This window comes from Homo sapiens, chromosome 16, assembly GCF_000001405.40.
Source record: "Homo sapiens chromosome 16, GRCh38.p14 Primary Assembly".
Classification (NCBI taxonomy): Eukaryota; Metazoa; Chordata; class Mammalia; order Primates; family Hominidae; genus Homo; species Homo sapiens.
The window spans coordinates 50,991,273-51,062,688 of NC_000016.10; the positions used below are offsets into that span (position 1 = coordinate 50,991,273).

The window sequence follows — 71,416 nt, forward strand, 5'->3', positions numbered from 1 at the left end:
GCTGAGCTCCTTGCAGACCCAGGGTCTAAGGGAGGAGGGGAAGGCAAGGAGACATTGCTGTGGTTTTGCGGCCAAGGAGGGAACGTACTTAGGATATTTAGGGGATGGACAGGGAACCGGCTCCACTTCCCTGCAGCCTCTGCCTGCCAGCGCTCACCCACTGGAACATGCCATTTGAGAAATGTCTTCATTTTCTCTGTCATTGGCCAGGTTCCCGCCACACTCGTTGGGAGCGGGAAGAGGGGGGCAGGAGAGGGAAGGTAGGGGTCATAGACCGGAGCGAAGGATTGGAAAACTGGCTCCTAAGAGCTCTCTGCACAAAGAAAACACCATGGGTCCTGCCAAATCTGCCCGCTGCATGGTCTGACACCCACACGTGGCCCCCTGAGCTCCCTCCCGCCATCCCACAGGAAGTCCCATTTCTCCCTGGCCCATGGCCCGATGGGGGCACACCTCGAACCGAGGCCCAACCTGCAGAGCGGGCTCCATCCACCCAGCCATTTTAGGGAGGGTGGCAACATTCTGCACAAGAGCCGAGTTCAGCTGGGCACCTCCCCTGCCAACAGTAAGCCTCTCAAGTCGGTCTTTATTTTTATAGACCACGGCTTAAAGGCCCCAGCCACTGTGAGTCCTGGTTTCCTTGCTTATTTGTAATTTTTAAACAACTTGATTTATTGCTTGGAAGCCTCTGAATGTATTCATAGACACAGAATTACAGAAATATCAGAGCTGGGGAAGAAAATGCCAGAGCTGCCTTTGTCCAACTGCCTAATTTTACAGATGGAGAAACTGAGGCTCAAGGGGGCATTCACTGGGAAATTTAGACATCTAGAAATAAAATGCAGATTAATATAAAAAACTTTTGCTATTGGTGGGAGATGGTTGGCTGTGGGCGACAGAAATAGGCTTTAGAAACAAGTGGACTTTTGTTCAATTCCTGGCTTTGTCACTTTAGCTGCATTTTCTTGGAAAAGCTATTTAACCTCTCTGCACCTCAGCCTTCTCATGTGGAAAATGGAAAACAGTATGCCCATCCCTATATGAGGATAATGGATACAAAATGCCACCCACAGCACCTGGTGAGTAGCCACTCAGCCAATATACCTCTTGTCTTATGTCTCAGATAGATATCATACATATTCCCCTGTTATTGATTTTTAATAAATTAAAGAACTGGACATTTCAAAAGAGAAAGTCCAACTGCATGTATCTTTGTCATCTGGAATATGACTCAGCTTTATGGAAACTGTTGGGGCCAGGCCTGGGTGGGGACAATACCTTCCTCCAGAGAGAGCCACAGACCAGTGGCAAGGAGGGTTTATGTCAGCATGCCCGCCTTGCTACCATACCCGAGACGTCACCCGATCAGGGCAGATTCAGTGCTGGACCGCTCTGCCCAGGCATTGGAAAGTAGAGGCCTGGCTCTGAGTGTGGAACAGGAGATTTACCTTAAAGATACCCCAGTTTGGGCCCGATAGAGATCAGCTGGCATTTCGTGGGGCTGAAAGAGTGGCAACTGAATACTCTGCCCTGCCTGACCCGGCCCCTGTACCAACGCCGTAGATCGATTTCTATTTTTTCCTTTCTTCTGTAAACAGTGGCGCAGGGCAGGTCTGCCCGGATGGCTGGCCCACAGGCCCGCCCCAGAATCCCTGATCGTCTATGGCAGATAATGCGGGCTTGAATTCGCACCCATCCCAATGTTCATTCACATCGAGCTTTTTTGGCACTTCAGTAATGAAGAAAGGGAGAGGAGAAAGGAGAAGGGGCGAAAGAGGCGGGAGGAAGAGCCATCGATATGAAACATCCCGGCTCGGATTCTGGGCAAACAGCTGCTTTGTGTTTAGAATTTGGGGCTTGACTGGGTTTCAAGGCAAACCACAGCACTGAAGCCAGTCTTTCTTCTTTCTGCCAACAGGCGCCCACAAATGCCTAAATTTAGAAGCTGGCAATTGCACTCATTTAGGATTTTAGGAGAAACTCAGGTAAAACAAACTATCTCAGATCAGAAAGGTTTGTGAACTCGCTTTGTTGATGGCATTTACTCATTTCATCGAGGGTGGTGGGAAGGGTCTTTTTTGCTCCATCTTTTTCTCAAAAACACAAATGCAATTTCCATCCCGGAAGTAAAGTTGATAGACTCTGTTTTGAGACATCCCTTCTCTTGGGATTACCTGGGCACGCCCATAGGTGACCCCACAGAATGGCCAGTGGACCTGCTTGTCCCACAGAGAGGGCTTTATGGGCCCAATCCCACAGAGATGATTAACATCAGATTTTACAGGAAGTAGTGAGGTTGAAAAGAGACAGGCGAAGAAAGAACTGCAGAGAAGAGAGAAGAAAAAAAGAAAAGGACCCTGCCCAGGTCAAGTCAGCCCATAGCTGTGGTTAGCAGTCTGCTGTGAGGCTGCAGGCATGGCCCTTCCCCCAGACATCAGCGCCCTCACGTCTCCCCTCAGAGGGCTCATCTTCTTGACAGACAAGTGTAGTGGGACAGAAGGAAGGAGCCCACTGTCTATGCCCTCTCCACATTCTTCTCTTCCATGGACACTCAGAAAAGGGAAATTGTCAGGTAGGGGGAAAAGGATGGCTAATTGCTGTGTGAACTTGGGCAAGTTTCTTAACTTTTCGGGTCTCCATTTCTTTATACATAAAATATGGATAAGTCAGCAGCAGTATCTCATGCCTGTGATCCCAGCACTTTGGGAGGCCAAGACGGAATGATTGCTTGAACCCAGGAGTTCGAGATCAGCTTGGGCAACAGAGTGAGACCTTGTCTCTTAAAAAACAAACAAACAGGCAAACAAAAAGAAATAAAAGAAAATAAAAACATGTAAAGTTTGTATAATAATACCCTTCTATACCCCAGAATGAAAACCAAATAAAATAACGCATAAAAGGCACCCTAGGAGGGACTTGTTGGCTGAGTGGTTATATTATTCATGCTGTTGGTCCTTGCCCATGGGCTTGATTTGTTTTTGTCCTCACTGATACCTGACAATACGGCAGAGGAGGCTAAAAGAGGTAAGCAAAGACAACATATGATAAACCTAAGTGGCACAGATAATAAATGGCAGTGGGGAGGGGTTGGGGGGTTGGGGAGGTCTGTCTAGAGGAAGTGAGAATTAAGGGGCAACATAACATGATAACCAAGGTGCAGACTCTGGAGCCAGACTTCTGGGTTCTTACTCCAGCTCTGATCCTTGTAAGCTGTGACCTTAGGCTAGTTACTTAACGTCTATGTGCCTCAGTTTCCTCATCTATAAAATGGAAATACTCATGATAGATACTTCCTTCATTGCACTGTTATGGGGACTAAATGAGTTAATCTGGGTGAACCATTTACAATCACACTTGTCATAGAATGAACACTCAATAAATTAGCTATTATTAAGCTATGCCTTGACACTCAGATGGAAGATGTGGGAGGATGGTGTGGAAACAGGAGGGGATTCCAGATTGGGAGAGGATCATGGGCAACAGTATGGAGGTGAGAGGAGAGAGGCATAGTCAGGAAGTGATGGCCAGGTCAGGTTAGTTGGAGCAAGGTGGTGGTGCTGGGGGGTTAGTGGGAAATTAAGGGAGGAAGAAGGCTGGAGTCAGAGCATGTAGGCTCTAAATGCCAGCCCACAAGACTGGGCTTGATCTCATGTTTGGTAAAAAGTCAAAGATAGCCTGGGCAGGAAACTTGTTCAATTCAAGTATTGTCTTTGATTGATCTTGTAACAATATGTAGGACAATGTGAAGGACGGAAGTGATTAAAGCCTGGGAGGCCAGGTAGGTAGCAAGTACCTCCATTCAGGTGTCAACTTGAAAAGGCCTAGACTGGGAAGGCAAAATTTGCGCTGCCACCCTCTCTTCCTATGTCCATGACAGACATCACTAATGGATCACGGCCGTCCCCCCCCATCGAGGCCTGGAAATCTTTCTCCACCCTGTAATCCAGGTGGATACTATCAATGCGTCAGAGCTGGGACTTGAGAGGAAACTTACTTGCTTCCCCTGGCTTGGGTAGGCTAAGGTGGTGCCACTGGGGGTGACAGAGAAGGGATCAGTGCGAGCAATAGGAAAGAAAGGGAGGAAAGAAAGGGAAGCACAGAACGGACTAATGGACTGAAGAATGAAGAAGAGGAGGATGCAGAGATGACTTAGAGTTCCAGGAGGGCCGAGAAAATGTGTTTGGTGTTGTTGAAAACAGGAAAGAGAGGATGTGTTGTGGGAGCAGGGTGCAGCAATTTGGGTGAAGACACGGCGGCTTTGGGGCGGGTTGAGTTGGAGGCAAGTACTGGTCACCTGGCAGGAAACATTTAATCTGCACTTGAAGACAGGGTCCTGGAGTTCTGTCAGAGGCAGGAGCTGGGCCATATGGAGGTGATAGTGGACACGGCTAGAATAGGATCTCGGTCCTGGACTTATGGCCCTTTCTGACCCTTGGTAACCCCAGGAGCTCTGACATTAGAAAACCCTGCTTCCATCCTATCAAACAAATTAAAATGCACCCACAGTCCACATTAAACATAATTTTTATATAAGTAGACACAAATTGAGTTGGCTTGCAGTTGAGTAGTTGATGTCATGTTATGGTTTGTAGACATTTAAACATTTATTAATTTTAATTTAGTGGTTTTCTTTTCATATTTTAGAGCCAAAATATTTTTTTTTTTCAGTTCTCAGATATTTTCACAGGCCCTTGAGAAGCATGTTATAAAGCTTAGATATTATGCCTGTAATGCCAAATGTTTTAAAGAGCCGAGCCTGGGATGGAGGTGGCAGGGATCGGGTAAGGGTGGCGTGGGTCAGGGTTCTGACAAGCACCATCCTAGAATCTGGGAACATCTTCTACCATCAGGTGTCCCCATCCTGTTGGCTTACACAAGACTCACGGCCACAAACCTGGCCACGGGCAGTCGTGAAATTAACATCACAGCATGGGATAACTATCACGATGTGGGCATCAGCTATTTGGAATGGACACCCATGAGCTGGACCAGGATCCTGAAGGATCCCTTCAGCACCAGGTGTCGACTCCGCAGTTTCTGAATGTGGAGTCATCTTGGGAGTCCCAGAGAAAGGATCGGGACTGGCCGGAAGGTAGGGGGCACTCATGAGGGCAGACAGCAGTTGTGTCCCAACCAGTGCAGAAATAGTTCAATGTTTTAATGACCTGCGAAAACCCAGCTCCTGGGGACCCCGGGTTCCTGCTCAGGATCCTTGGCTCCCCTGTCCTTGTGGGAATGCTTCTTCTGCTGAAAGTGCAGGTGTTCAGAACATTTAACCCCACTGTGTGGGTACCAAGAACCCTCCAGGGCTATGAGGGATCCATTCACTGAGGACAAACCACTCTGTTCAGGAAGAGAAGAGTCTTACAAGGTGCAACGAGATACCAGTGCCCAGGTGGGCTGCAGGCTGACTAATGAGATGCAGCAGAGCCGAGAAGGGTGTGGGCTCGTGGCCAACCCACCAGCCCACCCCTGGGATCTTCCCCACAGTTGATTCCTTCCTCTGCCCATCCCAAGGGTCTTCCACCCCTCCCCCAGGCCCACCCTCCCCCAGCCCCACTGGAGCAGGCCAAGTCGCAAAGTCTAAGTACTTTTTAAGCACTGCAATTTAGTGCAATTATTTGAAAGTAAACAATCTGCTCTGTCAGTTAAACATTATTTAGCTTGCATTTCTTCTGATGCATCACACAATCAGCTCTGCAGCTCGCTGAGCAGGGCCCAGGGACTGGCTGCTGGCTTTTTAAACAGCCAGTTACCAGCGGTTCTGCAGCTAGAGCTTTGAGAGGCTTTCCTGTGAGTGCCCTCCATTCTAAGGTGATGGGGGTTAAGGAGCAGGAAGGAGTTAGCAGCCACACCCCAGGACAGCTTCCCGGCCTGTCCTTTGGGGCACTGCCCTTTTCTCTCCCTTGGCTTCATTTCTTCTTCACCCTCTACCTTATCAGACCTGGAGGGTGCTGTCAGGTCCTGGAGGAAGAGAATCCTTCTGGGATATGTCCTCTGCCTCCGAGGTTAGCATTTTATTGTATTTTATTATGTTCTAGGTAGAATGAGTCCCAGTACGCAGTGCCTGAAAGCCTTTCTTTCATTTTTACGTGCATATGTATTTCATGGAAATTTAATCCATGTGTTTCCCATTCATTTACACTTAACTCTTCGAAATATTATTTCTAAGAGCTGTTTGATGTTCAGAGAGCCATGTCAGCCATTTATGAGAGGGCCCTCTGCTCCAGCATTCAACCCATCATTCCCTCAAACTGAAACATGCCTGGGTCCCCGTGGGGAAGCCAATATCTGCAGGGCACAGTTTTTAATGTAGAACGTGGAGCTGTAGGAGGCAGAGAGGCTCAGACCTGAGCATTCTGAGGCTACAGTGGTGCCCCAAGGAAGAGGCTGGCAAGCAGGAGACTGAGCTCCCATCCTCCCAGGACTAATGCTTCATACCCAGCCCTGCTCCGTAGCCAGCGGCAGCCAAACTCCTGTGGTTTCAACATTGCCTGGAGATTTTCTTTGTCTCGGACTCAGATGTCTAGATGTTACCTGGTTTTCAAGACCCAGTCTTGCTCCAAATCATTGTTTGGCCAATTGACACGGCTTCACAAAGCAGGCTATTTTGCTGACAGATGCTCTAAGGATAATCAATAACCATTTGCATGTGTAAAGGGTATCACAGTTCATAAAGTGATTTTACATCCGTCTTTATGGCCCTTCTTTCAATGACTCTTCAAAATGGGTGGAACAGAGACCAGCCCGCCCCCATTTTGCAGTTGGGGAAACTGAGACCCAAAGGAATGAAACCCAGAATTGAATTCAAGTGTTCTGTTACAAGTTAGGCAATCTCCCACTCCAACAAATCCATCTTTCTATGGGGTCGGATCATAATCTTGAAAGACACAATCCCAAACACCATAATCCCAAATGGTGAAATCCCAAAAGATCAAAACCTCTAAAGTCTAAAATCCCAAAAATCACAATCCTGAAAGTTGAAATCCTGAATGTGAAATTCCGAAGAAGGGATGGGCACTTATTTTGTTGTATGCAGGATAGCTGCGTCATGTTAGTTGCATTACATTAGGTGGAATTATCACCTAGTTATTGTCTTTATTTGGAAATTAAGCACAGTTCAAGAAGATGTAAAGGGAGGCCAAGTTGACAAGAGGTGGACTTGTGGACTTAATTTTACATATCCACTTGACTAGATTAAGGAATATCTGGTAAAGGTATTATTTTGGATGTGTCTGTGAGAGTGTTTCCAGAGATTACTGTGTGAATCTGAGTGGACAAGGTGGGAAGATCTGCTCTCAATGTTTGAGTGTTTCAAACATAGAAGAAGTGAAACCACAGGTGAAAAATGCATGAAATTTCCCTTGCCAATTTGTTCAATCATGTATGGCTTCTGCCTCTTCGCACACATCTCCATGTTTGCTTTCAAAAAACACCCTTCATCAGAGAATAAAAACAATTTGACAATATATACACCCACTATGTACACACGAAAAAAATTTTAAAAAACAAACAAAAAACAACAACAAAAAATTCAATAAGCTCAACAACTTCCAGAACCAAAAACACTTGCTGATACAGAGGTTCCTATAGTGTTTTAGAGGTTGAACTGTTCTTGGTTAGGGATTTGACTGTTGAAGAAGATAGACTTCTTATATTTACCATTAAAGCCAACATAAAGAAACTAGTGCACCCTTCACTTTGGCTAATGTATTACACTTTCCCAACTATTTTTTTAAATCAACAATTATCCCATTTATGCCCCTGTTGGATCTGGAAATTCTAAAATTAAAAATTTTAATAAATCTGCTTATTTATGTATTAATGACTTGGAAAATGGAGCACTTTATAAATGCTTATTTGAAGATTTGGTAGACTTTGCAGAAGCAAATGGATTTCAGTTGAATCCCCAAACCATGGCAGATTTGGAATTAGGTGCAAGCAAGGCTCCTAAAAGTGAATTTCAAGGTGTCACCAATAAACTTTGTTTTTTCCGTTCAGCCCAATGCATTTGGCAGAAAATTCAGATAAGGGGATTGGCCACTCAATAGGGCAACCAGAAAAACTTCAGTTTAAAAATGCGTCATTTGTCTGCATTGGCATTCCTTCCGGCTGATGAAATTCCAGGAGATTTTAAGGAATTAAAGCCACATTTGCCTGAAGGAGGCAGCGAACTTACTCATGGCTTCAAAAATAATTACGTGCATGGTAGGATAAGAAGACACTTATAAACCTGTGTCGCTGTTCGATTACCAATATTGTTTCCACCAAATCTGTGGTCTGAGTATGAGTGCATGTTGAATAACTTTCCACATACCCCAAACAGCATAGAAGCATGGCTGAAGATGGGAAAATTTAATAGGGAGTGCACATGTTGGTGTGTATTAAATCGTAGAAGAATTTCAAAAAGAGCAGTGCCATGTACAAAGTGAATTTGAACATATCCCCTGAGAGAAGCCACGTCCTAAAAGAAAATAAACAGCTATTCATCATGACGCAAGCCTTCAAAATATAGTTGGTGATCATGAGGCTCGCCAACTTTTGTGGACTACCTCCGTGCAATTGCCCATAACCTATCCCTGTAATTCACTTTTTCATATGTCAAATTTTCTTTTTAGTTTTTGATAGTGTTTTTTCTCATTATTTTAAATTGTCAGCTTTATTTGTTACAATTTACTATGCTGTGTACTTCATCTGCTCATCATTTCCAATACTGAAGGTATAAATTGTGTAACGACTTTTAGAGGTTCTCATTTTGTTTTATGCTTTTTTTTTTGGCAAATCTGAATTCATGAAAGTGCATTGTCACAACGTTGACTTGTGTGTGAGCATTGTGCATGTAGGCAAAAACATTGAAACTTCCTCAATAAATAAAGAGATATCTGATTTGTACATGTGCATTTGTGGAGAGATAAATTTCTTGAGATCTCAATTCTTTGGGCAAATGCTTATGTGCCCGTTGCAATTTTTGACCAATCTTTTTTTTTTTTTTTTTTTTTTTGAGACACAGTCTCGCTCTGTTGCCCAGGCTGGAGTGCAGTGGCGCGATCTTTAGGTTGTGCTTCATAGTATTTCAGATGACCACAGTTACAAAGCGGGTGCACACAATTACCAGCCATAGAAATATGCCTTTATACATCTCGGTTTTCGACCTATTTCTTTGTGTGTATGGTTTGTCTCTTCATAGCTGTTAACCCAAGTGACTGTCATTAGTATACCTGACTGTTGATGCTTGCAAAAATAAAACAGGCAATAAAATATTGTCTATTTTATTGTATAACGTGGCCCATGAACTGTTCTGTCATGTTTTTGTATGTTTTGAAATAAATTTCTTTTCAAAAAGGTAAATTAATGTCTTTAAATAATTAAAAAAAATTTTTTTTAGAATTATATTTTCAGGATTTTGAATTTCAAGATTTCAACATTTTGTATCATGCGATCTAGGGCTGTGTTTTTTGGGATTGTGGCCCAAGCCTGCTGAGTTAACACATTCCCAATTCTTACCTCCTTCACTCACTCTTTACTTTCGATATGTGGCCCCACAATAGCCCTGTGAAGTAAATATTAAGAGAAGTAGTGATATTCCCATTTAACAGATGGAAACAGCGAAGCTTAAGAGGCTGTATTCTTGCTTAAGCACGCACAGCTTGAATCTTAAGCTCTTGCTCTTATAAAACACTGCACACATATTAAAAGTTGGAGATAAAGAGCGTAAGAGTCCAAAGATCCTCTGGAGGAATAATTTATTATTTGCACAAACATTTTTTGAATACCTAATTTAAGCCAGGTACCATGATAGATGCCAGGAATAAAATGGGGACCACAAGAGATATGGGGCCTTCTTTAGTGGGAGGGCAGACGTGGCCACAGAAAATGACATCCCTGAGGCCTGAGAAACGGTCATCGTCATGGTTAGGGGAGAGTAGACAGGGACAGAAGATGAGAGAAGAAATGCATAGTCGCTCATCTCCATGCATGATATGGTTTGGCTGTGTCCCCACCCAAATCTCATCTTGAATTGTAGTTTTCATAATACCCACATGTTGTGGGAGGGGCCAGTAGGAGGTAATTGAATCATGGGGGCAGTTACCTCCATGCTGTTCTCATGATGGTGAGTGACTTCTCACAAGATCTGATGGTTTTATAAGGGGCTTTCCCCAACTTTGCTCATTCTTCTCCTTGTTGCCACCCTGTGAAGAAGGACGTATTTGCTTTCCCTTGTGTCAGGATTGCAAATTTCCTGAGGCCTCCCTAGCCTTGCAGAACTGTGAATCAATTAAATCTCTTTTCTTTGTAAATTACCCAGTCTTGTGTATGTCTTTATATTAGCAGCGTGAGAACAGACTAATGCAATGCACAATCAAAATGAGAAGCATTTCCTTTTTCATATTGAAACCATTTCTGCAATTTTGCCCATATTAGATGTTTTCTTTTCTTCTTAGTGCAGTTCCCTAGGATAATTCTGGACATGCTCTTCTGTAAGCCAGGACGCTCTACCTGTCTCAGTTCAACATTTATGGAATAACTACTATAGGCCAAGCATTGTTCTGGATCAGTATAAATTGAACCATAAATGTAATTTAAAATTTTCTAATAGCCACATAAGACATACTAAAATGAAACAGCTGAAATTAAAGTGAATAGTATATTTAACTTACCCCAGTATATCCAAATTGTTATTATTTTGACAATACTATCATTATAATATGAATACAACAATTATTAATGAAATATTTTATATTCTTTTTTCATACTGAGTTTTTGAAATCCTCTGTGTATCATGCACTTACAGAACACTTCAGTTTAGACTGGACACGTTTCGAGTGCTTAATGGCCACATGTGTCCAGCGGCTACCATATTAGACAGTTAGCTGTGCATTTTATAGCATTGTTTTAGTCAATGACAAATGTTGTTTTGGTTATATGACAGTAGTCCCATAAGATTATAATACCATTTTTTTTCACTGCACCTTTTCTGTTTGAATATATTTAGATACACAAATACTTACCACTGGGTTACGATTGCCTACAGTATTCAGTACAGTCACAAGCTGTACAGGTTTGTAGCCTAGGAGTAATGGACTATACCACACAGCCTAGACGTGTAGTGGGCTGTTACATCTAGGTTAACAGAAGTGCACTCTTTGGTATTTCAACAACAACGAAATAACCTAATGACACATTTTTCAGAACATATCCACATTATTAAGCAATGCAGGTCTGTATGTCACTTTCACTAGCAACTCACTGGCTAGCACTGGTCCCACTCGCTCACACAGGGGTCAGGAAGTGTTAATGATCTTACTTGGAGCCCAGGAAGAGAGAAAACCAGAAATATTTGATGAGTGGCCCAAATGGACTAACTATACACAGCTCCCAAAAGACCCTCTCTGGGAGGCTGTTCACAGTGGTTCACGCCTATAATCCTGGCACTTCGGGAGGCCAAGGTGAGAAGATTGCTTGAGGCCGGGAGCCCAAGACCAGCCTGAGCGACATAGTGAGACTCCATCTCTACAAAAAATAAAATATTAGCCAGGTGTGGCGGTGTGTGCCTATAGTCTCAGCTCCTTGGGAGGTTGGATCCTTGAGCCCAGGAACTAGAGTCCACAGTGAGCTATGATCATGCCACTGTACTCCAGCCTGGGTGACAGTGAGACTTGTCTCCAGAAAAAAAAAAAAAAAAAAAGACCTTCTCAAGGAGTCCCTTCTCCCTCCCCCATTTCAAAGGCGTGACCCAGGCTTCTCAGGCTATCTGAGGCCTTCTATCACTGAGGACTTCCTGTTCAGCTTGGCTTCCTCCCTAGTCCAGAGTCCACACGTGCAGCAAAAGAGGAGATGTGACCAACCTTGGTGGCGTTGTGTTTCCAGGAAGTTCTATGTGGGTCTCCGTGTGTGTGGTGGGGGGACCTGCTGGGCTTTATTTTTCCCAGGGTTTCCTCTCCCTTGAATGCTGGATTAGTCCTTGCCTATCAGAAACTGATAAGGCCATGGAAAAAGTGAGGCTATGGCTGGAGACCAGAAGAGAGGCCTGGAGGGAGCTGGGAATTTTCCCATCATCCCAGGAAAAACCTGTCTTGTATCTCCGAGCCCCGCCTTTGCCCCCAGATTTCAGGGACTCATGCAAGTTTTCCACAAACCGATTTTGTTGCATAGAAATTGATGAATGAGCTCAGACAGAAACAGTTGTCATGGAAAACAGCCACTGAGATACTGGTCACCAACCAATCCCTGGCTCCAGGTCAGAGCAGACAGTGGGGACGCCAAATGGTGGAGAGAGGGGCTTTCCTTTTTCTCTGTATAAATTTCATTGATGCTCACTTCCTGTCCAGGCCATGGCTCAGCCCTAGGAGGACCTATCCTTGGCCTGGACCCCTCAGGGGCAGGACCTGGATCTCAACAATAGAAGCCCGTTAGTGAATAGTTATCATTAATTTTTGGAGGAATCCTAAGAAATGGAAAAAGCAAGAACAATTTAAAAATAGAGTTTGTGGTGAATTTGAAACACATCTGAAGGTGGCTTTATGAAAGGGACCTTAAAGATGGGATAAAGAAGTGGCCCTGGGCCAATTCTTCCAATAAAAGAGTTGGGAGGCTTTTCCCAGCCTGCCCTGGTTTGAGGATGGAAGGCTGCTGTATCTCCCTAAGTCAGCCACCTTACCATAAATTGTCCCTACCTTGGAGCCACACCATCCAGGCTCAGAAAATATTTGCTTTGGCACCCTCCAGAGCCCAACTACTTCTGGAGAGTAGAAACACGCCAGGGGCATGTTTATAAAGCTATCTGATGGGAGCCACTGCTGGCCCACAGGAGATAGGGTGTGAGCTCAAAAAAGGTATCTGCTCTGGGTGGACTTAGCTCCTGAATATCAGCTAGGAGCAGGTTCCTTTTTTGTTGTTTATTTGAGACAGAGACACCCAGGCTGGAGTGCAGAGGTGCAATCATTACTCACTGCAGCCTTGAACTTCTGGGCTCAAGCAATCCTCCCACCTCAGACTCCCGAGTAGCTGGCATGTGCAGCATGCCCAGCTAATTTTTTTAAATTTTATTATGAAGAGTGGGTCTTGCTATGCTGCCCAGGCTGGTCTGGAATTTCTGGCCTCAAGCGATCCTCCTACCTTGGCCTCCCAAAGCTCTGGGATAACAGGTGTGAGCCACTGTGCCCGGCCTGAAGCAGGTTCTTCAGCAGGGTTTCAGCCACACTCCCTGCCTTGACTGGGTATCTTTAGGCAAGTGATCTCCTTCTTAAGTCTGAGCTTAAGCTTTATCCCTTTCTTCAAAATAGAGACCTCGTTCCTCCCACCTGCACTGCCCTCGTGAGGCTGCTGCTCTCTGTGCCCCTTCCCCGGGCCCCTTTGCCTGGCCCACTCCTGCTCTCCCTTCATTTCCAGTGGATGCCTCTCGAGGAGCCTCAGCTTAGGTGCTCTTTGCTCTCCCTGCTCCTGGACTGTCCCCAGCTCCATGCTTGCCCCCTTGTATTGTTATTATCTTTCCCATGAGACAGTAAGTTCCAGGAGGGTGGGAATCCTATCTGCCTGATAGGATCCCTGCTGAAACCCTGGCCCCTAAAACAGTGCCTGGCACATAGTAGGAACTCAATCAAATGGCTGAATTAATGAATGATCAAACAAAGGAATGAAGTCTAAACCCATTTGTATTTTTTTCTTAAGGAGCTTGCTGTTCCATAGTTATTAATACAAATGTAGGGATGGCTGGACGAGGAGGCTCACTCCTGTAATCCCCACACTTCGGGAAGCTGAGGCAGGAGGATTGTTTGAGCCCAGGAGTTTGAGACCAGCCTGGGCAACATAGTGAGTTTTATAGTCTCACAAAAATAAAAAAATACAAAAATTAGCTGGGCATGGTGGCACACACCTGTTGTTGCAGCTACTTGGGAGGCTGATGCTGGAAGATCACTTGAGCCCAAGAGTTTGAGGCTGCAGTGAGCTATGATTGCACCCATGTACTCCAGCCTGGATGACAGAGCAAGACTCACCTCTAAAAACAAAACAAAACAAAAACCAAAAACAAATCAAATGGAGGAATGGTTTCTCTTCCCCAGCTGGAATCTCCCAAAGGGCTGGGGGACACAGGGTATGCCTCCCCTGTCAGACACATGGATCCCCAAGCTGAGCTTTTCTTCTTCTCCCTCTTCTTTGCAGATAGCTATGTATGGAGGCCCTCCTACTGTGCATACTGACTGAATATGACCTGCCATTAGCCAGGGTTTTAGCACTTGCTCCTGCACTCCCTGCCCACAGGACAGCCCAGAACTGGCTCTGGAAGCGAGTGTCCTGGATTCCAATCTTGACTGTGCTATGCCCTTACTGTATCCTCTTCGGCTGGTTATTTAACCTCACTGGGTCTTGCTTTGCTCATATGTAAAATGGGGATAGTAACAGTAGCAATTAATGAGGGTTTCTGAGGATTAAATGAGATCATGAATGTGAAATGATTAGACTGTGTCTGGCACATAATAAGCAATCAATAAATGGCAGCTCTGGTCATGATAATGCTATTATTCCTCATGGTTCCACAATTCCCTCCAGCTGGGGTCTGCTTCTGGTCCTGACCTCAGAGGAGATTTAATGTTGTCATTCACTCAAGTTGTTCAGTCATTCATCATTCAAACAGACCTCTACTGGGCTTGTGCTCTGTGCCTGGCTCTTTCTTGGTCTTAAGGATGCAGAGGGACTAGGAAGAGAGGGAGTCTCTGGTCTGAGGTTGGTGTGCTGAGTTCGGCACCAGGGCAGCTGAGTGCTTGTGTCTGTCCTCATGTGACTGACCCTTCTCAGCATCTTGGAGATGCCCCTCTAAGAATCCTTCATGGAAGCAGTGACTTCAATATTGATCTATGCAATTCACATATTTATTAAGTACCAACCGTATACAAGCACTGGAGATGCAGAGTGAGTGAGACAGAGCTCCTGTCCTTGGGAAGCTCATATCAATCTGTTGGGAAACAGATTACAAAATGACAACCATAGGACACATGGTGTTAGGTAGGAAAAATAATCATGTGTAAAGAGAGTAAAGCAACTTTGGACAGGATGGGCAAGAAAGGTGTCCTGGAGAAGGCCACATCTGAGCAGAGACCTGAATGAACCATGTGACTTTTTAGGGAAAGGATGTTCCTGGCAGAGGGAAGACACACACAAAGCCCTGAGGGAGAGGGTGCTTGACACATGCTTCAGAGGTCTCTGACCAGGCCTGTGGTTCATAACAACTTGAGGAACCCTGGCCCAGTCATCCATATTCCAGGGGAAAGAGGATATTTCTGTTCTTGATCATCTAAAATGTCACATTACTGTGTTGTAGAATACAGATTTCTTAGTTCCTTTGAGATTCACAGGTTTTGGTCCCCAGGGATCCATTCTGTTTTAAAGGTGACAAATTCCCCCCCGCTTTCCTTGGGCTTTATATACTGAACATTAAGTTTGGGGCTGCTCTCATGACCCAAACAGAAAATAGGTTTTCCACTGTGGAAAACAGCAAAACTGGGTCCACACTGGAACTTTCATTTCTACTGATTGGGTGAAGCTGATCACCCAATGATTGCTATTGATTGGAAAGCCCCTTTGTCTCCTTGGATCTCAGTCTTTGCATCTGCAAAATGGAGCAAATCTTATCTACTCTATGCCCCAGCCCACCTCATGGAAGACACAGGGTCCTCCTATCCCTCTCCATCATTTTTGCCCTCATCCAAACCATCAACCACAGGAGACTGAGATCTTCCTAAGGTATAAAGCTGATCTTCTCATTTGCTTTCAAGAGACCTTGGGATAAAAATCCTAGAAATCAAAGCTCCTGGACATGATTTTTGAATATAGTGACTCTACACACTGGTTTGTCTGAGGCAGTCCTGATTGGAGTCTATTAGCCTAGACTCTGAGACCTAGAGTCATTATTCACGGAGCCCACATCTGCTGTCAGCATTGGAACATTACATCAGGAAGTGGAGTGATGAAACCCTTCATGACTTGGTCCTGCTCACCTCTTTGACCTTTTCTTTACTTCTTTGCAGACATCCCATGTGCTGCTGCTTCTAGTAGACATTCTTCTTCCCCACCATCCCACCCACTTTCTACCTCTTCTCATGAAGTGCAGCTTTTTATCCTTCAGAGCAACCACACAAACAAGTCTGCATAATAATCAGCTAACAACACAATGACAGGATCAAATCCACACATGTCAATATTAATCTTGAATGTAAATGGGCTAAATGCCCAAATTAAAAGGCACAGAGTGGCAAGTTGGATTAAGAAGCAAGACCCAACAGTATGCTGTCTTCAAGAGACCCATCTCACATGCAATGGGACAGCCTTCAGAGTTACAGCCCAACCCCTATATTTTTCTTCCCCTAAATCCCAGCTTTTCATACTTTAGAATGACCATCAGGTCAGCCCCTCTGACCCCCAAATCTGTCACCTCCTCTGTGCCCCACACCTTCATGAATGTCCCCTCACTCCTCATCACAATGCTATCTTAAATATTATGTCTCCCCACTAGACTGAAAGTTCCACTGGGACAAGATTCCTGATAATGCTATTCCTCCATACTCTACCCTCAAAGTCAAACGCAGTGCCTGACATGTGTTAGAATGTATATGTTGAATAAAATAAATGGACCTGCTCATTGAATAAGTCTCATGAGGTGAGAGTGGTTGGGGAAAATTCTCAGGAACTCTGAAAATGGAAAAGGACTAGAGCATTACAAAGGTGATAAAGCAGCTAGTGTGTGACAGAGGCTTTTATTCTCTTAAGGAAACACAAATGCTCCTAAGAATAGCATGTTTTCTGCTAGTCTTGGGAGATTTCAAGGGAATTACCAAGCTGATTTCAGATAGAGCCCTGGCAAGGGCAAACAGTCATAACCTTCCATCCAAGCTGCCTCTGGGGCGGGTCCAGGGTCCCACCACCAGTGCCCTGTTTCAGGGAAGGAAGCCACCATTGTCCCCTGGACCAGGTCAACAGAGTCTGGCACTTCTGCAGGCAGCACCTGCCAAAGCCACTGCATGGGCTTCACCCCTCCCAGTAAGCACAAACATAATTCTGCAGCATCCCCAGAAATCTCTCTAGAGGCAGCCAGCCAATTAAATGAACATTGTTAATGTTTCCCAAAGCTCTGGTCCCTCAATGTCCACACCAGGGGGACAGTGTGTGGGGCAGGGGGGAGGGGAAAGACTATTGCAGCATTTACTCCCAATGAAGGAATTGATCTGTGAGGGTGATCTGCACTAATTACAATAAGAAGATGTAAGATAACAATAGTCAACACTGTCATAAATTCCCAGGGCATCACAGTTGGAAGCAAATAAATGTGCACAAACACATGAACACACCAACACTAAGCTTTTGGCTGGGGAAAGAAAAGGAAGCTGCTTCCCAGCCTTCCTCTTTCTAGACAAAGGTTTTCTCAGCCTGATTTTCTCGGCCCGGAGGTCCCTGGACACTTGTACCATCAGTAACACTTCACAGAGCCTTCATTCCTAACAAATAATTAGCTAAAATTGAACCAGGGATTTCTTACATGTATGTCATAGGTCTGATATGAATAACGAGGCAGAAGGTTAACGGTGGGTCAGAGACAGTTCCCCATCTTCCAGCTTATTTATTCAGCGAAATGAGAAATTGATCACATTATTGCGTATAGGGGGAGCCTGATTCATTGCAATCAGCTTGGAATTGGCAGTTTTGACTGTAGGCAATTTGGAGACATTACTTATGCCTGAATAGGCCAGGGAAGGTCATTTATAGCTTGTTAACACCTTTCCAACCTCCAGCATGGCCAGCTCCGACTCCCCTACCCTATTTGCCCTGGACCTAGACCAAATAAAAAAAAATAGAGAAAAAAATCATAGAGAGATGAGAATGACACTATAAAATTAAAGGCACTATGAGAGATACTCCAGAGGAGGCTTAAAATGTATGTGCAACATAATATACTCTATTTGTACATCCATCCATCTGTCCATCTATCCAGCTGCCCACTCATCCCTTGTTTATTCATATGTGATTTATTCATAAACCCATTTCCTAAACACTGCTCACTAATGCAGGATCAGCCATTGCATCAGGCACTGTGGCTGCAGAGATTAAAGGATGCCCAGAGGCCTGTGACAGCCTCTCCAGAGGGAGGCCAGTGGGTTTCATGCCAGGCTTTGGAGACATTCCTAGAATCCAGCACAGTTCCTGGCAACCAGGCAATACTTAGTAAAGGTGGGATGAAGGGAGAGTCCAGAGGACTTGCTGGCATAATTTGTGCCAGCTAACATTGCTGAGCACTTCCCGTGTGCGGAAACTTGTGTTGACAGCAGTGTCACAGGGTTTCAGGCCTGGCTGCAAGAGTTGGACTGTAGAGTTAGCCAGGACTGTGGACTCAGATTCCGAGCTTCAGTTTTCTTATCTGTAAAGTGGAGACAACAGTAGAACCTAACTCAGGTGACATATAAAATCAAACACTTAGAAATAGTGTCTGGTGCATTCTAAGTGCTAAATAAATGACAGCTATCATTATTATTATCATCATCATTATAATCTGCATGACTGGAAGACACCTTTGTCTACCCTGTGAGAACTGCTTTTTTTTCCCCCAAATCCTCCAAGTAAAAGAAGGGAGTGAAATGTGGTGTTTTGACTACTTGTTGTTACATAATCAATCAAACCAGACCTTAGTGACTTAAAACAACATCAACTATTTATTATCTCTCCTATTTCTATGGGTTGACTGTGCTCAGCTGGGTGGCTCTTCTGCTGGTCTCACTTGGGGTCTCTCATGCAATTGCTGCCAGACAGATACTAGTCTGGGGCTAGAATCTAACTGCAGGGTTAACTTGGATATGAGGACAGGTGGATACCTCTTTACCACCCTATATAGTCTCAAGACCTTACCTCTATAACCAGGAGAGCATGGGGACTAGCATGCCAATGAGATATAGCAGGCTAGGAGCAACATGCTACAAGAAGTTCCATATCTCTGCTCTAGCAAGTAATGAAGGTTACCTGAATACATAGGAATGGCTTTATTACATGGTCTTTTCCTTAAAATCATTAAATACTGCCCCCATCCCAGGAATATACTGAATGGAAAGATGTAGCCTGGCCTGTTTGCACCATCAATATCCTTTTTAATAGCTTTGTGCCTAGTTCTTGTTTGTTGACTAGATTCCATTTTTTAAATCCTCGGTGTGCCCACTCTCAGAGGAGCCCTTGAGCTTCTTTTGTTCCCCCTAGAGGATCACCCTTCTTTGCTAAATTCCAGTTGTCTTGAAGCCAGACCCAGCTCTACCATAAGTAACAGACCCACAAACAAATGTTCCACCTCAGACAGGCAGCTGGTACAAGAAGTGAGGTGGAAGGGGCAGTGAGGGCCAGGGCTGAGACTGTTGGTGGTCTCTACCTTTTTCCCACCTCTTCCCCTGCCATACACACACACACACACACTCACGTGCACTTACACAGAGATGCACACACAGAGTTATCCTCACTCTCTTCCCAACCCTTTTTTTCTGCCCTTAGAATAAACAAAACTCTTTCATTCTGGGGCCTGAAAGATTCCATAATGAATTGAGACTCTTAACAGTCTATTTTAATAAAACTCAGCTCCCTGGCTGTATGGAGACCATAAAACATGCAGGTTCCAGCAATAATATGTTTAGTAGCCCTGCTTGATAAAGTGGAAATGTTTGCATGTTTCAAATTATGAGCAATTTAAAGTAGGAAGCTAGCAAGCCAGTTCTTGGGTTATGAAGCCTGACATCGTTAAGCCTTAAGAGAACACATACTTCAAAGTCTCCTGGTCTGAAATATGTCCTGTGCACTGCTCAGCGAGAACCAGCTGGATAAGCCTACAGCTGGCTGGGAGGGGGAACCCACAGCCTGATGCTATTTGGCCGACGGAGTGTCAACCCTTCAGCAAATATGCAGAATTTTTGTTTGGGAAGATGTTACCCCAAGGAAAGCCCTGCCTGCCATAAGCCCTGCTCCCTTGAGACTCATACACTCTTGAGGTGCCCATAAACTTTGATTTTGGAGGTAATGGTTTGGCATCACCAAATAATTCAAATAAATACTGAATATTATAGGGGAAATCTTAGTTTCTGGCAGTGGTGAATCTTATCAGTGGTTTTAACCAGACTTTATCTGAATCCCTCTGCTCTGATTTATTTTATATTAGATTTTGTGTTATTTTCATTGGAACAAAAGGTTTTTGCAAAGTTCCCCCTGCTCTAGCCATGCTGGGCTCCTTTCTGCCCCTCAAACCTGCCAAGCTTCTGCCCACTTGAGAGAATCCTCTTAACTAACACTTGCTATTCTCTCTACCTGGAATACTTTTCTCCCATTTTTTGTTCAATTGCTTGTTTTGTTTTGTTTTCATTTTTATTATGTATGGTTGGCTTATTCTTGTCCTTTAGTTTTCAGCTTAAATGTTACCTCTTTGGAGAGGCCTTTCCTGATCACGCCAGGCCTCTCCACTAATTTTCTCATGTCTCGTTGGTTTTCTCTCTTTGGGTATCTACCATGATCTGGTAATTATTTTGCTTATTTGTTTGTTTACTTGTTTACTGTCCATCTCCCTCAATAGCATGTCAGCTCCATGACAGGAGGGTCATTGTTTCTCTTGTTCACCACTGGGTGGCACATAGTATGTTCTCAATAAATGGTTGTTGGATGGATGGATGGATTGATGGATGAATGGGTGGGTGGATGGATTGATGGGTAGATGAGTGGATGTATGGATGAGTGGATGTATAGATAGGTGGATAGATGGATGGGTAGATGGGTGGGTAAACAGGGGGGTGGATGGATGGGTGAATGAGTGGGTGGGTAGATGGATGGATGGATGCAGGGATGGATGAATAGATGGATGGATTGATGGATGGATGTATGGATGGATGAACGGATGACCTATAAGAATTCTTTAAATGCCAAGACTTTGGGATTATGAGTCCTTAGGGGATATGACTTCAGGAGAAGGTGAACCAGATTTGAAAGTTAAGTGCACTGTTTTGACCCCAGTGGTAGCTCTTGCAACAATAGGAAGGCAGGTGAACTCATGGTTCACGTTTGGGAAGATGAATTTCCAGCAATGAAAATGACCCCACTTTCTCCTCTTTCAACATCATACTCCTTCAGTTTATTTTCCCATGGTCCAAGATGGGAGATACAATTTCTATACCTTAAAAAAATCTCATAATTGCACCCACCCTAGATTCTCCATCCCTGAGTAGCACCCCCAGTCACACAGGAACAAAGACCAGTCTGTTCTTGGCTAGACAGCCGAGCCAGGCCCAGTCACTGTGTGGTATGCGACCCTGACCGGCTGGCTGAATTCTTCAGCTGATAAGAAGGCTGCACCTCATTGCTAGGAGGGAGCGTGCAGATTAGGTGAGGAGATCTCCCTGTGGCTCACTCTGTCACTGCCCCCACAGGGAAGGGACCCCCAAGTTCCACAGGGTTTCCCCTTACTCTCCCCAAACCTCAGTTGTATTCTAATCATCCCTTAGTATCCAGGCTGTCTCTCTTTCCCTGGGTATCATTTGACAACTGGACTTGACCAGTAAAACTAATGATGCCTCCATCAAAGGGCCTTGGGGAGGGAGGCAGGCAGCTCAGAATTTAAAAAACACAACCTAGAACAACGTTGTGAATATGGGTGCCCTCTCCCTGGGCCCTGCTCCAGTTGCCTTTAGTAAACAGCTTCACTAGTTTCCCTGCATTTTTCCCAGCCATACCCCCAGAATCAGAATGGAGTATTCTAGGGCCACTGGGTAGTGTGCACAATTGTACCCCACTCACTTCCAGAGACGTTGGGCACAGGAGCACAGTGTGAATGGCATCTTCCTGAAGTTGTGCATTATGGCAGCCCCAGGAAGCCCTGCACAGACATCAGTTTCAGAGACTGGAGGCTTGGAGGCCTGTACAATGACACTTGTACCTGCATGTACCCCCATCATGAAAGATCAGTGTCCTCGTGCATTAGGCTGCATTTGGGTTGTTGGCTGCGGAATATTTCTACTGTCAGTTCAACAAAAAGTGTGATGATCACAGTGAAGCTTAACAAAGAAAATGCTATCAGGCAATTAGTAAACCCAAGTCAGCAGGACTGAAGTGAAATTTTTCATGTTGGGAAAATCATGTTCATTTGCGTGTGACAAATGTTGGCATGTGAATGCCATGCCCAGGGAAGCTAAGGATGATAGCTGCTTTTTTTCTTTCTGCCCCTACAGTTTTAGTTCAGACCCTCTTCTCTGTTCTGGGATATCAAAAGGAAGGCATGCAGGAAATACACACTTGCATTTTGTGCAGAATAAGTAAGGAAGAGGTCAATGCTGCGAGCTGGGATGTGGAACATGGCTCTTAGGGGAGGAAAAAGTCAGGGTGAAGAGAATACAGAGAGGAGGAGCAGTTTTGTTTAGTACCCAGGAGGGGGCCGTTAAGGAGCTGCTTTGAAACCTGTCCCCAGAAGACCACAGCCTGAGCTCTGCCTGTATGACCTGGAAGGTTGGGGGTAGGAGAGGCCCCCTACTCAGCCAGGTGCTACTTATTATGAATAAACACTCACCTCCACAGCCCCAGAGTTATAGGTCAGCCGAGGCAACATTTACAGCAGAGGGATCACTGAAGCCTCCCCAGGCCCCTCAGCTTAGAGGCCAGCTATCATCTGGGTGGGTGGCTCAATCCGACTTGGGGGTCAGGCCCCAGACGCCTGTGGGAAAGTATAAGGGCTTGGGGCATTATTAGATCCATGACTTCCCCTCTGATTTCTTTTTTATGAACCTGCCTTTATAAACTCACATGTGTTTGCTTTGGAAAAACTTTTTCAGGGGGAGCCCAAAGATGTGACCTTCTCAGCGTGCCCCTTCTCCTCCCTAGGCAGGGTCTCCTTCTCAGCATATCCCCTTCTCCTCCCTAGGCAGGGTCTCCTCAGCTTGCTCCCTTCTCCTCCCTAGGCAGGGTCTCCTTCTCAGCGTGCCCCCTTCTCCTCCCTAGGCAGGGTCTCCTTCTCAGCATGCCCCCTTCTCCCTAGGCAGGGTCTCCTTCTCAGCGTGTCCCCTTCTCCTCCCTAGGCAGGGTCTCCTTCTCAGCGTGCCCCCTTCTCCTCCCTAGGCAGGGTCTCCTTCTCAGCATGCCCCCTTCTCCTCCCTAGGCAGGGTCTCCTCAGCTTGCTCCCTTCTCCTCCCTAGGCAGGGTCTCCTTCTCAGCGTGCCCCCTTCTCCTCCCTAGGCAGGGTCTCCTTCTCAGCATATCCCCTTCTCCTCCCTAGGCAGGGTCTCCTCAGCTTGCTCCCTTCTCCTCCCTAGGCAGGGTCTCCTTCTCAGCGTGCCCCCTTCTCCTCCCTAGGCAGGGTCTCCTTCTCAGCATATCCCCTTCTCCTCCCTAGGCAGGGTCTCCTCAGCTTGCTCCCTTCTCCTCCCTAGGCAGGGTCTCCTTCTCAGCGTGCCCCCTTCTCCTCCCTAGGCAGGGTCTCCTTCTCAGCATATCCCCTTCTCCTCCCTAGGCAGGGTCTCCTTCTCAGCATATCCCCTTCTCCTCCCTAGGCAGGGTCTCCTCAGCTTGCTCCCTTCTCCTCCCTAGGCAGGGTCTCCTTCTCAGCATGCCTCCTTCTCCTCCCTAGGCAGGGTCTCCTTCTCAGCGTGTCCCCTTCTCCTCCCTAGGCAGGGTCTCCTTCTCAGCGTGCCCCCTTCTCCTCCCTAGGCAGGGTCTCCTTCTCAGCATGCCCCCTTCTCCTCCCTAGGCAGGGTCTCCTCAGCTTGCTCCCTTCTCCTCCCTAGGCAGGGTCTCCTTCTCAGCATATCCCCTTCTCCTCCCTAGGCAGGGTCTCCTTCTCAGCATATCCCCTTCTCCTCCCTAGGCAGGGTCTCCTTCTCAGCATATCCCCTTCTCCTCCCTAGGCAGGGTCTCCTCAGCTTGCTCCCTTCTCCTCCCTAGGCAGGGTCTCCTTCTCAGCGTGTCCCCTTCTCCTCCCTAGGCAGGGTCTCCTTCTCAGCGTGCCCCTTCTCCTTCCTAGGCAGGGTCTTTGAGCCGCCCCAAGGTATAATGTGTTCTTGGATGTGAATAAAGCATTTATTGGGGTTTAAGACTTTACTAAAGCTCAGGAAACCACTGGGACACAAGTGTCTGACTTTGAGCGAATGATACCAGAATTCTTGGCCCAGCAAAGTGGTTCCCTACCTGCACTGTGTTCTTAGAGTCTCTCAGTTCCCTTCCCCCTGGGCTCCCAGGCCTTCCCTGCTAACTTCTCCTTGGCTTTCCCTCTTCCAATTGCCAATCTTTAGCCTTCTTGGTGGCATGGATTCTGGGAGTAGGAGAGTAGGAAATAATGGGGATATTTCATTTATTAAGCACCAACTAGATCCCAGGCACCATGTGAGGCTCTGAGAACACGATGGAGAATTAAGCACAGTCCCGCCCTCTGTAAAACCTTCTGTCTAATGGAGATGATCAAGAAGTGAGCAGCCTGTGACAACTCGAGGGAAAAATGCAATGATTGGATGGGCAGGGCCAGGTAAGGGGTTAAATCATGATGCATTGAGAGCATAGGGGAGTGCTTCCTGGAGGAGGTGGCTCCTAAGTTGAGACAGGAAGGGCAAGTGAGAGTTATTTAGGTGTAGAGGAGGAAGATCTGAAGAGGCAGAGGTGTGGGCAAGTTGAAATTGCTTTAGGAAGCTCAATGAAAGGGCAAGGAGGGGGCGTGATAATACCATCCTTCAGGCCTTATGAACAGACTGCAGTGGTCACACACTGAGAAGCCCACTGAAAGTTAAGATCTGGGTAACCTCACAAACAGAATAATGGGAGTGACTTGTCTGCGAGGAAGATGCTGGCTGCAGCTGACCAGCTCCAGGGCAAGGTCAGACATGGGTTCAGGAGTTTCAATATGGTGGCTTAAAGATGACCACTAATTCTTTGTCATCCAAAGGCGGTCCCTTTCCTCCCTCCTTGAATTTGGGCACAAAAATTGTCTTGGGACTTCCAAGTGCAGACTTTGAGAAAGACAGTTAAGCTTTCTTCCCTTGGAGGCCAATGGTTACACTGTGAGATGTCCAAGTCAAAGGAGAGGCCACATAGAGGTAAATCAAGGTGCTCTGCTCAACAGCCCCGAATGGACTTCAAGCCCACAGCCAGTATCAACTGCAACCATGTGAGACAGCCCTCTTGGTTGCTCCAGCAGAATTGAGTCCCCAGAGGATTCCAGCTCTAATCAGCAACACCTGGAACAGAAGAACCACCCCCACAGTGTTCAATCAACCCACAGAATCTTGGAGAGATGATAAATGATTGTTGTTTTAAGGCACTAAGCTTGGGATGGTGAGATCGCTGAAATATTAGACAAAGGCCCAGTCCTCTGAAGCTGAAGCAAAAATCAGTCACTAGTGCCAACAAAGCTCCCCACATTAGCTCATTCTGCCAACAGTTTGAGGAGCTCAAGATTCCACTTTCCTATGTGATATATATATAGGATATATAGGATATGGATATATGGGATATAGATATATAGGATATATAGATATATAGGAATACTATTCAGCCATAAAAAAGAATGAAATCATGTCTTTTGCAACAGCATAGATGGAACTGGAGACCATTAGCCGAAGTGAAATAACTCAGAAACAGAAGGTCAAATGCCACATGTTCTCACTTATAAGTGGGAGATAAGCAGTGGGTACACACAGACATGCAGAGTGGAATAACAGACACTGGAGACTCCAAAAGGTGGGACAGTGTGTGAAGGGGGTGAGAGTTGAAAAATTACCCATTGGGTACAACGTTCACTATTCAGGTGATGGGCACATTAAAAGCCCAGACTTCACCACTATGCAATATATGCATGTAAGAAACCTGCACTTGTACCCCCTAAATTTATAAAAATTAAAAATTAAAAAAAATTTCACTTTCCTGATAGTCCTCTTTCCTCAATTCCACCTTCAATTAACCAGTAAGCATCAGTGGAATATGTTGTCCAAGGCACTTGAGGGGACAGGGGGTGTACGGAAGACACAAGAAAATATTCCCTGCTCTCAAGAGGTCCACTTATATATCTGATAAGACGAATATACCATCCCAACTCAGAATTTGTTCAAGCCAGAAGTTTAGATGTCATCCTCCATCCTTTGATGCCCCTCCCCATTTAACATTAACAACTAACATGTGCTCAGTACCTTTAATATGCTAGGTATCACGAATTAACTCATTTAGTTCTCAAAACCCTATTAAAATAGTATTTTTCTTTCCCATTTCACAGGTGAGGAAATTGAGGCACACAGTTATGTCACTTGCATAAGTCACAAAGCTAGTTCATGACCGAGCTAGAATTGGAATCTTGGCCAGGTAATTCCAGATGTTTCACTCTTAACCATTCTATAGAATCAGCACCCATCTTTGAGTCAGAGTTTGAGATGCAAATCCTTTACTGTATAGCCTTGATCAAATGACTTCACCTCATTGAATTAATCTTCTTCTGCATAAAATGGGGTCACCATCTGCTTATCTAAATTGTTACAAATGGGACAGTATATGTGCCATTCCAGATACCTAATCACAGCTCAATCGATGCTGGTGTCTTTTTCCTTTTTCCTTCTGCAGAAAACATGCTTTACATAGGATCTCTGAACTTAAAGAATGGGTAAGCCATGGCAATAGCATGCTTCAAATTGAATTTATGGTATATTAGGCAGTGGCTTCTACTGAAGAAGTTTTCTGTTGTAGCCAGGCTCTATAATCATTGTAAATATGTTGCTCTAAGGCAAGAGTTGACAAATTTTTCTGAAAAAGATCACATAGTAAATATTTTAGACTCTGTGGTCTGTATAGTTCCTGTTACAGCTACTCAACTCTGCCCCTTATAGTGTGAAAGCAGCTTAGGCGCTATGTAAAGGAATGTGTATGGATGTGTTCCAATAAAACTTTATTTACAAAAGCAGGCAGCTGGCCAGATTTAGTCTATGGACAGTTTAGCCCCTGCTCTCAGGTAAGCTGTAGAGTTTCTGCTGAAAGAATCTCTTCTAGTCCTGGGAAAAGATCCTGTAAGTTAGGAAATTGGTAACTAGAGGGTAAAATGAAGGAGCTTGGTGAGAGTTTTTATAAGCAGTGAAAATTCTGCCAAACTATTCCCATGACTTTTGATATCCAGCATGGTATAACCCTGGCTCTGTATCAAGTTTTCAATTCTGATATTGCAGTTTTGAAAGTAGTTTATAGAAACATAAGAACTCATTAAAAACTCATTCAATGATCCACTTTGTAGCCTTGTGACTAATCCAGAAAGTAGAGTCTGTGTCTCTTTAGGACATAACCCTCCCTAGCAAGGTTCCTATAGAAAACTAACCCCCGGAAATAACACTAGGGGAAAAAAGTGTTCCATGGTAAAGTATGTTTGGAAAAGTTTACATATTTTATTCTCCCTCTTGGAGATTTCTAATGGATATAAACATATTAAAAAGCTGAGAATTCCTATAGTAACAAAATCCATTAATCTTGGTTAACTCTGACTTTTACAAACTCACTTGACCACAAAAGCTTAGGTTAAAATATGGGATCTGGATTCAGTAAAATGAGCATAATAATACTTATCTCCTGGGGCTGGTGTGAAGAGCACATCTGATGAAGCGTGTGCTTAGCACAGGGCCTGAGAGAGAATACACAGGAACTAGATGTTGGCTGTTACATCAGCAGCACACTTGGGAAATGCTGGTCAAGACAACAATATACAAAGATATTCATAAACTCAATTCTCATTATAATTTTCAAAAGAGTTAATTAATGGTATTCCATATCATATGATATAACAAGTGCTGTAATCAATCTTTTAGAAATATTTAGTTCTTGAAAGTGGGACCCCCTGAGCATGGCCTGTGTTAAAACAGGAGGTGCATGGTGACCATCTCTTTATGAGACACCAGGCAGGATCCTCAGGGAGTTCTTACTGCAGCGTGGGCAGGTGGTGGTCTTGAGGCTGAAGGCTGGCTGAATGGAAACAGTCAGCCTGGAAAGGGGGATGTGGACGCTGGTGGTCTCACTCTCCTCCACAGCAGGACCCTTTCAAACCCCCTCATACAAAGGCCAGAGGCCCTAGATATTGACACATGCCTTTAAGCCCTTGGATACTTCAAAGAAAGAAGATTAGGAGCCAGTCTTAGAACCTGTTCCCCAGAGAGATGCATTTGTCCAAAAGTTGATATTATCGATGTGGGTGGAAGCTGAGAGGAGCGTATAATTTCTTTAATAAAAGCTGGACTGTGTTTGCTTGGGCTCCTGAGTTTTTCTGCTTCCTCCCGAGCATTCTCAGGGGCTGGGATGGCCTCCTATGATCGGCACGAATGTTTGATCAGCTATGCGTCTTCTCCAGGGCAGCTCAGATGATCCGAAAGGCTTCGGAGCTCTGGTTGTCTCCAGAGTTTTCCTTCTTAAATTCTTTGTTTCCTTCAGAATTCATTATAAATGACATAATTACATCTCTTTTTCTTCTCTGATTGAGCATATTTCTCACACATGGTGATTTGCCACTCAGATGTGGGAGGAGGCTGAGCAATGTCATATGCAACCAAAGCACTGCGTCTCCCTTCCGGAACTGCACTGCCTCTCACCCAAGCACTCCACTCCCTTCCAGAACTGCACTGCCTCCCACCCAAGCACTCCACTCCCTTCCAGAACTCCACTGCCTCTCACCCACACTCCTCTCCCTTCCAGAACTGCACTGCCTCTCACCCAAGCACTCCACTCCCTTCCAGAACTCCACTGCCTCTCACCCAAGCACTCCACTCCCTTCCAGAACTCCACTGCCTCTCACCCAAGCACTCCACTCCCTTCCAGAACTCCACTGCCTCTCACCCAAGCACTCCACTTGCCACTGTCCCTCTCCAACTTTCCCCTAGTTCGGGACATTGACAGATTCCCCACAAACCCATGAGAAAGAGAAGACTGTCTGGGTCAGCACAAAATTGAATTTCAGAAAATAATGAAGTCCTTTGCCGGGAATGATATTTCCTAAGAGAAGACATACCACCAATTGGGATGTTACCAAAAAAAAAATTGGGTATATATTGTTCCCAATATATATTTTATTGATATATGATTGCTATAATTACTTGCTTAGAGACAAATATTCTATTAGACCATGGCATTCCAGCTCCAGTGAAAGTAGAAAAGGGGATTTGATAGCAAATTATAAACTGTGACAAGAGAAATTTAAAATTAGAGGCCAGGCACGGTGGCTCACACCTATAATCTCAGAACTTTGGGAGGCCGAGGTGGGTGTCCTCCTAAGGTCACCTAAGGTCATGTGTCCGAGACCAGCCTGGACAACATGGTGAAACCCTGTCTCTACTAATGAAAAAAAAAAAATAAAAAATTAGCTGGGCGTGGTGGCAGGTGCCTGTAATCCCACCTACTGGGGAGGCTGAGGCAAGAGAATTGCTTGAACCTGGGAGGCAGAAGTTGCAGTGAGCCAAGATCCGGCCACTGCCCTCCAGTCTGGGTGACAAGAGTGAGACTCCATCTTAAAAAAATAAAATAAAATTAGAGACAGACACAAGGGAATTTGTTCATTCATTCATTCGTTTACTTCACTAATATTTATTGTGTTTCTTTCCATGCCAGGAACCACTGTGTTAGGTATAATTATGGTGGTTGAGCAATAAGAGCTTGTATTTGTGGAGCACGTATTATGTGTTAAGTATGATCTCATTTAATTCCATCAGATAGGAACCAATCCTATTATTATTATTATTATTCTACAGAGAAGGAAAATATAGATTAGTGAAGCTAAATGGCTGCCCAAAGTCAGTGTAGCTAATAAGCAGCAGATCTTGAGTCTGACACTAAAGCCCCTAAGTTTGTATAAAGGGCTACATTGCCACTTAAAGCAAGTAAAGTCCTTATTCTCATGGAGTTTGCATTCTAGTGGGGGAGACAGTCAATTGAAAATAGAGGCATAAGTATACACATAAATAAGCAAGATCATTTCAAATAGCAGTAAGAGCTCAAGAAAATATAAAATGGAGTGATGCGCAAGGCAGAGACAAGGTGGAGGTGCCGGGAAGATCCCCCACCCCAGTTGAACACTTGTAATGGCTGAACCAACTCTCTTTGAGCCTAGTTGTTTCATCTGAAGGCAGGAACCTGGACAAGAGGTTCCTTCTGTAGCTCATTTCATTCCACAGTGGCATGGGCAGCATGGGCTGCCATTTACAACTCGTATTCTTCTTCTGTGTTCTGACATATGGAGTTTTTCCAACCCAGACAGAGCTAGGCCACTAGATATGAGCAGACTCAGATGCTACCTAAATAAAAAGTTACCTTTGTCCTTAAGCAAATAATCCTACACAGGACACTCAGATATGGCAGTAAACAAATGTCTAAGTGTTTCATGGAAAATACTAAAACACTCAACTGGTGGGCAGTGTTACCTTCCAAGTGACATTTGGCAATATCTAGAGGCTTCTGGGGTTGTCACAAACTGGGGGAAGAATGCTACTGACATCTAATGGGTAGAGGCCAGGGAAACTGCTGAACATCATACCATTCACAGGGCAGCCCCCTACAATAAATAATTATCTAGCCCAAAATTTCACTACTGGGAAATCTCATGCTACAGTGAGGTAGAGAGATAATAGATAGATAGACAGATAGGTGATAGATAGACTGCCATCCTCATTTTCTGGTAACTTTCTCTACCTCCAAAATCTGCCCCAAATTGATGGAGACAAGAGCTTTCAACAATTTTTTACTAAAACTTTCCATCAAAAGTCCAACCCAAAAAGCAGGGTCAGGAAGCCTCCCACATTTAAAACGATCTCACACAGCCATCAGAGAAAGAGAAGGACTCCCTCAAAGATGTTGAGAGAGAGAGACAATGTCTAAATCTTTACTTGTGTAAAATTGATAATACAAAACATATCTCTATTAGGTTCTTTCTTAATTGAAACAATGCTTTCTTTCATCCCTGCCAGGAAGAAGAAAAATCATGTTTCCAGCTTGGGCTGCTGTTTCATCTGTTGGACTTGCTTGTGAGCTAAGCCAAATTTCATTAAAAATTATTGGTCTCATAACTTTTTTTGTTTTTCCCTTTAAAGAGTCCCATATGGAACCAATATTGTGATAGGATTGTAGCTGCATAAAGTCATTGGGCATTTTGACCCACTCTCTGCTTCTTGGTAGATTCTAAGTACAGATCTAATTATTTTTTCCTTCAAGTATTAAGCGAATATCTCTGCAAACAAATCCAAATTTAGAAAGCTAGATTGAAGAAATGGAGAAGCAAATCTAGTCAACTCATAGAAATCTTTCTTCTCCTCTCTTGCTCTGTCTCCAAGAGAACCTCTACACCTTCTTTTAAGGTGCCAGCCATCTTAAGCTCTTGTCTGATTAAGAAATTCTCTGGTAGAACCAGAGCATCTGCAAAAGCATAAAATATGATCACAGCCTTTGCACAAGTATTTTAACAACCCAACCTTATGATAGGTTATATTTCATTGACTTGGAAGAAACACTGCATTATCTGGGAAAACAGCACAGATGTTGCCTAATAAACGTTTTGGTTTATGCATTGTATTAACCTCATGAAACATTTATGCAAATCTCACATTAACAAAAGGTAAAAGAACCATTCTATGTTATGAAGCATACAACAGGATGATCTTTGTCATGTTTTTGTTTCTGTTGTTGTTGTTTCACCTTGGTATTTTATGGGTCTGTTTGTAACTCTTGGAGTTTCTATTTAGGAGGACACAAGAGCATTGCAGATTTTCATCTCTTCTGTTTTCAGTTCTGTTATCATCCCTTCCAGCTGACTTCACATTTTATGATGCTAATGGGGGGTGTGTGGTTTTGAGTTTCTCTCCTGTCAGCTGGTCAGTGGGTCTGAGGGATATATTTAATAGAATCTGACAGCTGATGGAACTGGCCTCATTGAAAGAGGATTTGATATGTGGAGTGAATGTGGCGACCCTGAAATCGCCATAATAACGGCCATTATTATTCTGCCTCTCGCAGCCAATATAACTCTCCCTCTTGTACACACCAGTACATGTGTATAAAAGACATGACTTATGGATGGTTTCTTCCGTACACTGATCTGAGGGCCATTTAGATAGCATGTCAAAACAGATTAACTGTCTTATCCTGCCACAAAATTAAGGGGGGGAAAGAGAACTTTACACAACTCTGCCCAACATATGCACTCTGTGCCCATAAACAAAGCCAGCACAGAAGGGCCACAGATTGTCTCTGGGTGGGGGTTAAGAGAATCAGGCACCCAGAAAAGCTGCAGGCTCACCCACTTAAGGTGCCCGCTCCAGTGAGGACCCAAGGGCACTGCCTGAGATATGGTGAGGGCAGCTGGAGCCACAGGTAGGAACCTACCTCCTGAAAGGCTGGTGCTATGCTTTACCTGTGTGCATGTGCCTGGGATGTTGGGGTGGGTGTTGGCCCACCTCGGCCCTGCTGAACTGGACTCGCTGTTGAAATCAACATCTCAACCTGCATCCTGGCAACCTGAAACAGCCACATTCTCTGCCAAACCTGCCTGCCTACTGGTTACTAAAGTTCGTTAACACGTATCGTGTGCTTGTTCCATGCTAAATTTTACCTGTAGAGACCCTTTTAATCTTCCCAAGAACCCTAAACTGTAGATATTATTATTATTAATTATGATTATCACCTCCATTTTACATATGAAGAAACTGAGAGAAAGGTAAACTAAGTAACTGGTCTCAAGTCAGAGCTAATAATTGATGGAGTCAGGATGGAATCTCAGGCCGTCAGAGCCCATTGCCATAACAGTGACTGTCCTCTTCTGCTTCTGTTTGTCCCCCAGCCAACAAGAAGTATGTGTGAGTGTGTGTCTGCATACGTGGGCATATGCACGTATAAAAATTCTTAGACACAAATGTTCCCCTAGAAATCATCTGGCCACCCCCTTAGTTGCAGCCAAATCCCCACTCAATCAAGAAAGTTACTGTGTTTTTTCCTCTGTAAACCGGGCACCTCCCATCCCATGGGCTGGCACAAAGACAAGGGGGAGAACCTGTGTGCACCTAGCATAGCCCCAGGCCTGGGAGGTTGGCCGGGAAGCACTCACCTCTCCTGTCCTTCATTTCCAACCTCAGAAACCCACCCCTGTTCCCTGCCTCCTGTCAACGAGCTGACCTCCCCATCTTCAGCCATGCAACACCGCTGTCTGAGGTTATCATTTCAGGCAATGATATCAGAAGCAGTTGATTCCACATTTCCGAAAATAATCCTTTTATTTATCCACTGTCATCTTCCGGCGCAAAAAACAAAGAAAAGGAAAATGGTTGCAGAGAAGCCAGCCGATGTGTCCGGGGTACCTGAGGAAAGCAGGCCAGATGCTAGGAGATATCCTTGTGGCTGTCAGTGTTTAAATTACATAGAGCTGGTACTTTTTAGGTCAGAAGCATAAAACCTACTATTGATCTTGAGCAATGCATCCAATTTTGAATGTCTGTTAAAGCCCCAGGCACTTCAATGCCACATAATCAATATTTCTTTTCATTCGTTCTTTCTTTTTTTGTTGTAGAAAGCGTATGGGTTTGTTTACCCTTCCTGCAGGCATCCAACCTGGCCTTTTATTCCTGCTCAAGTAGGACATGCAGCCTGCTGGGGACCCGTGGCTCAAATCCTCCAACTGCAGGACTGCCGGCCCTGGGACTCATGAATAATGGAAGTGCAGTAACCACTCCTTACAGCCCAGACGACTTTCCAGGAGCAGGCTGTACCCCGAAAGTAAACAAGGAACAAGGGGCAAGGAGACAGAGAGAGATGGGGAAATGTGAGATCATGTTTAACTCATTGTAGACCCTAAGATAAGACAGTACGTGCAATCTTGAAATTTAGAGTAGAAAAGGGCCTGGGAGATTATCTGGGAGAAACATTCCCTTTCAATTTGCAGATGGAAAAACTGGCCAAGGCTCCTTATGCCTGGGTTGTTGAAATGGTCCAGGGAACATGAGCTGGGCCATATGGAATATGGGTTAAGCTTTGATCTCTATTAAGAAAAGGGTTTCGGGTCGACCAGATGACCATAGCAGTCTTTCTATTCTGACTCTGAGGACAACCTAGTAAGCAGGTCAACCAGGTAGGCTGGTGTGATTCAAAGCTACAAGGCCATTGCATCCCTGACTAAAGGCCTGGTGGCTATGTCTGTGGTGGTGGTTTTGAAGAAGTGTATTCTTCTACGGGCTGCTACATAGACTTGGCCTTGAAGGATGAAGAGCACAGAGAAGTAAAACTGGTGAGGGGTAAGGGGTGGGGACAGAGGTAAGAAGACAAAATGACAAGTGGTGCAAAGACAGAAGTGAGAAGCAGCATGGTGCATTGATGGACTTGCAAATGGTTCACACGAGCAGCAGAGCAGAGGGTGTGGAGGCAGCAAGAGAGACAGCATCACAGGAGCCTGGCCGTGCCCTGCACTGAGGAGTTTTCAACTCTTGGCTTTGAAGCCTTTTGAATCAGGCAGTGATACAATCAGTGTTGCACTGGAGAAAGTTCATGTTGGCTGGAGGGCAAAGGATGGATTGCAGGAAGCAAGACTGGGGTCAGGGAGCCAGACAGCAGATTACTCCAGAGGCCAGGCAGACCCTGATGATGGCCAAACCAGAAAGGAGCAGGTCGGGGGATGGGTTTCTCATATTCACAGGGAGGCTCTGCAGGATTGGAGGAGGGTCTGGACAGATAAAGTGATGGGAAAAATCACAGTGGCAGGCAGGGTCACTTAAAAATTTTAGCACTACATGTGAATCGTTGTGGTTTACTGTGTGACTTTTGACAAGTCACTTAACTTCTCTGAGCTTCAGTTTCCTTACCTATAATGTGAGAATAACATGGGGATTTCATGATTAAATGAGGTAATACATGAAAATGTTTTCCATAGTGCCCACCATGTAGTAAACCTTCATTGTTTAGAAGGTGACACCTGACTTCTATTATATTATTGACCATGTGGAGAGTGTCCAATGAGACATGATGTGTTTTGAAGTAGCATCACCTTTTTTTTTTTTTTTGACAGAGACTCCCTCTGTCACCCAGGCTGGAGTGTAGTAGCATGATCTTGGCTCACTGTAACCTCTGCCCCCTTGGTTCAAGTGATTCTTCTGCCTCAGCCTCCTGAGTAGCTGGGTCTACAAGATCACACCACCATGCCTGGCTAATTTTTGTATTTTTAGTAGAAGTAGCATCATTTTTAACCCAGTCTTGAAATAGATAGCTTGAGTCATAAGCTGTTTCCAGGAAGCACGCTGGAGTTACTTCTCTAGTGCGGGAAGACAACAACATAAGCACATACCTATCTATCTCCCAGATTCCCCAGAAAATGACCAACTGTATATAAAAATAAGAAAAAACTTATCCATACTGGATATTAGCAAAGGGTGGTATTTATAGGCCAGGAGGTCTGAGGAACATCTGTTAGATACACGGCAGATGGGCCAGATTGAAGAATTCATTATTTCCACAATGGGAAGGAGTGGTCTGTTTGATAGAAATTTCAAAACTGTCTTTGCAGATCCTCACCAACAGCCCTGCTGCAGTGAAAACTGGAGGTGAGAGTGGGCTAAAGCCTCTAAAACTGGTCAGTGCCATGGATAAGTGGCCATGGTGCCAGGGGCACAGTGAAGGGGACCCCCAGACCAGACCAGCAATTCCTTGGGACTAAACTCTGAAGCCAACTTCCACCAGGCCTGGGTCAGGGCACAGCCCCAGCAGACTGCTGGTGGCTGAGCTTTAGTAGACATGAATTCTCATTTTCCCAGCATCCCAGATCCTCTTACCCTAGTAATGACTCTGATTTTGAACTTGGAGTCAACCCTTCTCTTCATTCTGAGTCCACATGGTCTGGAAGGATCTCCAGGATGAGGTTCTTGACTCAGGTCTGGTCAATCCAGCACTAAATGGACCTTGACACAGTGATTGATTCAGGAATGGTCTCACCACCCAGGGTGGTCCAATCAGAAAGGCTCTCAAAAGTTTAGTGGGAGTCCACAATAAGATATGACTGCACAACACAAGCATGGCTACAGCCAAATAGAGAGATCTCAACAAGACTGGCAAGGAAGTGGAGAAACTGAACCCTTAGACACTGCTGATGTGAGTGTAAAATAGTATAGCTGCTTTGGAAAACAGCCAGTTTCTCAAAAGGTGAACTGTGTCACCCAGCAATTCCACTCTTCAATACCTACCCTAGAGAAATGAAACCAAATGTTCACATAATGCACACAAATGATCCCAGCAGCACTGTAATAAACAAAAGGTGGAAACAAACCAAGTATCTTTCAACCAGTGAATGTATAAACAAAATGTGATGAATCCATACAATGGAGTATTATTCAGCCATGAAAAGAAATAAGATTCAGGCACACGCTGCAACATAGGTGAGCCTCTCAATCATCATGCAAAGTAAAAAAAGCCTAGTGCAAAAGACCACGTATTGTATGAAATGTCCGGAACAGGCAAATCCATAGAGACAGAGAGTGGATTCATGGTTACCTAGGGCTGGGAGAAAGGAGGATGGGGAGTGACTGCTCATGGGAATGGGGTTTCTTTTTGAGGTGATGAATTTTTTTTTAAATTGATTGTGCTGATGGTTGTATAATTCCATGAATATACTAAAATCACTGAATTTTACTTTAAGTGAGTGAACTGTATGGTATGTAAATTACATCTCAATAAAGCTCTTATTAATTTAAAAAAATGTTTAGTGGAAACCAAGGGAAAGATCCAAGCTCTATGCTGTTGGAATTGAGCTGATGGGAGGAGGAGGGGTGAGGCTGGAGCTGTTGTAGCCACTTTATCACCCAGAAGTTTTAGGGGCCACTACAGTGAGCCCAAGAATCAATCTAACACAGCAGGAAGCACACGGAAGCGATAGAAACTGGATTGTCAAGGATGTTGTTTTGACTTTAAATTCAGCTCTACTTGAAACCAGAACTACTCCTCGGTTTCCCTTCCTCAGTTACCTCCCTCTAAGTTGGGCTTTGTGTTCACAATAGAAAGACCCCCAGTGCAAATACCAAACACTGAAAACACTCCTTGAGCAGGGAGTCCAAACTTCCTGCCACCACTCCCGTTCAGGCTGACCTCCTTACCCTGGCCTCTTCTAGCTTCCTCTTCTTCCTTCAGCATCTAGATCTTCGAATCAGCCAAAGAGAACTCCATCCAGTTTAATCCATTCCATTCTCCCATCGTCGTGGCCTGAATTATTCACACAGGGAACCGCACAATCTCTGACAGAACTCCTAGCAATGGGTTAGTGAAGAGAAGCAAAGAAAAGTCACAGGCGCATGAGAAGACAGAACTGTTCACAACAAGGAGGACCACAGGTGCCTCCCAACTGAATTGAGTTACTGCAAGACGCAAGAGAAAATTTTCCAAGTCTGTTAATTCAAGTTGTCAGAAGGAATCAAGAACAAACTGTGGCTTCCATTTTCAGAAAGCGATTCGAGTTTATCTGTTTACTTCCCTTGCCTCTCCAAACCTTATTATAACCAAATTAAAAAACAAAAAATGAAAAGAAAGAAAGAAAATCTCTATCAGCACTAGAAACTAAGCCATGGATAACCTAGAAACTTGAGTACTTTTCTTTATTTTATTATTATTATATTTTAAGTTTTAGAGTACATGTGCACAATGTGCAGGATTGTTACATATGTATACATGTGCCATGTTGGTGTGCTGCACCCATTAACTCGTCATTTAGCATTAGGTATATCTCCTAATGCTATCCCTCCCCCCTCCCCCCATCCCACAACAGTCCCTGGAGTGTGATGTTCCCCTTCCTGTGTCCGTTTGTTCTCATTGTTCAATTCCCACCTATGAGTGAGAACATGCAGTGTTTGTTTTTTTGTCCTTGTGATAGTTTGCTGAGAATGATGGCTTCCAGTTTCATCCATGTCCCTAAAAAGGACATGAACTCATCATTTTTTATGGCTGCACAGTATTCCATGGTGTATATGTGCCACATTTTCTTAATCCAGTCTATCGTTGTTGGACATTTGGGTTGGTTCCAAGTCTTTGCTATTGTGAATAGTGCCGCAGTAAACATACATGTGCATGTGTCTTTATAGCAGCATGATTTATAATCCTTTGGGTATATACGCAGTAATGGGATGGCTGGGTCAAATGGTATTTCTCGTTCTAGATCCCTGAGGAATTGCCACACCGACTTCCACAATGGTTGAACTAGTTTACAGTCCCACCAACAGTGTAAAATTGTTCCTATTTCTCCACATCCTCTCCAGCACCTGTTGTTTCCTGACTTTTTAATGATCACCATTCTAACTGGTGTGAGATGGTATCTCATTGTGGTTTTGATTTGCATTTCTCTGATGGCCAGTGATGATGAGCATTTCTTCATGTGTTTTTTGGCTGCATAAATGTCTTCTTTTGAGAAGTGTCTGTTCATATCCTTCGCCCACTTTTTGATGGGGTTTTTGTTTTTTTCTTGTAAATTTGTTTGAATTCATTGTAGATTCTGGATATTAGCCCTTTGTCAGATGAGTAGGTTGCGAAAATTTTCTCCCATTTTGTAGGTTGCCTGTTCACTCTGATGGTAGTTTCTTTTGCTGTGCAGAAGCTCTTTAGTTTAATTAGATCCCATTTGTCAATTTTGGCTTTTGTTGCCATTGCTTTTGGTGTTTTAGACATGAAGTCCTTGCCCATGCCTATGTCCTGAATGGTATTGCCTAGGTTTTCTTGAGTACTTTTCTTTAAAGGATTTGATGGAGAAGGAAAGTGGTTGAATGAAGGCTGCCGTCTAATGCAGGCATGGGAAGGGCCCCCGCAGAAGTGGAGGGGATCCCCAAGAGCTGCAAAAGCCCCTCAACCTTGGGTTCATGTTATTTACTATCATGGACCCCAGGGTAATTGGTATGGGGCAGATTAAAGGACTTGAGGAATTGTCCCACTGCCCCTGATAGGAAACAGCCAAGAGCACCACTCACACCAGGCTTCACGTGATGTAAATAGTGTGGGAAGGAAAAAACAACTATTGCTAAGGAGACTCAATGAAAGCAAGGATTTGCTGCCCTGATTTGGGGCTATTAGTACAGTCATGGCAGAGAAGTACATGCTTGGGACAATAATAAACCTTCCTGCCATATTGATGCAGGACAGGCCAGCCCCTAAATTGAGGCTTAGCCCAGGAGAGTTCTTGGCCTCCCCAGGAAAGAATTTAAGGGCAAGACAGTGGTGTTAAACAGCCACTTCTATTGAAGCAGCAATGTACAGCAGAAGACAGGCTGCCCTGTAAGCTGTGTGCCCAGAATAGCAGCTTAGAAGTGCCACTGTGCTCATAGTTATAACCAATTTTAATTATATGCAAAATAAGGGGCAGTCCATGCAGAAATGTCTAGAATGAGGGAGGTAACTTCTGGGTTGTCGAGTGTTGCCATGAAAAGGTGGGGTGTAACTCCTGGGCGTTGCCATGGCACTGGTAAACTGACATGGCCCACTGATGGGTGTGTCTTATGGGGAGGTGCTTCTGGCCCTGACCTGTTTTAGCTAGTCTTCAATTAGGTCTGGTGTCCAAGCCCCACCTCCAGAGTTGAGTTCTGCCTCCTGCCACAATAGGAGAGTAAATGGAGCTCTCCTGGAAAGGCTAGATGGGGACGACCAGGAGAGGGTCCCGAGCAGTGGAGTGAGCAAATCTAAGCCCTGCAGATGGCTGCGGATGCTGCTGCCCCAATGCCTGCACAGGGTGAAAAGAAACCGCCAGGAAATGGTGCATTTTCCTGCTGCACCTTCCCACTCACCCACTTTCTTCTCCTCATAATCAACTGAACCTCCAAACTAAAAAAACACCTGCAGAATAGACCAAGAAGTCCTTTTCCCTTCTGTGAGTAACATATTTAAATAAGTTTCTAACAGAAGTATTCTCAAGTTGTAACAGTGGATCAACAGTTTTCCCTCTGCAAATACATACAATAAAAGAAAATGTAACAGAGGTAGGAAAAGTTTCTGTGATTTAAAAAAGAGAGCTTATTTTGAGAAATCAAAACATATACTCTCTCATGATGTAAAACTATCCCAATAAACAAGGGTAAAAGTGATCGCTAATTTTTGTATTTCCCATAAGATTAGAGATATTGTTTCTTTTAATGGAAATCCCTGAAATCCAGAAAGACAGTTTCCCAGTGAAAAGCATAATCATGGAAATGTTCTAGTGTTGTTAGGGCAATACAGAGCAGATTGAACAGAACAGAAGACAGAATCTGTGAATTTAGAAGTGAGCTCAAGGAATCCTCCCAGAATCAGTGAAAAGACGACAAGAAATGGAGAAAATAAGACGAGAGAGAGAAAGAAAAAGGAAAGAGGAAGCTAGAAAGGCAGCTACAGATCAACTCTGTGTAAGATTTTAAATGGTGGCAACAGAGCAAATGAAAGAGAAAAAATAACTCAAGATATGACAGAAAATTCCCCTGAGCCGAAGCAAGATTTGTGTCTGTAGAATCTAGAGGCAAACTGCCCCGGCAGGCTGTTCACCTGCTTTTGCAAATAAAGTTTTATTGGAACATAGCCATGCCTGCTCATTTATACATTGTTTCTGGCGGCTTTTCTGCTACAACAGCAGAATTGCATGCTGGCCACTACAGACCCTATGACCTACTTAGAAAGCTGTATGGCCTTCTAAGAAAAGATCTGCTATCCTCTCTAAGAGTTCTTCGATGCATACATGGCTAAAATGTTTGCATTTCAAGGATAAAAAATTTAGAATCCTATAATCATTTAGTCCTCTAGGGTGGAGGGTAGAAATACCCAAATTACCTTCAAAAGAAGAAAGAAAGAAATTGCACTAGGTCATACTTCTTAGCAAATTCTAAGATAAAATGTTATCAAAATCCAAAAACTTTCAGAGGATTGAGATTGAGAACTAAGACTATATGCAGCCAAGGTGCCATTCTTGTATATTCGTAATCTTTTTTGTGCTTCCACTCCTGGGGTGGTGTCTGCAATCCCAGTCACAGCCCTCCGAAAGTGTGCGGGTAATCTTATGGGGACAGATTCATAAACAACATATGTTGTGACTATTACTTCTTGAAAACAAAAATCATCAAAGAAACACTCCAGGTGGCTGAAAAATGAAGCAAAATAAATAATTCAGATATGAGAAAAAGCAATATAAAAGAAACATTGCTTAACAGAGAACCCAAAAATTTCAAGTTAATTTCTTAATAATTGCAGTTAACATGATTATAAAACAATGCAAGTGTCAAAAAATAATTCTGGAAAGAGATGAAGCCCAATGTAAAAATGTATTAATTATAATATTCTTATTCTAAAAGCCAGATGGGGCTGGAAAAGGAATTGGTGATGCTAGTACTGGTAATTATAGCTTCCATTTTTAGAAGTTACTATGTATTAAGCACAAAAATAATGCCGATATAAATATTGTTTTTCATAAATCTTTGTACACATCTTTAATATTAATTCCTTAACATAAATTCTTAGAAGGTGAATGCTGGGTCTGAGCATTTAAAAATCTTTCAACACAGTGAAATTTGAACTCTCAATAGAAATATATAAGTGTTCATTTCTCTGGAATCTTGCCAATGACAATTATTATCATTTTGCTAGTTATAACAATGAAAATAATGTATGAAAAAGTATGGAAGTTTGAAAATTTTTGTACAAACTAGAGCAAATTAAGGTTATTTGATATAGTACTATAACTTTCACTCATTTGTGTTCTGATATACTTCTCAAATAGAAGAGACCACTACTCTATTTATTTTCACTTCTCATGAAGTTACTAGGTGGCATGTTTTTGTGGCACATAAATGTCAATTTTTTTTTTTTTTGAGATGGAGTCTCACTCTGTTGCCCAGGCTGGAGTGCAGTGATGTGATCTTGGCTCACTGCAACCTCCACCTCCTGGGGTTCAAGCGATTCTCCTGTCTCAGCCTCCTGAGTAGCTGCGATTACAGGCATGTGCCACCACGCCTGGCTTTTGTATATTTAGTAGAGACGATTTTGCCATGTTGGCCAGGCTGGTCTCAAACTCCTGACCTCAGGTGATCTGCCCACCTCAGTCTCCCAAAGTGCTAGGATCACAGGCGTGAGCCCCCATGCCCGGCCATAAATGACAATTTTAAGGGGATATAAAATTTTTTATTTGGAGACAACATTGATGAGAATTGAGGGACCTTAAATAATTTATAGCAAGTCCTCAAAATGAGATTCTCTGCAGCCATTAAAAGTCATATTCAGAAAAACTATTAGAGGTGTAAGAAGCTTCTGGAAATATAATACTGAGTGAACAATAGTTTATAGGATACAATCCCAATTCTGAGGTTAAAAAGCATATACCATGTACAAATAAGGAGATAAGCCAGACATTAACAAGGATGGTCTTTAAAAGATGACAATCCAGAAGATGGGGTTTCTCCTTTATTCTTTTCTGTATTTTCTAAGTTTGCTACTTAAACATTTTAATACATAGAGAAAAACCGATATCTTATAAGTAAGCTAGAAGTTTTTATCTGTTTCCCTGGCAACTAGGGCAGTATCTGGCTCCCAGTAGACACTTCCGTCAATGTCCACTGAATGAATGAGTGAGTAAGTGAATGAGTAAAAGACTGTGTGTTTCCCCTAGGCAGAATCCCCTTTCCTGGGGCATCTGAGATCTCCTGATTTCAGCAGGCCTGGGATCCTGCCCCTATCGGCTTGCTTCCCACCGTCAGCTGCTTAGCTGCTTTGACCCTCACCCTTCTCCCTGTTTGGATCTCCGCAGCATCCCCACAGTGGGGGCCTCCCCAGGTCACCTGCTTCATCTGCTAGGCCTGGGCCCCAGATCTCCATCACTAAGGCCCACCAAGTTGGTCTTGACTTTGCCAGTTCTTCTTCCTTCTGAGCTAGAAAACTCCTTTAGAAAAACTTCTTGGCCAAGGACATGACACCTTGGGAAACTGATCCAGGCAGTCAACAAGGCTGATGTCATCCGGATAACACCAGGATCACACTGAGCTCCCCTTCCCAGTTGATTTGTTTCCTTGCAGGGAACGTTAATTTGTAAAAATCATGAATAGATTTGTAGTCTGAACTGGCCCTTAAGAACAGAGCTGTAAACACCAATGTGATGTAATGGCTGGTTCTGTTCTGATTTGTCAGTGACAATGTTTTACCAGTACTCAAAATGTCTCAAGTATCATCCCTGCTTACATGGGAGTTTGAGTGAGGAAGAGACTGTTGGACTGTTTGCTCTGGTTGAATGAGACTTAGCAGGTTTGTATAACACATTTTGTCCTATCAAAAATAGCTGAGATTACATAAGCATAACCTCTCCCCAGAGCAAATATGCATTTGAGAGGCAGTGAAACATACATAATTATAGATGTAAAACTCTAAAAATAGGCTCTGTGCCACACACAGGCAGCTGAGAGCGTGGGACTTGAGTGCAATGCTGCCACGTATGGCAATATTAATAGGAGTTGTGGCACCATCCCAGGTGGCCCAGTGAGGCGATGCAGAGCTATTACAGACAGGAAAAGACAGAGAGATTTAAAATGTTTGTGTGCAAAGAAGGTTGCTGCTTATTTGAGCCTGTCAAAGGCTGTTCCAACTGACTGTGGTCTTCTCCCAAGGGACAGGAAATAAGAAGTCATCAAACAACCACGATTGTTACATTGTTACCTCTTATTGTATTCTTATTCTAACTAGTCAGTATGAATAATAATAGCAGCTTGTGCTTAAAAGCATGTGCTGTATTTTTCGAGGGATTTTCACTTCTACAGTTATTCAATTCAACCAGTCTATATTGAGGGCTATTTCAAGTGGGCTTTACTATATAACACAACCTCCCCACAAAACTTGACGACTTAAATCAACCAGAATTGATTTACATTTTGTTAAGTTGGCTGTGTGATTTTCTGCTTGTCTCAGCTGGAAGGTCCCAAGATGGCCTCAGGCGCATGTCTAGCAGCTGTGCTGGGACACTTGACTGGAAACCCTGATGCTCCTCCCTGGGGACTCTTGTCTTCCAGAAGGCTAGACCAATTTCCTGATCTGAGGTTTCTGGGCAGTGCTTCAGGACGGCCCCAGTGAAAGTTGCACTGTCTCTTAAGGTCTACTTGCATGATGTCACCTCCACTGCATTCTTCTGGTCAACACCACTCGCAAGGTCAACCCATATTCAGCAATGGGAAAATAAACCCCACCTCTTGATAGGAGGAGCTGCAAAATTTTGTAGGAGTATTCAATTTAAGACAACAGGGCTAAGCTAGATACTGACTTACGTCATCTCATTTAATTCTCACAGGATCCCTGAATGGAAAGGAATGCTATGCACACTTTTTGGATACAGGAAGTGAGATTCAGAGGGGTTAAACAGCTTTCCTAAAGCCACACAGCGAGAGAGTCGATCTGAACTGAAGATTGTTTGACATCAAAGCTCATTTCTTTCCCTAAATGTCAGCATTCTTTCCTGACTTATTAATTTGATTTCTGTCCTCCCCTCATGGAAGTTAATTAAAGGAATGCGAGAACCTTTTAGAAAATCTCCAGGGCAGCTTCTGTGTTGATCATTGTTTCACAATCTCTTTTCCACCCAATCCCCACCAGCCCTTTAGATCTGTTTCTGTTAGGCCACATCCCAGAGCTGCACAGATCAGGGGAGAGAGAGCTCGCCGCTAAGGCAAGTCCTCTGTCAAATGCAACAGGGACGAGGAAACCATGCGCTCGCCTGTGGTTTACTATGTGCCAGGAACTGTGTGGATTGCTTAACAAAAATCAACTTAGCTAATCCTCATAGTAATGACACAAGGCAGGCAGGGTTTTGTTGTTGTTGTTTTTGGAGACTGAGTCTCGCTCTGTCTCCCAGGCTGGAGTGCAGTGGTGCGATCTCCGCTCGCTGCAAGCTCCGCCTGTCAGGTTCACTCCATTCTCCTGCCTCAGACTCCCGAGTAGCTGGGACCACAGGCGCCCACCACCACACCCGGCTAATTCTTTTGTGTTTTTATTAGAGACGGAGTTTCACCGTGTTAGCCAGGATGGTCTCGATCTCCTGACCTCGTGATCTGCTTGCCTCGGCCTCCCAAAGTGCTGGGATTACAGGCGTGAGCCACCGTGCCCGGCCTGTTTTGTGTTTTTAATCTCTTTTGCAGATGGGGAAACTGAAACAGGTCAGTAAGTTGTAGAACTGGGATCTGAAACCTGGGCCATCGGACTCCAGAGTTGATGGCCTTGCCTCCCTCACTTGCCAGCCTCTCCAATCATAAAGGAACTTCAAGCAGAGAATGGGAGAAGTTGTGGCCAGTGTGACCCCAACTCTCATTCCAAGGCCCTCTTCATCACCAGCACCTTCTCCTTTCCTCAACCCACCTCGCCTCTGAACAATGAGTCCCAGTTTTGCAGTACCAGAGATTGAGGGGCAGGGCAGTTAGATGCGTCTCTGCAAGTTTCCTGAGATGGTGATGGCAGGTGGCAGGGCAGGACCCAGGTATCCTGCCTCCTGGGCCTGGGCTGTGCCTAAGAGGAAAAGAAGGACATTATTAAACCCCAGGGCCAATCCCTGAGCCTAAGTAGCCCTGTGCCACTGCGGATGTGGCAGCACCTTTTGAGGCAAGTAGGGATAGGATCTTTTAAAAATAAGAGAACTTCTGATCTCCCTTAAGTTGGCCAGAGAGCCCAGACCACTTTCCCTCCTCAGTGGACATGGGACTTGAAATGCAAACCCGCCTTCGGCACTGGGATCAGCAGTAACACTGGCGAGTCTTCCGAAGACTGGGTGGTTGGCTGCGTTCCCCACATTCCCCACACTCAGAGAAGCCCTCTCTCCCACACTACCAAAATCACACACTGCTGAGCTTTGCTTTGAAACACAACATCCAACAAATTATGAATCATGAAGATCCGGACTCATTGGCCAACAAATTAGAGGATGATTTGCTTCTGGTTTCCCGTCAACAGTGGGATGCCCAAACACCTGTCTGCATCGGTTTCTAGGGGCATCCACTGCCCATCAGCAGAGAGGCCGAGAAGCTGATGTGCAGGGAAGTGGTGGGAAAGGAAGCCTTTCCAGAAGTGACTGACCGTCACATTGGGTGCGATCCACTGCCACTAGAATTCACCATGCAGGTAAAGCATGGTGGGAACATGATGTATTTTGATGGCGCATTACAGATTTTAAAGCTCTTTGATATCACTCATTCTTGCAAAGGGTATCTTATTTCATTTATTTAGTTTTAAACCTAATATTCATTATGCCAGGCACCACAGTGAGTATCTTATATAGGTTTTATATTTTATTTGTATGTTTTTATATGCATATATACAATAGCATAAAAGTTACCATTTTAACTATTTTAAGTGTACAGTTAAGTGGCATTAAGTGCATTAGTACCGTTGCACAACCATCACCATCATCCATCCAAAGAACTTTTTTCACCTTGAAAACTGAAACTCCTTACCTTTTAAACAACAGCTCCCCATTCCCCCTCCTCCTAGCCCCTGGCAACCCCTATCCTCCTTTCTGTCTCTATGAATTTGGCTTCTCTAGGGACCTCATGTAAGTGGAATACTACAATACCTGTCCTTTTGTAACTGGTGTATTTAATTTAGCGTAATGTCTTCAAAATTTATCTGTGTTATAACATGCGTCAGAATTTCCATCTTTTTGAATACTGAAGAATATTCTGTTGCATGTATGTTCCACATTTTGTTCATTTCATGGACATTAGGGCTGTTTCCACCTTTTGGCTGTTACAAATAATGCTGATATGAAGTCCAATGCACAACTTCACGTGGTTTTTGTCAGTTACTCTTCAAAACAAATCTACAAGGTAGGTCCTCATACCTTCTCATTTTCAGATGATGAAACCTGAGGTGGAAAGAAGGTAACACACCTGTCAAAGGTCACCTCTAGTAAACAGTAGAGCCACTTCATTCATTCATTTTCATTCATTCATTTATTCATTCATATTCAGCAATATTTTGGGGTCCTTTGAGGTAACTACCATGTTCTGGCACTGTTGTTGATGACAGAAGTACAGAAGTGATCTGAGCTTACACTTTCTAATTCCATGGTCCCCTCTCTTCACTCTCACACCCTGCTGCCCCTCTATATGTAAATATCTGAGATTCTAGAAGTAGATATAATGATTTATAAAATATAGATAGATAGACATATATATGAAATATTTATAAAAAGCAAATTTATATTTTGTGGAAATAAATATAAAATTAAGATCCAGTGAAAGATGCAGAATTTTAAGTATAAAGGGCTAATATGCAATTCAATGTGGTGTGTGTAGGGGACAGTGCACCATTGTTCATCTCAGTGCAATGAGGAAGGCAAGACTTAGAGAGGCAAAGTGATGGGTCCAGGGCTCCGCAGCAGAGTTGAGACCCTGCCCAGGTGTTCTGAGGCAGGTTTTGTGCTTTCCCCCTGAAACAAACAAACTCTTGTAAAACATGAAAGGAAAGAAAAACATACTCTGATGAGCAAATGCCATCCCCTCAGGTAGAGATGAGGCTTTGAGTTTCAGGTCCTGCTTCCCAGATGACCAAGGCAGTGAGTATGAGGCTGGCCTCTGTGACAGACAGGCACATCCACCGAGTCTAAGAGTTTGATATGCACCTACTGTTTGATCCTCACAAAAGCTGCCTTGTGTTCCACACCACCTTATAGAAGGAGAAACTGAGGCTGGGAGTAGTTAATTCATTGTCTCACTGGCACAAAGCTAACAAGTTGCAGAACTGGCATGTGACTCCCAATTCCTTACTTAACTCCTACGATTCTTCCACGGCCAAGGAATGACTCCGGCATCAGAAATAGATGAGGCCTCTGGTGGTCTTCCAGCTCTGTGGGGGTCCTCAGGCAGGGCTGCTGAGCTGCTGCCACCACCAATTCCTTACCCGTCTGTCCCTGCCCCTCCCACTGTGTGACTTCCTGGAGAGCCCTCTCCTCTCGTTGACTGCGGTGGTCCTTGACTCCTTTATACAGCCTCAGTCAGTTTTGAGAGGGAGATTTTCATTCTTTTATTCACTTATGTACTCAGCAATATTTGGGGGGATCCTACCATGTTCTGGCAATGTTGTTGACGCTGGACATACAGAAGTGAACAAAATAGACACTCTCCCTGACCCGAGAGTTCCAGTTGGGGGAGAAAGACGTAAACATAATAAAAACATAATTTTAGGTGGGAATAAAAATAAGAGCCATGAAGGAAAGTAAAGCAAGGTAAAGAGATTGAAGCAGTTGGCATAAGGGTGGCTACTTTGGGCAGGGTGATCAAGGAGGGCTGCATGGAGGAGGTGATATAAAAGCAGAGAGAGCCACGTGAAGGATGGCTAGGGGGCTTGGGGTCGAGCAGAAAGAAGTTTAAGTATAAAATCCCTGAGAGGAGGAGAACTTGAAAGGTTTGGCAAAGAGGAAGGTCAGTGTGTCAGGAGAAGGCCGAGGGGTGAAGAAGAGGGGAGCCAGGTTAGAAGGACTGGCAGAGGACACTGACCTGAGAGCTGACCAAGGCGAGGACTTTGGGGGGTCAGGGGCTTGGCAAATATGATCGACTCAGTATGGCCGTTCATACTGTTGCCTTTTCCAGGCCACTTCTCCTGCTGGGGGCAGTGAGGAGCCTGCCAGCCCTGCTGCTTTGGAAAGCCCAGAGGACCAAGAAACTGAGGCTGCAGGGGAAAGGTGGGGAGAGGAGAGGCAAGCAGCAGCAAACTGCTGGAACGCCTGCAAATGGGCTGCTCCGAAGGCTCTGGGGCCTTGGTTCTGCTCTGCACAGAGCTGGCTGTCCTGGCTGACATCTGTTGTGACCTCTTCCAAAGTGACTTCGCCCCATCTCTCTCAGAACGAGCCCGGACAGTGGGTGTGAATAAGCCCAGTAATCCTCGATGAGGAAGCCCCGTGTCCACGTGCGTAGCTCAGTGGGGAGGGGGAAGAACGCAGCTCAAACTTCATGTAAGATGGGCCTGGCTCTGCCACTTAGCTGTGTGACCTGAGATGAGTGTTTCAGCCTCTCTGAGCCTCTGTTTCTTAATCTACAAAAATGGCAACAAGATATCCACCTATTGGGTTGTTATAAAGTTTAAGTAGGAAAATACACATGAAGAGCTTTCACTAGCACCTGGGCCTGACAAATACTTAGTATTAGAGTTGCTGTTGTCCTGAAGGAACAGAGTTAGGATGAGAAGAGCTGAGATTCACAACCACCAGGTTGCCAGACTCTAAATATTCTGCCATTTCTGGCCCCTACATTCATGACAACAATCATATCATGAAGGCAAGGCCTGTGCTGTTCCTCTTACTCTGATTTGACAGCTGAGGAGACAAGGTCTCCATGGTTCCTGCCTTGAATGCTGACCTGGCAGCCACATGGACCTGGCAGCTATCTCAGGAAACTGGGTGAAAAAGAGCCCTTTCCCACCCAGCCTGGACTTAGCATGGGCAGGGACAGGCAGGGAGGAGGGAGGCAGGAAGGAGAGAAGGAAGGAAAGAAGAAAGGAAGGAAAGAGGAAGGAAGGAAGGAAGGAGGGAGGCAGAAAGGGAAGAAAAGAAGAAGGAAGGGAAGGAGGAAGGGAAGAAGGAGCAAAGGCAGAAAAGAAGGAAGGAGTGAAGGAGGGAAGGAAGGAGGGAAGGAAGGAGGGAAGGAAGGAGAGAAGGAGGGGAGGAAGGAGGGAAGGAGGGAGGGATGGGGGAGGAAGGAGGGAATAAGAAGGATAGGAGGGAGAGGAGGGAAAGAGGGAGGGAAGAAGAGAAGAAGGGAAGGAGGGAGGGAGGAGGGAAGGAGGGAGGGAGGAAGGAGGGAGAAAGGGAGGGGAGGAGGGGAGGGAGGAGGGAAGAAGCAAAGGAAGGAGAGAAGGAATGAAGACAAGGAAGAAGGAAGGAAAGGAAGGAAGAAAGAAACAAAATAAAGGAACAAAGTTTCCTTCTCCGCCCCAGGATCTCTGGGTATGGCAGATTGGATTGGCCTAAATGGCCACACACTTTGTTCCATCCTGCGGACTCTTCTTACAGTGAGGCCTTACCACTCCTCCATCAAGTGAAATCTCTGTGCCTTCCCCTTGTGCCTGAGTGGGTCTTTGTGATTGCCTCAATCAATAGAGCAAGGCAGTGGTGACTTTAAGTGACTTCCTAGGTCTCAGGAGATGATACAGCTCCCACCTGGCTCTCTGGGGAAACTTATTCTTGGAACCCACTGGCCATGCTGTGAGGAAGCCCAGGACACATGGAGAGCCTCATGGGTTCTAGCCAACAGCCAACTTAAATCACCAGATGTGAGAATTAAGAGGTCTTCAAGGTGACTCCAGCCACTGCCTGTCAAAAATTAAATGAGGGGCCCCAGACAAGAACCACCTAATTGCACCAGTCAACCTCAGAGCCATGAAAGATAATGATAATAAATGGTCATTTTTGTTTTACTCCACTAAACTGAAGGTAGAGTGTTATGCAACGCAGACAGCTGGAGCTCTGGGGAAAGGGGCTAGGCTGGCAGTGGCCGTGGCTCTCTCCCTCTGTGACCTCAGAGCTCCTGCACATGCGGGCCTGGCACAAGGGGGCCCAGCCTGTTCCCGGCAGCTCCTGCAGAGCCAAGTGCAGGGCCCGCCACGGAGGTACTGCTCAAATAATGTTTGCAGAATAATTGTATTGATTGATTTGATTCCAAAAAATAGACAAACCAATATTGTGCTGATTTTTTTTAAGTGTTGAAGAATAGAATGTCTGGGAAGTATGAGATGGGATGGGGTCGCAGCAGGGGGTTCCCCTTCTAGGACAGGCTGTGCTGACAGGTGCCGATTCTGCTTTCTAAGCAGGGATCCTTGGTCCCTGTGCATAGAACCTCTCAGAGAGGAAAGAGCTAGAAGGGTCTTGAGGATCCAGAGAAGGACTATTAGATGTTGTCTGGATATGGAGGAGCCTCAGTCCTGAGATAGGTTGCTTCATTCATTTGTTCATCCACTAATTCATTTATCAAATATTTATTGAGCACATACTATGTGCCAGGCACTCTTTCAGTCACTGGGGAAACACAGTAAACAAAACAGACCAATGTCCCTTCTTCCACTCACTTCCTCACTTTCTAGTGGTAGAGACAGGCAAGAAACCAAATAAGCCATACCCACTTCTTGCAAACCATCAGGACCAGGACTTTCTCTGTTGCACAAGCCCATTGTAAAGAGAGGCAGGTCCATTTTCCTTTCTCCAGGGACTGAGGCTGGAGTCCCTGGATGGGCCCAGCCTGGTGCACTGTGGGGTAGGAAGGTGCACTAGACTACAAGTGAAGAGACCTGGCTTGGAGTTCTCAATCTGGTGATGGCCAAGTCACTTTGCTACCCTGTTCCTCGATTTACTCACCTATCTTAAAGGGGCCAAGAAACCAGTCCTACTTACCTCCCAAGAATGCTGTGAGGTTACATGGGACACAGCTGTAAAAATATTTCACAGATCCTAAAGAGCTCTACAGATATAAGAAACTAGAATTCCCAGCCGGGTGCAGTGGCTCACGCCTTTAATCCCAGCACTTTGGGAGGTGGAGGCAGGCAGATTATCTGAGGTCAGAAATTCGAGACCAGCCTGGCTAACATGGCAACACCCCATATCTACTAAAAATACAAATATTAGCTGGATGTGGTGGTGGGCGCCTGTAATCCCAGTTACTCAGGAGGCTGAAGTAGGAGAATCACTTGAACCCGCGAGGCAGAGGTTGCTGTGAGCTGAGATTGCTCCACTGCACTCCAGCCTGGGAGACTGGGAGAGAGAGACTCCATCTCAAGAAAAAAAAAAAAAAAAATGAAAAAAGAAAAAGAAAAGAAACTAGAATTCTCTTGATGGTCTCTGTCCAGGAAGACTGAACCCTTTTCAGCCCAGCTTTCTAGTCCTGATGGCAAACCATGGCAGTAAAAGGGGCGAGGCCCACCCTCCAAGGAAGCCATTGCTAACACGGATGCGGAGACACCAGAGGTCTCACCTGGAGCCTGTGCATGGGGCAGAGATGACACTTCACCCATGAGCTCCACCCACCTTCCCCTGTCTCAACAGCCTCAGCTCCTCCAAACCCCCTCTGGCAAGGAAGTTCAAGAATCTGCCAGTTGGCATCCACTGGGGAGAACAATGGGGCCAGCCTGACATTTCATTTCATCAAGGCCTCATTTTCTATTTCAGTCATTAAATGGAATTTTGCTTTAAAATGATTAATAAGTTTGAATCCATATAGCAAGTTATAGATTAACAATTGTGGGCCCCATAGGCAGAGCAAAAGAAACTCGATTATTGCATTTCATTCATCAAAACTCTAATAAGAATGTCATTACTTATATGCCTTTGCCTCCCAATCTTGAACAATAGGCCACTTCCTAGGACTTTGTGGGACCTAGCAACAACCCAAAAAATGAATATGTTCACCTGCAAGGAAAAATATTACCCTGGATTTACAATGGCCCTGTAAGCCATGAAAAGGAAATCTCAAAAAGGTACCTCTGGGCTTGCAGTGACCTGGCTGGCCAATCCTTTTTTCACTAGGCCTCAAGAAAAATATCCAAATGATATTCCTGCAAGTTCTATGCCCAAAATTATTCCAAAAATAACACCCACAAAATAGATGAACCGGTGGGTCAGGAAGGGATTTTCCTTAGAGGCTAATGTCTTCTGCGACATGCCATGCACGTGAGTGATTTACATGCCGGACTTGCAGGTATTATGGGCTGCCCTCACAGAGGCACTGGCCCCGGTCTTCCGGGCCCTGCACGTTTCCTACCCATCTGAGGCCAGGGCTGCCTTTGGTGGCATTTTCCCGCAGACTGTGGGTTCTTTCACACGGCTGTTGTGTTTTCTTTCCCTCTCCTCCCATAAGTGCACCTTATATGTCTCCAAGGCTCACTCAGCTCCTTCCTCTCTGCTCGAGACATTTTTCCGTCTCACTCAGCATTTCCACCCGCTGGGGTTCAGGCAGCCAGCAGCTGCCTGACCTCTGGTGAACTCTTCCCTTTGCCCATTCCTTGGACAGCCCCTTGGTTCTCCCACTCACTGCTCTTTCCTCCTGGGATGAGCTCATCGGAGCTGGGAACAAATGTGGGCAGAGGGGAGTCTGGCATCTGCCAGGAAGGGCTCCGAAGGATGAGCAGAGCATTTTCCTTCCTCCGTTGATCGACTTAGATGCCAGGCTTGGCACTAAAAGGAGGATGTGACACTGAATAGGGCCAGATCCTTTCCAGAGGTTAAGACAGTCAAATACAGAGCAGAACCCTGAACCACCAGGATGAGCTATTGGCATGCATCACAGAAAACATACAGGGTGATGCGGGAGAGTTGAAAGGGTGCAGGTGGCAGGATGCAGAGAGGGGAAATCTGTGTTTTCAGGTGCTCATGGGGGTCCTGTATTAGAGTTAGAGATAGGGTTCTCCCAGGGCAGACAGAGCCCATGCATGGCTTCATGAGCAGACAGAGCCTCTGGCAAAGAAAAAGGCTCTCCTTTCCCTGGATGGGTGGAGCTCCACGCAGTGCAAGGGTCTTGGCCAGCAGAAGAAGGCTCAGACATGCAGCACCTGCAGCGAACTGCCCAGACAGCCCTGTGCAGAGGCCTCTGGTGACACTCCCGGAAAAATGCCACTGGAGGAGAGACTTGAACGGTGGTGGCACAGGCTGAATTCTGTCCCTCCCTCACCCCATATTCATATGTTGAAGCCCTAACCCCAGAACCTCAGAATGTCACTGTGTTTGGAGATAGGATCTTCAAAGAGGTGATTAAGTTAAAATGATGCTGTTCGGGTAAGCCCTAATCTAATGTGTCTGGTGTTTTTATATAAGAAGAGAAAATTTGGACACACAGAGAGACACCGGGGGACATGCACGCACAGAAGGAAGACCATGTGAGGACACAGCAAGAAGTGTCTGTCCGCAAGCCAAGGGCAGAGACCTCACCAGAAACCAAGCCTGCTGACACCCTGCTCCTGCACTCCCAGCCTCCAGCACTGGGAAAAGATACATTTCTATCAATCAAGCCACCCAGTTGGTGGTATTTTGGAAGGGGACATCTAAGTTCCAGGCAAAAAGAGCTAGGTAGGAAGGCCCTGAAGAAAGGAAGTACTTGGTATGTTGAAAGACCAGAAATGTGGCTGGGGCTGGATCCTAGTCAGCCAGGCAGAGGTGGGGCCTGAGGTGGGAGGAGGCAGCAGCCTCATGAAGGGCTTGGTGGGCCCAACACCAGGCACAACTCAGGAGGCAGAAGCCCCTAGCCTGAGGAGCCCGAGGCCATCTTCCTGTGTGGGTCTGGGGCAGGATGTCTGGGGATCTGGGTGGGGAGGCTGGTATGGGGCCCAGCAATGCTACTTCCGCAGAGAGTGACTGTGATGGGCGCCTTTACCTCACAGACCTCATTTTATAGACCCGAAAGCAGGGCCCTGATTGAAAACAGCACACACCCTGGACATCTTTCTGCATGCAGAACTTTTTATTCTTTCTCTGGATTTATTCCTTAAAATAAGCCCCAAGAGGAAGATTCTAAGGCCCTGAGCCTTTTGCTTTGCGCATCTTCCGGAATCAGCGTGACCGCATTGCACTCTATTATTTAGACGTCACTCTTTCCTAAATGCCCCTCAGCAGATGTGAGGGCCCACTTTGCTCCCGTCAGTGGAAAGTAAGGGGCAGCAACCTGGAGCTAGAACCAAAGTCTCTTCACGTCAGTTCAGAATTGTCACCTCATTCCAGAGCCTCCGGCAGGGCTCACACATGTGGCTGCTGAATGTGAACTCCCCCCACCACACCCCAGAAGCAGAAGCTGGGAGGGTGTGCCAGCTCCCTGCGTCTTCCATGAGCCCTTGGGGCTCTGCTCTCCTCAACCCTCTTCAGCCCTAAGAGGAAAGGCACAAACACGTCCTGCCTGCCCAGCATCTTTCAACTGTCCAGACCCTAGAGGGCCAGATAATGAAGAAGAACAGCAAAGACTATGACCTGGAGGCCTGGGTCTGAGTCCTGGCTCCCCCTACGCCCTATCTGGCCTTGGCCCTAGTGCCCGGGTTTTCCAGAGAAGGATCCCGATGGCCTCTTTCTCCTAGGTTTGTTGCGAGGATGGGGTGAGGTAAAAGTATAGCCTTGATCCATCAAGGAGCTCTTGCTCCAGTAACAGAAATTATCCTCATGGAGCTGAAGAAAAGGGAATGAGGTGGGTGGGAGTTATTATAAGGCTACAGGGCTCTGGAGGCATCTATCAATAAGAACTAGTTTATAGGGGCTAGGAAAGCCCTGAGGGCCGGGCGCAGTCGCTCATGCCTGTAATCCCAGCACTTTGGAAGGCCAAGGCTGGAGGATCGCTTGAGCCTGGGAGTTTGAGACCAGCCTGGGCAACATAATAAGACCCCATCTCTAAAAATGAAATATGAAAAAATTAGCCAGGCATAGTGGTGCACATCTGTAGTGTCAGCTACTCAGGAGGCTGAGGTGGGAAGATCACTTGAGCCTAGGGAAGATCACTTGAGCCTAGGAGTTCGAGGCTGCAGTGAGCTATGATCGTGCCACTGCACTCCAGCCTGGGCAACTGAGCAACACTGGTCTCAAAAAAAAAAAAAAAAAAAAAAAAGAGGCTGAGCACCGTGGCTCACGTCTGTAATCCCAGCACTTTGGGAGGCCGAGTGGGTGGATCACCTGAGGTCAGGTGTTCGAGACCAGCCTTGCCAACATGGTGAAACCTGGTCTCTACTAAAAATACAAAACAGTTAGCTAGGTGTAGTGGCAGGAGCCTGTAATCCTAGCTACTCGGGAGGCTGAGGCAGGAGAATCACTTGAACCTGGGAGGTGGAGGTGGCAGTGAGCCAAGATCACACCATTGCACTCCAGCCTGGGCGACAAGAGCGAGACTCTGTCTCAAAAAATAAGAAGAAGAAGGAGAAGGAGAAGGAGAAGGAGAAGGAGAAGGAGAAGGAGAAGGAGAAGAAGAAAGAAGAAGAAGAAGAAGAAGAAGAAGAAGAAGAAGAAGAAGAAGAAGAAGAAGAAGAAGAAGCAGAAGCAGCAGCAGCAGCTGGGCACAGTGGCTCATGCCTGTAATCCCAGTACTTTGGGAGGCTGAGGTGGGCAGATCACAAGGTCAGGAGTTCGAGCCTGGCCAATATAGTGAAACCCAGTCTCTGCTAAAAATACAAAAATTAGCCAGGTGTGGTGGCGCACGCCTGTAATCCCAGCTATTTGGGAGGCTGAGGCAGGGGAATTGCTTGAAGCTGGGAGGCGGAGGTTGCAGTAAGCCGAGATTGTGCCACTGCATTCCAGCCTGGGTGACAGAGTGAGACTCCATCTCAAAAAAAAAATGAAAAAAAAAAAAAAAAGAAAAGAAAAGGAAAAAAAGAAAAGAGGAAAGAAAAGAAAAAGAAAAAATAGAAAAGCCCTAAAATGGGTATATCTTTTGGGGTGCAGAGGCTTGGGGAGAGAACCTCCTTTTAGGCAATCTCTGCCCCTCTCTGCTCCCTCTGGCCCTCTTTTGAGTGGCTTCTCCCATCACACCCCAGCCTAGGCAGGGCCCAAGATGGCCTCTTTCTCTAATAACCAGCTGGCCCTTTTTATTTGCTAGCCTTTCTGCTTCAAGCCCTATGGTTCTCTGCTTAATTCCCTCTTGGTTTTCAGTATCTCCTAATTCAAGTTCCTAGGAGAGCGGGGAACCTGCCCAGCTCAGCACATCAGTGATGGCCACTCTCCAGCCAGGTGCCCAACCTGAGGGTGTCACTGGTCACTGAGGGGGCTGAGGGAGGCTGGAGACTGGGTGAGGTTGCCTACGTTGGCTTCTGAGAAGGAGGAGATTACTATAAAATGCTACACGCAGGCTATTTTGTTCTGTTTGCTGTATTTTTCTAACCATGTGATCCTTTTCTCTGAAATAGGCTATCGTCTACTGACCACGAGTTGGTCTTTCTCATGCCACAAACTTCTTAAGGTGGTGACCAAGCTTCAGACATTATCACCACTCGCCCCAAGGACCCTGCTCTTCACTCTCTGAAGAGCTCTACCTCCCTGACATCCCCCTTTTTGTTGCTTAAAAATGGTGAATCACTTTGCTTTTCCACCTCTGGCCTCTGAGGAATGAGACGCCCCAGCTCCCACCATTGTCCCGCTCAGCAAGGCTCTTCTTCCTGCATGGCCCTGCCTAGAGCTAGAACCAGGATTACTAGAGAAGCCTTCGGCCCACCTCCCCTCTGCTCTGATCCTCACCTCTCTCTGTCTGGAGAACTGTTGCATGTGACCAATTGGCCCAAACCCAACCCTCCGGACATAAGAACAACCAGACATCCAGTGTCCAGCTGCTGACTTTCTAGCCTCATCACTGGGAGAAAACATGTTCTTGTTTGCCATCATTGAATTCCAACTTATCTGCTGTGATGACTTTGTAAAGGGTCAGTTTAGCCAGGCTGAACTGCATTTCCCACAATGCCCTTCCCTGTAGATTTCAGGTGAGGGTAGGCCAGAAAGGAGCATCTTGTGGGAGACATGGAGGTCAGAGGGGAGGTAGCAGCCCTTTTTGTGGCTCCCACATGCCTTCATGGATCTGCTGACTCACCTCGTATCTGCTGACTCACCTCGTTGGTGTGAGGCTACAGCTGAGCCTGCAAGGCCCCACCTCCCCCTGGTTCCTCCTCCAGCCTCTTGGACTTTGATGAAGGGTCCTCTCTCCTGTAGGACACCCACAGCACCGAGATCAGAGACAACAGGAGTTGACAGGGGTTTCAGTCTGTCCTCCTGGGCTCCAGCTCACACCGTGCATCTGGCTTCCTCCTGCTCCTCCCACTTTACTTCCATCTTCCCTTCCCAATTGCTGCCTTGTGGACTTCAAGTCCCAGCATCAGGCATGAGGAGCAGGGCCTGACAGAGCCCACCTGACCAGCTCTCTTGTGTGTAAGGTCACACTGATGTAACACACATATGTCGTGGTGGGTTCTGCTTCCCTGATTAAACTCGACTAATGTATCTGCCAGCGTCTATATCCTCCTGCACATGACCCAGGGGCTGGACTCTACTAAAATTCTCCAGTTTCCCTTCATTCCATCAACTGGGTGGGTCTGCTTTAAATTTAGAGGAATTTTAACTTCAGCAAAATGGCTTCTTTCAAAGCCGTTGATAAATTTACTACCTAAAACTATCAGCTCAACTTGTCTATGGAAATGCAGAAAAGGAGAAAAAAAATCTGCTATGAGCTGACAGTATGGGAGAAGCATTACAACTTTGCAACGTATTTAGAAAATGTGCATGCACCAATAAGTGTATCACTTCTGACACAATACTAAAAGTAAGTGGCTGCCCCAGGTGGCGATGAATCATAATATCTTATGTGTGCTTTCACGCAAAGGCCTCGCAGCCCAGCAGAGAGAAAAGCAGGGCAAGGAATTGCCTCCTTATTTTACAGCTGAGGAAACTGAGGCTTAGAGAGACTCGGTGATGTGCCCAAGCTTCCCTAGCTTGTAAGTCAGAGGCTGCAAGCTCAGAGGCTTGAGAAGTCAACAGATGCCTCCGTTCTGTTTGATTTGACACACACTATTTTTTGCCTGTTTTTGCTTTTTGTCTGCTTCCAATATTTAAAAATCAGCAAAACTGATCCCCATTCCCCCAACCCTCCCCCTGGCAAAAAAAAATCATGTTTGTTATTTGGCAGCACAAATATTGGAAGTGAGTAGAGACTGCCCCCTTTAGATAGAATAGGGGATCCCCAGTCTCTATGGTCTAATCCCCCTCTTTCATGGATTCTAAAAATATTGCCTACTGGCTCCTGTTTCCATCTGTGACTGAGCTCCTTTAAAATCCCTAGACTTGAGACTCAAAGCCAGATTCCTCTGCTCCCATTCTGTGGCTCTTCCAGTGGGTCATGACATAGTCTTGAAGACATCAAACATAAATGTTTTCAGTCATTTGACAAATATTTACTGAGCACCCTTTATGTGTAGCTTGAAGGAAGAAGTGAAGAATAAGCCAGATGTGTACATAAATTAACAAAATAGGTACTTGAGTGCATGTGCATGCCTGTGTACATGTGTGCATGAACACATAGGAACAGTCTTATCGGGTGGAGTGAGCAGCAACTGAGAAAACATGCATGAGCTAGCGATAAGCTGCAGAATGCCATGTGTGACAGGCATGTGTCCATCTACATATTTCTGAAAGTTGATTGCATTTTCTGTTCACTCCTCTTTGAAAGGATAGCTCATGTCTGTTATTGGGAAAATAACTGCTTCAATTCAAGTCTTAGCTGCCTGGATTCTTGCTCTCCAGCAGCAACGAGGCATTGAAGCAAACCACTCAGGCTCCAGGAATGATTAACTCTGAGGACAACAGCCAGGCAGTAGGCTGGCTAGGAGGTGGGACCAACTCTCCTGGTTTTCCCAGGACTGAAGTGAGACTTCCAGTATTAAAACTTGGAATGTCCAAAGGAAACTAGAACAAGTTGGTCACCCTACCTGGAAAGCGCCTCTTGACAAAGGAGAGACCGAGATCAGAGGCTGGAAGGTGAAATGGGAACCGAAAAGTTCTGCTGTTTGTTTCGAAGTTTTTTAATGGGGCAAAAGGAACAAATCTGATGATCTCCCTCATCCACAGCATCACTGTCATGAAAGAGCCCTGTCAGCCATCCGTGAGTCCCCACCCTACCATTAACTGGCTGGGTGGCCTGGAGTAAGACTTCTCCTTCCTTTGCCTCCCTTTGTCTCAGCTTTCCCCTCTGTAAAGGGGGGACTTTGGATTTGGAGAGCACAGAGCTCCCCTCCAACTGTAACGATCTGGTGCAAACCACACAATGTTAAACCTACTTTTAGGGCAATTTTGCTTTGTTCATAACCACATGTTACTTACCTCACAGTGTCCTAACAGCTAATATTTACTATGTATTTCACCCATGCTGGGCATGCTATTTTAGGTATTTTAAATGCATCGACTTATTCAGTCCTCACAACAATCCCAATTTATGGATGAGGAAACTGAGGCATGGGAAGGTAAAATAGCTTGTCCAGAGCTACAGAGCTGGTGAGTGATGAAGCTGGGATTTAGATCCAAGTCAGTCCAGCTGTCTGTCTGCGCTCTTAGCCACCTCTGTTAAAGTCAGTCTCCTTTGTCTGTTTGGGACTTTGTAAGCTCATAGTTGAAGAACTGACACACAGCATGTTGTAGTACAATGTAGTGATGAAGGGTTCAGGCTCTGGAGTCAAAGACCTGAATTTATATGGGGTCTGCTACTTTCTATCTGGGAATATCACTAAACTTAACTCTCTCATCTGTAAAATTAGACTAATAATTGTCCCAGCTCATAAGGTCAGTGAGAGATTGCTTGCAAGACACTTAGCACATCCCTCCTCATTGTACACCCAACAAGAATGTATCCATGTGTCTACTGAAGAGCATGTGCTGGAATGTTCATGCTTATAGGAGTACCATTTGTAACAGCACAAAACTGGAATGTGCCTACGTGCCCATCAACAGTGAACAGATAAATAGCCTGTGGTCCATTCACACAATGGGATCCTATCCAGCCATGAGGGTGAAAGAAATGCAACCATACCCAGCCACCTGGTTGAAGTTTGCAAGCTTTATGCTGAATGAAAGAAGCCAAGTGTGGAGGAGAACATCCTGTGTGATTCCATTGATACCAAGCTCAAAACTAATCTGAGCTGTTAGAAGTCAGGAGAGCGGTTCCTCTGAAGGGTTGAAGTAGTAACTGGAAAGAGGCAAGTGTGGCTTGGTGGGTGCTTTGATGATCTGTTTCTGTTTCATTACAAGAAACAAAGTTTGCATGGGTGTGCTCATCTTGTGAAAATTCACTGAGCTGCACCCTAATGATGTGTGTTTTTTTGTTTTGTTTTGTTTTGTTTTTTTGAGATAGTCTGACCCTGTCACCCAGGCTGGAGTGCAGTAGCATGATCACAGCTCACTGCAGCCTCAAACTCCTGTGCTCAAATGATTCTCCACATCATCCTCCAGAGTAGTTGAAACTACAGGCATGCTCCACTATGCCTGGCTAATTTTTGTATTTTTTGTAGAGGTGGGGTTTTGCCATGTTGCCCAGGCTGGTCTTGAACCCTTGAGTTCAAGCAATCCACCCATCTTGGCCTCCCACAGTGCTGGGATTACAGGCATGAGCCACTGCTCCTGGCTTGATATGTGTTCTTGATATGATATGTGGAGTATGTTATACTCCAATAAAAACTGTTTAAGCAGATGCCCAATAACAAATGACTAAGAATTCTGATGGAGTAGGAACTTGCTGTGGAAAGGGGATGGTCTTTGGGACTGGCTAGTCCAGGGCCCTGCCCCATTCTGTTTCTTCCTGGCTGTGTGATCTTGAACAAGTTGCTTAACTTCTCTGAGCTTCCACTTTATCATCCGTAAGAATACTATACACTTCATAAGGGTGCTCTGAGGACAAAATAATAAAGCACATACAAAGGCAGCATAATATCTGGAACAGTAGGTACATAATATTTGCTTGATGCATGACTGAGTAAACTTTAAAAGTCACTTGGCTTCTCTCTGAGTGGCTGAGCCTCCTAAATCAATAGATAAACAAATGGGTAAATAAGTAAAATTCCCCTTTTCACTCAGATGTGGATGATGCTGACCACTGGGAGGTCAGGATGTGGCTCTCATGGGTCTTGGGGTTCAATCTCATTGGAAGCCTGGGGTTCTCTCTAAGAATGTATTTCCTGATGGACACAGTGCCTCATGCCTGTAATCCCAGCACTTTGGGAAGCCAAGGTAGGCAGATTACTTGAGGTCAGAAGTTTGAGACTAGCCCGGCCAACATGGCAAAACCCTATCTCCACTAAAAATACAAAAATTAGCTGAGTGTGGTGGCCCATGCCTGTAATCCCAGCTACTCAAGAGGCTGAGGCAGGAGAATCGCTTTAACCAGGAGGCGGAGGTTGCAGTGAACCGAGATCATGCCACTGCACTCCAGCCTAGGTGACAGAGCTAGACTCCATCTCCCACCCCCACCCAAAAAAAATATATTATATGTGTTTCCTCTATCAGTTTACAGGCTTGATTGTTTCTGGCAATCAGACCTGGAGAAATTGTCTGTGGCTGCACAAAAGTGAATGCATTCTACCCAATCCCCTTCCTCCCCTGGTCAAGTAAGCCTGGCTTTTCCCTTGCAGTCCGGACACCCATCCACCATTACTCTGTGTGTAGAGGCCCAGCCTGTGGGATGGGCGGCAGCTGGAAGGAAGCTCCCTCCAGGAAGTAATCTGGTGGCATGCAGAGCTCTGGTGGAAGAGGGTGAAGTGTCTGAGTCCTGGTCAAACAGTGACAGCCCTTCCCCCACAGGGGCATTGGTCCTTCCCAAGTAACCCCACCCCTTAGCATCTTTGCCTCTTCCTGATGGAATTAAACAGCTACCACACTTCCATTTCACAGCGGGAGAAATGGAGACTAAGTGCCTGTGACACCTGGTCACTGGTCTAAGTGCTGATGATACAATGCCCCTGCCCTCTTGGAGCTGGTAGTTCATGGGTCTACTTTAGTTCCTACATTAGCTCAGGTGCATTCACAGAAAATAAGTAATGATGCTTTAGCAAGACAGGTTTATTTCTTTCTCACTGAGAGCCTACGTTGGTTGGCTATCTGAGGGGCAGGTGGCTTTGTTCCACAAGTCATCCAGGGGCTCAGGTTTCTTCCACCCTGCTCTGCCAGCTCCCAGCATTCTGTCAACCACATGATCAAAGCTGAAAAGAGGACAGTGTAGGGCAGGCAGTATCCTTCAAGGGCCTGACCTGAGGGCTGCACACAAGTCAATTCTGCTCACATCCCATTAGTATGATCTTAGTCACATGGTCACATTTAGCTGCAAGGGAATCTGGGAAATGTAGTCTTTAGCTGGGTGGCTGTCTGCACAGATAAAACTTGGGGGTTTTATTACTAACAGGGAGAAGGGAAGGATGGATCTAGAGGGGCACTTTTTCCCACATGGGGAGAGACAACAATAAATACGTACTTTTTTTTTTTTTTTTTTTGAGACAGAGTTTCATTCTTGTTGCCCAGGCTAGAGTGCAATGGCACCATCTCAGCTCATTGCAACCTCTGCCTCCTGGGTTCAAGTGATTCTCCTGCCTCAGCCTCCCGAGTAGCTGGGATTACAGGCAAGCACCACCACGCCCTGCTAATTTTGTATTTTTAGTAGAGACAGGGTTGCTCCATGTTGGTCAACCAACCTCAGGTGATCTGCCCGCCTTGTTCTCCCAAAGTGTTGGGATTACAGGCATGAGCCACTGTGCCTGGCCCATACTTTTACACCATAAGTCAGGTGGGCAGGGAGATCTCTTGAGATGACATTTGAGCAGAGAGCAAATGCATTAAGGTAGATGTTTCCATGCTGCCTAAGGAAAGAGGGTTCCGGGCAGAGGGAGCAGCAAATGAGAGGCCCTGGATGGGTGGGAGGAATGAGCTTGGCGCGTTTGAGAAAAGCAGCTTAGGAGAGCCTGGCAAATCACAGGAAGGAGCTTGTATTAGATTGTTTTCATGCTGCTGATAAGACTTACTTGAGACTGGGTAATTTATAAGGAAAAAGAGGTTTAATAGACTCACAGTTCCACGTGGCTGGGGAGGCCTCACAATCATGGCAGAAGGCAAAAGGTGTGTTTTACATGGCAGCAGACAAGAGAGAACTGGTGTAGGGAAACTCCCCCTTATAAAACCAGCAGATCTCATGAGGCTTATTCACTATCATGAGAACAGCACAGGAAAGAGCCGCCCCCATGATTCAATTACCTCCCTCCTGGTCCCTCCGATGACACATGGGAATTGTGGGAGCTACAATTCAAGATGAGATTTGGGTGGGGACACAGCCAAACCATATCGGGGGTCTACAAGTCTCTTCACCCTTTCCTCTTGGGCATTCCAGAGTCCTTATCATGGACTGTCCTTCGCAAGGTGAACTGTGTGTGTGTTAGGGGTAGGGGCAGAGATTAGGTGCAGAAGCTAGGTAGGAGGCTGCACACTTGTCCAGGTGAGAGATGAGGCTTTTGTCTAGGATGAAAACAGAGAGGGGTGCAAGCAATGAGATGTATTTTATCCATGAAGAAGAGGAATGGAATACGTTGTTAGGAAAATAGATTGGGGTTGAAATTTGGGGTAATCTTACATGGCTTGCTAAAAACCAAACCTCCAGGATTTTACTTTGTAGGCAGCAGGGTGCCTTGGGAGGGTTTAGTGCAGAGGCATGGGCTACACTTTAGAAGAGCTCATAAACTCGTTGGGGGAGTGATTTTATTAAAGATGAACAAGAAAAGGTTGAGGGGGTATCCTGTCAAGTTGGAAAAGGAGAAGTGCCAAGATCCTGCTTTTAGGGCTGATGGAAAGTCCAGATCTGCTCACAGTCAGGCACCGAGAGTGCAGAGCCTCCGGCCAAGGGGGATAAAGTGGAAAGAGTTCTTAAAGATGTGCGTCCACATACACATTGCTCCCAAAGAGCCTTATATTGCCAGACACAGCAGCAGGAAGCCATTATGAGAGCTTGCACAATCTACTCTAGCTGAGAATGTTTCCCAATATAATTTACAAAATTTCAGTTGGAAATGCATTAGCAGTTGAGCAGTGAGGAACTTCAACGGGGTAAATAGGAAAACTAAATTAAAACCCCAGCTTCGAACGCGATCGAACGGTGTGTGCAGCTCCTGCAGTCTTCTCTAACCTTTTCAAGTCCAAAGGGCCCTTTTGTTTTCCCCAGTTTATGGGTTGGTTTTCATTTGATTTGGTTTCAGAAAGTTTTTACGGAATCCACTCAAGTGACTGCTGATGAGCTTGCATGCAAAACCATCCGTTCACACATCCATCAGAAAAGGATCTCAGAAGGGAAGAGAGGCAGACATCAGAAAACACACAGAGAACATAGAGAGCTCCAGGACAAGGGTAGGACAGACAAGGATGGAGACAGAGAGACATACAGAGAGAGAGAGAGAGATTGAAATTCAGAGGGAAAGACATTGAGGGAGAGAATGAGAATAACACGATGCAATTTCTTTCTCTAGGCTGCTTTGAAAAGTAATAGCTTATGCCCAGGAGACTGTTCCCTTTAAGTTGTACATGTCCTTTCCTGGCCATATGTCAACTGGACCATGCATTGGAAAGTTTTATAGGTGTCTGAAAGGCTGTTCACCCCTTCTTCTTGGGCATTTGGGGGGCCCTTACCGTGGAATCTCCTTCTCTTTCAAACAGTACCTTCTTAAGCTCCTGTCCCTTCTCCAAATGACTTTCCTCCTTCCTTTCTAGCAACTCAGTGTTTTTCTTTTAGCTCCACCTCCTAGAGCAGGCTTCAAGTTCTTTTTGACATCACAGGGTTAGTCATTTCCCTTTAGGAATTGTAAACATAAATGACACCCTGGACGAAGTCTAGACTGGGTCCTCAGTCCTCTTTGGAGAATGAGAGGTGTCTGTTCTGTGGGCACCATCACCATGAAGCCTGTGAGAGGGTGCCAGGCCATCCCCAGCTGAGGAGTCAGCACTGATTCCCCCTATCCATCCTAGGCCCCTCCATTTCAGAGGAAGAATCCTGTTTAGTATCATTTGGAGCACCCCTTGTGTATCTGTCAGGTGTTAGCGTCTGGGACAAAGCCTGTACCTTCACCGAGAGGACATTCCAGGAGACAGGTTACAAGAAACAAGCACACCAATACATACCACAGTTCACAGTAGAGATCAATGCTTTGCAAAAAATACTAATAATAAAGTAGTAAAATGATAGAGCATGGTTGGCGGGAGAGGTGGTTTCTCTAGATGGGGTGGGCTGGGATTGTCACTCTGAGAAGGAACATTTGAGTAAAGACTAAAATAATGTGAGTGGGGGAGGGCAAGTAGATACGCCGAGATGAGAATAAGCTAGACATTGTCAAGGAACAGAAAGAAATGCCTTTCTATTCCTTAGTTGTATTTGGAGACCTAGAGAAGTTGTGGGAAATAGCAAGTTTGGCATCCTCACTTGCAGCATGTGCTAGCGTTACCTACACTACAGTGGACATGAAATGGTTAAAGAGCAACCTCCCTCTACCCCACACCCATGCAAATGTCAGCAGCCAAGGGGGACACTTGGTCATGGAGCAGAGAGAGAGTCCAATAATCCATGCCCTGAACCACCCTCGAGCCTTCCAGCCGAAGCTGCTAGTTCCATCCACAGCCTGAGTGCAGTGAAGCCCTCTCCCCACCCATCCCTGCAGCTTAGACTAACTCCCAGACACAGCTAAGCCAGGAAAAGGCAGGTCTAGATGTACAGCACCAACCAAACAGCCCAAACCAGGGCTGCAGGCATTCTGTAGGATACAACGAACGGAGAGAGAAAACAAACCTTAGCTCTTAAGATCTAAAGAAGAGAGATGGATAGAACTTTAAATATGCAGTTGATTATTCTGAATACTTAACTCTGAGCAGTTGCACACAGGAGAACTGAGAATTCTGTACAACTGGTGTTAAATGCAGGTGGACTTCTTCCATCCAGACCGGGCTGTAACACAAAAGCATATTGATGCTGCAAACCTCGGTTTATGAAACAAGAAAGAAATGCACAGAGAACAGAGAATTTCTGCAGTCACACATGGATAATTTCCAGGAAAGAGAGATTAGCAGTGAACGTCACTGTGTGTGTATGTGTGTAATTTTATATTTTATATATATATATATATATATATATATGTATGTATGTATATAGTTGTCTGTATACAGAAGAGCACTCTGACAGGGCTCCTTCTCATCTTAGAGTTCTATTCATCATTTATGGGAAGAACTAAATCCAAGCAGAAAATAAATAGAAAGAAGCAGTGATTTTAAACCCGATCTTCTCTTTGATTACATTAAAATTTTAAACTTCTGTATGGCCAAAAATAAAGAGAGAGAGAAAGAAAGTCCTAAACAAAGTCAGAAGGCAAGCAGCAATGTGGGAAACAGCATCACATAATAGACAAAGGGCTAATTTTTATTATTTACAAAGAGCTCTTACAAATCAATAAGGAAAAGACAAACAGCCCAATAGATAAATGAGCAAAGTACAGGAACAGGCAGATAGCAGAGAAAAGCAACGCATTTGGCCAGTGACATAGGAAAATAAATCCAATCTTATTCACAATGAAAGTAATGAAAATTAAAACATTGTATTTTTAAAGCAAATGGGCAAAGTTTTAAAATTTGGTCTAATTTGGAACCCCCAGAAGCAGACTCTGAGATGTTTTAGTAGAAGTGGTTGATTTGGGAGGAATCCCAGGAAATCCAGGAGCAGAATGGGGAGGGAGAGAGGGAAGGGAAGGGAAGGGAAGAAATTAATCAAGTTACCTTTGTCACTAGAGCTTAATTCCACAAGGGACTGGGGAGGGGAAGGGAACAGTCAGAGTTACGGGTTCTGAGGGAGAGAGAGCTGAGGTACTTACACACCAGCTCCCGTCACACACTCGTCAAAGGCTGCTGAGGGAGGCTGCTGATTAACTCCCCAGCCTTTTGGCCTGCAGTGAGCCCTGGACAGCCAGCAAAACTTAAGACAAAGACCTGCAGGTGCTGACAGTGGGAAGTTGGACATTGGACAGCATGCCCTGAAATGATAAAGTTAAAAGGGTATAGGATCAGAACATCAATGGAGTCTTCTATCAAAGTTTGCCCAGAAGAAAAGAAGCCATTGTATGAAAAAGATACTTGCACAAGCATGTTTATGGCAGCACAGTTCACAATTGCAAAAACATGGAACCAGCCCAAATCGCCATCAATCAATGAGTGGATAAAGAAACTGTGTGTGTGTGTGTGTGTGTGTGTGTGTGTGTGTGTGTATCACACAATGGAATACTACTCAACCATTAAAAGGAAAGAATTAATGGCATTCTCAGTGATCTGGATAAGATTGGAAACCATTATTTTAAGTGAAGTAACTCAGGAATGGAAAACCAAACATCATATGTTCTCATAAGTGGGAGCTAAGCTATGAGGATGCAAAGGCATAAAAATGATACAACAGACCTTGGGGACTGGAAAGGAAAGAGTGGGAAGGAGGTGAGGGATAAAAGGCTACAAATTGGGTTCATTGTGTACTGCTTGAATGATGGGTGCACCAAAATCTCACAAATCACCACTAAAGAACTGACTCATGTAACCAAATACCACGTGTTTTCCAAAAGCCTATGGAAATAAAAAGTAAATAAATAAATAAATAACAAGGTTCCATTTGTTCAGTTCTTGCTGTGTGTAAGGCACAAATTCAGTATTTAGGTGTATCATCATCTCATTGAATACTTAAACTGACCTTATGATATAAACACTACTTTTATCCTCATTTTAAAATGAGCAAACGGAGATATGAAGAGGTTGGTTAAATACATTTCCTAAGGTCCTGCAGCAATGAGATTAAGGAGAAATAATGCATTTCAGGCTCACTGACACCCACTCCTGCCTCTTGACTAGTGTGCCTTCCATAGATGGAAAGAAACATTTTCCCATACTGTAGATGGAAATGAAAATCTGGCTGGTAAAATCTCTTTGGAGGGTCATTTGACAATGGCCTTCAAAATTTTAAATGTATGTATAATGTGACTCAACCACTCCACTTGACAAAGGGAAGCAATTGCTGTGCTTTTAATAATAAAAAGAATTCTAAGCAATGCCACTGGATTTTTCATAAAGGGCAGGTAAACATTTTCTGGTATGTCAATGCAACAAAATACCGTGGGATAGTTAAATATAAGGGCAAGGAGCAATCTGTGGAAACAGAAAAAGGTCTAAATGTTAAAATTTTGTTTCTTATTTTAAAAGTGCATGTAGCAACAAAGTATGTTTGATGTGACCGTGTTTGCTTAAAAAGAAAGTGAGTATTCATTTATCACTGTGCTTGTGTAAGGCTCACAGAGAACACTGGTTAGGACTGGGAGTCTGAGAGGTAAGTGGGGGAGCCTTCGTTTCTCGCTCTATACCCTTCTGAATTATTTGAATTTTCTTCCATGTGTTACTTTTATAGTTTAAAGATTCTAGTAAAAATAATCAACCAACCAACCAACAAACAAACCAATCCATTACTATCCTTGGGATATTATTAATAACATCTGGTTTCTTTGGTCCACCCTGACCTGACTCTCTTCTTCCCCAAAGTGTGCCCGTCTCTTAAACGCAGTCAGTCTCCTCCTCCCCTTTTTGCCAGGCTGCTCCTTTCCCTGGGATGCCTCTTCGTTACTCTGCTACCTTTTCAAACTCTACATATCCTGCAAGCCCTACCTCAACTACCACTCCTCCCAGAAGCCTTCCTGGGCTACTCTGGCTCGCAACCAGCTCCTTCCTCTCCAAACACTTATAGTAACTGTGGTTGTACAAAACACATGGTCTATAATCTCAATTTTCTTTATTTTCCTTCCTCTCTTCCAAGTTTGTGTTTTGTTTTTCCAAGTAGGCAGAAAATACCTTCAGAGCAGGGGCTGTGACTTACAGGAGAGGTCATGAAACAGACACACAAGTCACAGGGAGGAAGCAACCTTAAGTCCTGTTGAAGATCCAGCCATGAGCTTTTGGATACTTTGACTTGGGAGAGTGAGTAAAAAAGGGAAGGAAGGGAGGGAGGGAGGAAGGGAGAAGGAGGGAGGGAGGGAGGAAGAAACACACACACACACACACACACACACACACACACACGCACACACCCGTTGGAAATATTTACCTATATCATTAAAGAAATGATTCTACCCTTTGCAGATATTAAACTAAAGTGAATTAACACCTTACGACAAGGTCTCCTGTTAGCTTGGAAGTACATTTACATAGCAGATGGCATCCAGGGGCTGAGGGCAGGTGTCTTAGAACACTGTCTGTTCGGGTGAGGGGCAAAGAGCACATACTCACACTTGCCATTTGCCGTCCTGAGATCAGCTGGAGTAGGTCCCCTTTGGAATGCTTTCCCCAGCCTTGAAACAATTGTACACCTCTTCTGTGTGTACACCCTCCTCTGGTTTTACAACTGGTTCCACAAGCCACAGGTGAGTTCATGGCAGACTCAGCACTAGAACCAGGTCCCTGGCCTGGCGCACATGCCTTCATTCATCCTTCACCTGAAACCCTCAGTAATGCATGACACAGCAACACAAAAGGAATTTTTCCAGCTCTGCCTAGTGGGGCTGAGGCGGTGGTACCAAGCAGTGCTTCCATGTGGGAATTCCTTTCCAGCATTTCTCGGGAAATTTATGTTTTTCCAACTTCTGAGGATAATTAGTCAAGGAACTGAGAAAATGAGAAAAATATTCTAATTCCCCCATGAGAATGACAGCTTAGCAATCAATATGCAGGCATTACTTGTTGGAAGGAATCTAGTGATGTCAAGCAGAAAGCCAGAACAGGAGGCACTGACACATGAAGCCCAAGCTGAAGACATTTCCAGGAACCAGGACCAGAGTACATAGGAGCAAATCAGTCATCGCCTACTCAGGCTTGTTTGCAGTTGTGTGTTTGTGGTCCTGTAGGCTGCTAATGTGAGCCATTCTTGCAAAGAAAATAAAATATTAATGTATTTATATGTATAGTATACTTTATTCAAGTCCTGTGGGTGGAGTTCCAAGAAATTACAAGGTTGGAAGCAAAGTAAGTTCTGTGGCAACTTCTTGAATCTGTGTAGTGTTTTCAACCTTGCTAGGAGAACTGAATGTCACATTATTCAAATATTACCCAGTAATGTTCACTGGCACTTTCCAGGATTTAAATATTTGCTAGAGGCAAATATTTTTTAATAAATTCTTTGTAAAGCTCTCAGTAGATCCTATTCAACTTACTATTTCTTATATATCCATCAACGTTTTTAGATATTTGTGATAATTACTAAAGAAAAGAGTATGAAGAATGTTCAAAGCATTTTAAGAATAACTTATGATTTGAGGAATTCCAAGTTCTTGTCCCTAGATCTCAAAGGTTAATATCTGTTGGGCATTTGGAAACATGAGTGCTGTCAGAGAGGATATTGGTTTCTCAATTACAAGAGCTTTGCTGTTCAATACGTAGATGGTGAGGTCTTCTGAGGCCGCTCATAAGCCCCAGAAATAGCACATAAACCAGTCATCACACGTGTCCTGTTATTTACCAGCAGGTGAGTGAGTAGCCACCAGGGGCTGGTGATGGGTGCTGCAATTTATAGAGGATTGCAATGATGATGATGCCAAGGAGGAGGAGGAGGACGTCTGTGGGCGCTTTTGCTAGATTCTCAGTGTGCATTTGAACACTGGCTTCTCTGGGCTGTAAATTTTCCATCTGTAAAATAAAGAAGTTAGAGAAGTCAGTGATTTTTTTTTCAAACATTACTTTCAGTGAAACTTGACCCTAGGAAAAAAACCCAAAGTGGACCATAAAATAACAGCAATATTAGCTATGTGCCTTCCATGGTCCCAACCACTGTATACTTATTAACTTCACTAAGCTTCACAACAGCCCCGTGTCCATATTACAGATAGGAAAGCTGATGAGACTGCAGAGGGGTTTAAGGAACTTGCCCAGAACTACACATGAACAGCCTGGTTCTGGGGCCAG

The 71,416-nt window shown here is 45.0% G+C and overlaps 4 long non-coding RNA genes across 4 annotated transcripts, besides 3 other annotated features; 1 reads left to right on the forward strand and 3 right to left on the reverse strand.

Moving 5' to 3' along the window:
- Positions 11,693-11,893: a silencer, noted in NCBI's record as "peak2593 fragment used in MPRA reporter construct". NCBI's record gives its function as "represses an SCP1 promoter by STARR-seq MPRAs in K562 erythroleukemia cells {active_cell/tissue: K562}" and the evidence as "EXISTENCE:reporter gene assay evidence [ECO:0000049][PMID:32103011]".
- LOC124903775 (uncharacterized) lies at positions 17,996-22,683 on the reverse strand. Its single transcript, XR_007065206.1, has 2 exons — positions 22,562-22,683; positions 17,996-18,403 (listed from the first exon to the last, which is right to left on the reverse strand). It is a non-coding gene; the product is annotated as an uncharacterized LOC124903775 (long non-coding RNA).
- A 3,802-nt stretch (positions 22,684-26,485) lies between these two features.
- LINC02127 (long intergenic non-protein coding RNA 2127) lies at positions 26,486-44,505 on the forward strand. Its single transcript, NR_110913.1, has 3 exons — positions 26,486-26,623; positions 30,948-31,004; positions 44,264-44,505. It is a non-coding gene; the product is annotated as a long intergenic non-protein coding RNA 2127 (long non-coding RNA).
- Positions 31,128-32,409: an enhancer, noted in NCBI's record as "VISTA enhancer hs79". NCBI's record gives its function as "enhancer in: neural tube[8/13] | hindbrain (rhombencephalon)[10/13] | midbrain (mesencephalon)[13/13]" and the evidence as "EXISTENCE:transgenic organism evidence [ECO:0001131][PMID:17130149]".
- On the reverse strand, positions 33,224-46,822 carry LOC107984903 (uncharacterized). The gene is made up of 3 exons (XR_001752172.2): positions 46,532-46,822; positions 45,325-45,471; positions 33,224-37,247 (listed from the first exon to the last, which is right to left on the reverse strand). It is a non-coding gene; the product is annotated as an uncharacterized LOC107984903 (long non-coding RNA).
- Positions 48,172-48,673: an enhancer, noted in NCBI's record as "H3K4me1 hESC enhancer chr16:51073355-51073856 (GRCh37/hg19 assembly coordinates)". NCBI's record gives its function as "activates a minimal SCP1, AML or CMV promoter by ChIP-STARR-seq in primed H9 embryonic stem cells {active_cell/tissue: H9 hESC(primed)}" and the evidence as "EXISTENCE:reporter gene assay evidence [ECO:0000049][PMID:30033119]".
- Positions 62,895-70,088, reverse strand: LOC107984887 (uncharacterized). The gene is made up of 3 exons (XR_001752177.2): positions 69,749-70,088; positions 67,309-67,467; positions 62,895-66,392 (listed from the first exon to the last, which is right to left on the reverse strand). It is a non-coding gene; the product is annotated as an uncharacterized LOC107984887 (long non-coding RNA).
- Positions 70,089-71,416: the final 1,328 nt, after the last annotated feature.